The sequence below is a fragment of the Mauremys reevesii genome, linkage group 1 (genome assembly GCF_016161935.1).
Source record: "Mauremys reevesii isolate NIE-2019 linkage group 1, ASM1616193v1, whole genome shotgun sequence".
Taxonomy (NCBI): domain Eukaryota; kingdom Metazoa; phylum Chordata; order Testudines; family Geoemydidae; genus Mauremys; species Mauremys reevesii.
In genome coordinates this window covers 5,283,141-5,354,854 of record NC_052623.1, presented here as the reverse complement: position 1 = coordinate 5,354,854, position 71,714 = coordinate 5,283,141, and the positions used below count along the sequence as shown (strand labels likewise).

Genomic DNA, 71,714 nt, shown 5'->3' with positions numbered 1-71,714 from the left:
ACCACCCAATGAACCATCCCTGCCAGAGCGGGAATCCATTGTCCTCTTGGTATGATGGAAAGACCATGGTTAAGGCAGGGCAGTCAGGTCTCCTGGGTTCTGTCTCTCATTCTGACACTCAATCTCTGGGTCACATTGGACAATTCATGTTGCCCTTTGCCTCAGTTTACTTATTTGTATAATGGGGATATGTTAATAGTCACTTTCCTACGCTAGGTGTTCTCAAAATCCTCTAATGAAAGGTGCAGCACAATATGGTGATAGTTACAAATAAGAATTACAGATCTCTAATGCCTTAGAGACAGTTCAGTGTGCCTGCAGAAAGTGCTTCTGTCTTTCCTCAGTCATCATTCTCCAGATCTGTCTGTCTAATATCTACCCATCCCTCCTAGATATCTACAGGGTATTAGGCCCTATGGAGATCTAGGCATTATCCCCTGTTTTCTTCCTAATTAACTATACATTTTAAATATACACAAATACACAGAGCAGCCAATTTGTCTCTGGGGGCAGAGCCCAAAAGTTCTCATCTCCCTTTGGGAAGTTCCCTTAATTACTTATTACTCCTAATGCTGGATAAATAGCACAGAAGCACAGGCAGGCTTGTCTCCAGCCTGTTTACATCCAGATTCATAGATTCATAGACTCTAGGACTGGAAGGGATCTCGAGAGGTCATCGAGTCCAGTCCCCTGCCCTCATGCTGCTTCTCCGCTAGAGGCTGAGCTATATTATATTATATATTATGTTATAAATGGTGCATGCCCCTGTGTTGTCACTCTGTGTAGGATGTTGCTGCAGATGCTGCGGTGAGAGAGGTGTGGGACACGGCTACCTGGATTCACAGGAAAGACACTTCCATCTCAGAATTCACAGGTACCCATCTCTTCCTGAGAAGCTCACCTGATCAAGACATCCAGGGCTTGGGCTGTTAATGGGTTTCTGTTACCTGACTTTTATCTGCTGGAAAACATGGAGGTGCTAGTGCTCCTCACTGCGGCAATTTTAAGAATTTGTCAGCATGGGCAATACATCTTGTCTCCTTGCTTTATTCAAGAAGTTGTTGAACCGTTATGTCTGAAAGGTTTAAAAAAACAATTCAGCCATAAGGAGATGCCCAGTGCAGTAAATTTCAATCGAATCGCTTAGAGTTTAGCAAACTCATATGCAACTCAAAATGAGGTCTTCTAATGGAAGGTGTCAGCCCCCTTAACTAAAAGTGGTGCCACCAGCACCACTTTCAATGGCCAATGCACTTGTGAATCCCATTCAGTTAAACTCTTTGCTCCAGTAATGTCTGTGGCAAGGAGTTCAACAGGCAAAATAGGTATTATGTAAACAATTTTCTTTTATCAGTGTTATATATTCAGACTATCAATGTTATTGAATGTTCCCTTTGCGTGTGTTATGAGACAGAGTCAACATAAATGTTTGATCTAGTTGTTTTATCAATAGATTCAGAGGGTTCAAGGCCAGAAGGGCCCATTTGATCATCCGGTCTGAACTCCTGTATAACACAGGCAAGTATATTTCACCTAGTTACCCCCTGTATTGGGCTCCATAACTTGTGCTTCACTAAACCCTCTTCTACAGTAGGATTTTACATCATAGAATCACAGAACCACGGGGTGAGAAGGCACCGCGAGGGTCATCTAGTCTAACTGCCTGCCAAGAAGCAGGATTTGTTGCATCCAGGACAGATGACTGTCCAGCTTCCTTTGGAAAACCTCCAGCAAAGGAGCTTCCATGTCCTCCCGAGGCATCTCTTCTATTGTCCTCCTGTTCTGACTCTTAGGAAGTTTTCCCTGAAAAATTTCATCTAACTCTGCTGTAGTTTGAAGCCATTGCCTCTTGTCTTGTGCTTTGTGGTAAGAGAGAACATTTCTCCACCTCTTTTATGGCACCTTTTCAAGTGTTTGAAGATGGCTGTCATGCCCCCTTTAATCGCCTCTTTCCAAACTAAACACACCCAGTTCCTTCAGCCTTTTTTTCGTATGGTTTGTATTCCATACCTTGGATCAGCTTTGTCTCTCATCTCTGGATCTTTTCAGATTTTCCTACATCCTTTTGATACGCTGGTGCCTGGAACTAGACACAATACTAGAGCTGAGGCTTAACCAGTGATGAGAACAAATATATTATCACCTCCCGTGACTTCATGTTGTGCCTTTGCTAATGAACCCCAAAAATGCATTTCTGTGGTGTTTTTTTGCAATTAAAAAAAAAACCCACACCCCTGAAAGATGTACGTATAGCAATCTAACTGTGGTGTCAGGCAACTGGTGTCTGAGATTTGCCAAATTTAATCCACTGTAGATGTGCTTCACTGATATTGCAGCATGTTCATTTTCATCTGAATGTTTTCCCTTATTACATTAAATGCCTCAGAGAAATCACAATCTATTGCATCTGTGCAGCTTCCTTGATCAGCCAAACACACTCTCATTAAAGGATGAGGTTGGGTTTATTTCAGAAGACCGGTTTTCCATAAATCCTGTTGTTGACTGATATTAATTATATTCCTAGACTTTTTTGTTAACTTAATCCCATACTAGCTTTTCCACTGTTTCCTAACCCTGTCAAATCTTTTCTTTTTAAAAACCTTTCCCTTCATTTTTATGCTTTACAGTTAACACAGAACTGTTCTGTATTTAATTTCTTCTACTTTTGGGGCTCTGCTGCTGTGTGATTGTGTGCTTCTGCTTCCAAATGAGAAGTGTGGTTGATTGGTTAGTTCGTAACTCTGGTGTTCGTTACTCTAAGGTTCCATTATACATGCTCTTTAACATCTTCCTTGACTGCTAATGGACTGGAAAGTATTTCATCACCTCATGTGATATGTGGACATCATAACACTTCTTTCCAAATGCAGAACAATACATCTGCCTTTTCTGCAACTTTAACAAGCTTCTTTTCCCCCACTAGGAATTGGCCTAAACCTTTTATAGGAATTCTTTTGATATTTCGCTGATGTTTTTACATCCTTTATCAATTTTCATAACTTTATAACTTGGGGGGAGGGATAGCCTAGTAGTTTGAGTGTTGGCCTGCTAAAGTCAGGATTGTGAGTTCAATCCTTGAGGGGGCTACTTAGGGATCTGGGGCAAAAATTGGTCCTGCTAGTGAAGACAGGGGGCTGGACTCAATGACCTTTCAAGGTCCCTTCCAGCTCTAGGAGATTGGTATATCTCCAATTATTACTATATTTGGGGGTTGGACTAGATGACGTCCTGAGGTCCCTTCCAACCCTGAGATTCTGTGATTCCAATATCTGTTGCTTGCCATCTATTTTCCCTTCATCCCATTAGTTCTATATTGTTTCCCCCCCACATTATTGCTGCCTTCACTTTGCCAGTGAACTGGGTTTCAAGCCAAAGTTGGGCACTTTTTGATTGTGGAATTGAGGATTTTTAACTATCTACTGAACTCTTCTTAAAGAACTCCCCATTTTTATTCTCATTTCCCTGTTTATATTTTTTCCTCCCAGTCAGTTTTGGTGATAGTTTGCTGCAGCTTTGAGGAATTAGCCCTTTCGTAGTACAAAGTGTCAGTAGATATGACTGGTTGGGAACTGTTCTCTGTCCATTTGAATGTAATCAGTTCCATTCTTAAATTTTTCTCTCATCTATTATATGTTCCTTACGTTGTCAATCCTCTAAATTAAATCGCCCCAGACTTTTCATTCTGTCCACATATGGCAACCTCCCCCATTCTCATATCCTGTCTCAGAAACCCCTTTTTATTTGCTAGGTCTTTTATAGAGCCTGGGTGACCAAAACTGAGTGTGTGTCCAGAGCAGGTTACTCTCCACCTCATTCCTTTGACATCTGAACATTGTCTTTGTTGTAAATGAGCAATTGTTTCCATGACCTGCTATCAACGATGCACAGGGTTTGTTTTTTTCCCCCCTCTGTTGTGTTGCAGATTGCATGTCTTGACAATGGTTTGGATTATTTTCACTCTGAGATTTTGAGGAACTGGGGAAATGGGAAAATCCCTACAGCATAGACCCTTTAGCCTGGGTTTCATTGCATTTCCTGCTGATGCCTGTCAATGTTTCCCACACCACAATGTGTAGGAATTATTGATGCATAGAGCATTATGATATATGGACTAGGCATTAGTAGGGTCAATTGTTCATAACTCATTTTCCTGAATTATGAAAACACCATTTATCAGTGTGTGAAAAGCGACAAATCTGCTTCACCCATGAGAACATCTCCAGTAGTGCAAGTAATGTCTCATATTAAAATTGTCTCTCCATCCAGGAATTTTTACGGTGAACATCACCCTAGATCTTGGGCACATACAGTAAGTCAGGGGAACGTATGGTACATGCACTAGATACCATTCTGCTTCAGTGTTGGACACCTTCTCCCTTACTCCATGTCAGATTCCAACGCAACTGACTTCACCAACCCCTCCACCTTCATCCTGATGGGCATTCCTGGCCTGGAAGCGGCCCATGTCTGGATCTCCATCCCCTTCTGCACCATGTACACCATAGCCATCTTGGGGAACTTCACCATCCTGTTCATTGTGAAGATAGAACCGAGCCTCCATGTGCCCATGTACTATTTCCTCTGCATGCTGGCCGTCACCGACCTGGTCCTGTCTACGTCCATCCTGCCCAAGACTCTGAGCATCTTTTGGTTCAATTTCAGGGAAATAGATTTCAGTGCCTGCCTCACCCAGATGTACTTCATTCACTGCTTCTTAACGGTGGAGTCTGGGATCTTTGTGGCCATGGCTTTGGATCGCTATGTGGCCATCTGCCATCCCCTGAGACATTCCACCATCCTGACAAACCCCGTGGTGGCCAAGATCAGCCTGACTGTGGTGTTGCGTGGCTGCATGCTCCTGTTGCCTGGTACATTCCTGGCAAGTTTCTTGCCATATTGCAGAACCAACATCATCCCCCACACACACTGTGAGCACATGGCTGTGGTGAAGCTGGCCTGCGCCGATATCCATGTCACTAGTTACTATGGCCTCTTTGTGTTATTCTTTGTGACTGGTCTTGATGTGTTTTTTATCACTGTGTCCTATAGTCAGATCCTCAGGGCCATCTTCAACCTCCCCATGAAGGACACCCGGCTTAAGACATTTGCGACCTGCAGCTCCCACCTTTGTGCCATATTAGCCTCTTCTCCTTCCTCACTCAGCGGTTTGGCCAAAATATGGCCCTGTATTTCCATGTTCTCATGGCCAACATGTACATCCTGGTGCCCCCCATGCTAAACCCCATTATCTATGGAGTGAGGACCAGACAGATCCGGGACAGGCTGCTCCGTCTCTTTTCTCATAAAGGGACCTAAAGTTTTCTCCTGGTGCTTTGGTTCTCAGACAAGCTCCATAGAAAGCTGGCGGGTGACATGGTGCTGGGCCCCATTCCCTGACTGGACACTACAAGTGACATTAAATCCTTTCCTGACCACACTGTGCTGTGTCAGACTGACAAACTTGGAAATCAATCTGTGTACAACTCATTAACTCATAGGATGGCCACATTTCTAATTGCTGTTAACTGGACATTGATGCCCTCCTCATTGTCCCATCTTTTCCCGTGGTTCGCTAGCTCTTCTCCCTCCCCGCCCTCTGTTGCTGGATTGTATCCACCTCACAAAGCCTTGCTGCAGGGACTTCATTTCAGATTTTGGAGTGGGGAGGGGCAACTTTAACTGCGATCCCCGGGGTTACTTAGGCACTTGCAAACTCAAGTGTTTTGGCAGATAACTTGGCAATTATATGTCAGGAGCAGTGTTTCTAATTCCTATAGAAAAGAAAGAAAATTAAAGTAATAATAAATCTATTAAGCTCTTCTATAAACATGTTTGACATCTTGTGGGAAGTCACTTAAGGACACTTGTCAAGGTTCCTCCCCCACTCTGAACTTTCGGGTACAGATGTGGGGACCTGCATGGACACTTCTAAGCTTAATTACTAGCTTAGATCTGGTAACACTGCCACCATCCAGAAATTTCAGTGTCTGGATCACTTTCTGTCCCCCCAAAACCTTCCCCTCCCTGGGCAGCCTTGAGAGGCTTTTTCACCAAGTTCCTGGTGAACACCGACCCAACCCCTTGGATCTTAACACAAGGAGAATTTAACCATCCCCCGTCTTTTCCCCCACCAATTCCCGGTGAGTCCAGATCCAATCCTTGGATCTTAACACAAGGAAAAAAATTAATCAGGTTCTTAAAAAGAAAGCTTTTAATTAAAGAAAGAAAGGTAAAAATTATCTCTGTAAAATTAGGATTGAAAATACTTTACAGGGTAATCAGATTCAGATAGCCCAGAGGAACCCCCTCTAGCCTTAGGTTCAAAGTTACAGCAAACAGAGGTAAAATCCTCTCAGCAAAAAGGAACATTTACAAGTTGAGAAAACAAAAATAAGACTAACACGCCTTGCCTGGCTATTACTTACAAGTTTGAAACATGAGAGACTGATTCAGAAAGATTTGGAGAGCCTGGATTGATGTCTGGTCCCTCTTAGTCCCAAGAGCGAACAACCCCCAAAACAAAGAGCACAAACAAAAGACTTCCCTCCACCAAGATTTGAAAGTATCTTGTCCCATTATTGGTCCTCTGGTCAGGTGTCAGCCAGGTTTACTGAGCTTCTTAACCCTTTACAGGTAAAAGAGACATTAACCCTTAACTATCTGCTTATGACAACACTTAATGACCACTTTCCTCATATGTGCAGTGCTAGTTATCTCATCATAGTAGGCAATCACGTTGATCAGGCCTGACTTGCCTTTGTGAATCCATGTTGACTGTTTCCGATTAACTTCCTCTCTTCCAAGTGTATCAAAATAGATTTGTTGAGGACTTTCCCCATGACTTTTCCAGGTGAGGCTGACAGGTCTGTATTTCCCTGGATTTTCCTTCTTCCCTTTTTTTAAAGTGGGCACTATATTTGCCTTTTTCAAATCATCTGGGATCTCCCGCGATCACCATGAGTTTTCATAGATATTGGTCAATGGCTCTGCAATTGCATCAGCCAACTCCTTCAGCACCCTTGGATGTATTGCATCTGTCCCCATGTGCATGTCCAGCTTTTCTAAATAGTTGTCAACCTGTTCTTGCATCATGGATGGTTGCTCACCTCCTACCCATACTGTGTTGCCTAGGGTAGAAGTCTGAGACCAGACCTTGTCTGTGAAGGCTGAAGTAAAAAAAGCATTGAGTGCTTCACCTTTTTCCACATCATCTGTCACTATGTTCCCTCCCTCATTCAGTAAGGGTCCCACACTTTCCCTGATCACCTTCTTGTTGCTAATATATCTGTAGAAACCCTTCATGTTGCCCTTCACATTCCTTGCTAGCTGCAACTCCAATTTTTTCTTTGGCCTTCCTGATGACACAGCTCTCCTCCCTGGTCTGATCCTCTGGCCCCTCTGGCTCTGGTCGGCTCCGCTCGACTCCCAGCTCAGCCTGGGCCTCTTCTCTCTCTTTAGCAGTAGGAGTCCACAAAGAATCACAGGGAGTCTGGTTCATTTGCGAACAGTCACACTGAGTAGCAGGCATCGAGTGTTGAATTTCCTGTATTGCTTTCAAACTGCCCAGACCCAAAATGTGGCACCCAGGGTGTGGCAAGGACCAATAATGAGGCACAGACAATATTATCCTTGCAGGGGACTCCAGATACCTTTTTAGATTATATGGCCATGAGGGACCCTGCTCTGACCTCCTACATCACACAGGCCATAGGGTTGCCCTTGAATATTTCCTGCTTGAACTAGAGCAGATCTTTGAGAGAAAAACATCCCATCTTGATTGCCAGATGTCTAGGCTGTTCCCCACTCTGAAACTTCGAGTGCAGAAGGTGGGGGTTACAAAAGACCTTTAAAGTACTTGCTGCTAAAGGCTTGACTTAATACTCCACAAGGTTACAGATTCCCTGGCCTCAACTGTTATCGCTGCCACCACCCAAATGCAAAAACATCTCTGAGAACCCAGGTAAGTGCACCTGGGAATTCCTTCCTGTGAGGTGCCCTCAAGCCTTTTTAACCCAACCCCTAGAGAAAGCTTAAAAAAAACTGCTGTTGATACCAGCTGAGAAGTTTGGAACCATAGTTCCTCTCAGTAATTGGGCTGAGCAGAATTAGACACGTGAGCAAAGAACCTCCACCTTTATCTCCATCCTCTTTGGAACCCCCCTTCAGGTTGTTGAAAGTTGCTATCAAATCTCCCCCTCACTCTTCTTTTCTGCAGTCTCAATAACCTCAGTTCCCTCAGCTTCTCCTCATAAGTCATGTGCCCCATCTCCCTAATCATTTTCATTGCCCTCCGTGTGACTGTCTCTAATTTGTCCACATTGAGACCATTGCAAGTTGTTTGACCTAGTTCAACATGACATTCAGATTAACAAACTACACTAGACAGTTTCATTAGAGCACTCATTAGATGGAGTGAGAACTGGCTAACTGATAGATCTCAGCAAGGAGATGTACATAGGGAATCATCATCTGGTGGGTTTTTTCTCATGGTTCACTAGGGGCCCTATCTCCCATTGATGTGTGTATCCAGGAGTCTGGCTGATGAGAGGAGACTATTTCTACGTGGGAGCCCTCTCCTAGAGTGAGATGCCCAGAACGGGTTAGCATTTTCTTGTGGGAGACCTGAGAGAGACGTGGGAGACCCAGATCCAAAATCTCTGCTCTCCTGTATTTGGAGTAGGGACTTAAAACACAGGTCTCCCACATCCCACGTGAGCGCCCTGAGCAGCAGGCAAATGAGAATTTCAGGTGGGGCTCTCAGTATCTCCGGCTGGAGCTGTTCCACCTTGTACAAATAAACTTTTAGTGGATTAGGGATTTGAATCTGGGTCTCCCACATTCCAAGTGAGGACGCTAAGGCACTGGCCTATGGGATATTCTGGAGATGCAGATACATAGACACGTGTGAACATAAACACACACAAACCCACATGTGCACACACACACACACACACAGAGATGCATGTGCGTGCAAAGGTGCACACAGACACACAAACACACACACACATACCTACACGGACACACACACAGGTGCATGTGCGCGCAGACACACAAAGGTGCACATACACACACAAACACACACACACACAGGCGGACACGCACACACACACACAGACACTTGTACATACACACTTTCCTTAACTGCAAGGACCCACCCAGGAGGCATGATCTGAGGATGCCTAAGGGATCAGGCTTGCTGGGAAGATGGCCATGGGAACACCACATTGGAGAACCCCACCAGGATTGAGGCCTCAGCGAAGACTCTGAGCAGCTCATTAGCTGTGGGGAAGCATCAGTGCTCAGGTTGCATTGTGAAGGCTAGTGGTGGAATCTCCTACAGGGTTAGACAGCAGATGAGCTGGGGGGTTGAGAAAGGCAGTGGTGCCTAAATAATGTATTTTCCTAAGGGCCTTTGTGGATCTAGACCTGGACGCATTTTTGGAAGATGCTTTAGTCAAACAGAAAGTAAGGTTCAAAACCAAGGGTGCTGGCGGCTTCGTTGGAGGAAACAGTCTACTTCACGGACGTCCACCGCTCACTTTTAAAGGACTCTCTCCTCCTGTCTTTGTACGAGGAGCAGGGACCCAGCACTAAAGCAGGTTTTTATCTGCTCTTCCCGTCCTCCAGCCGCTCTAATGTCCCAGCTGCTTGCCCTGCTAGAGCCTGGGTAATGGCCCTTGCTTAGCTGGCTAACAGCTCTCGCACCCTCGTGGGACGAGAACAGGGTGTGATGCTGTGTGATTGAATAATGACCAGTTTTATCATTGTTGCTACCACAGTTATACAATTGCAACAAATGTTGTACAAATTATGTCCTGTCATTATCCTGGTTATATGCAAGGTAAGGGAGAGCCAAGTGCTCTCAGCTGTCTGTCCGGTGCACCTGCTACTCAATGGCCCATTCCCTCTAGCCCCAGTTTTTTCCCTCAAACATCTGCCCTGCTAATAAAGGCCCAGGATATTCTTCCAACTGCCAGGGCCGGGCTGTGCATTTCCGCTGTCTCCACCCACCCAGCAGCCTATGGAACCACCCATTCTTAGTGCTGTCACTCCCCCATCTCCCATCCACCCACTGTGACTTGTTGCACACAGTAGCTGTGTCTTGTCTGAATTTGATTGATAAGCTCCTAGGGGCAGGGGCTGTTTCTCCTTCTGTATTTGCGAAGGTCCCAGCACAAGGGGCTCTGAGCTGGAGCGTGGTCTCTGGAGGCTTCCACAATACAAATAATGATCATAAATAATCAACACAATAATCCAGGTAAATCAGGGCCTGGCCCCTCCTCTTTGCCTTTAGCTGCAGACGAAAGTCAAACCATGCTGGCCAGCTACAGAGTGTTAGTAACTTTAAAACAGGTGCACGTGGCACCCCCTTTCGGCTTGGACAGGAGAATTCATACAGTCTCATTTCAGTGCTTAAAAACCCAGGTGCTCCACACTGGAGAAATACCCCTGATGAGCCAGAGGAGCAGGCAGAGAGTTCAGCTGTGGGAATCCAAGCGCCCTCCAGCCGGGGCAGTGCTGGAAAGTCTGACTCAGCCTGGAACATTCGATTTCAATTCCCCCTGGGAGAGACTGGGAGGAAATGAACCGAGAAGGAGAGAAGAAATCCAATGCAAACTCTAATCCAGTCTCTACCCTGCCTAGAGGGCCCCCCTTGTTCCAGGGCAGCTTTGGGGGGAAAGGGAGGCCTCTGTCCCAGGTCAGGCCCCCAGCTGCCCTTTGTCCACAGGAGTATTCTGTTGGTGCTACTTTCACTCAGTCTCTTCCTCCGAAGTTACCCCAGTGACTGTGATGTGTTGGCAGGTTTCTGGGTGGGAGCGAAAGTGGAGTCCTGGAGTTCACACCTCACAGGAGTGGGGAGCTCACAAACTGCAGCTAGTTCTGAAAACCTCAGATTTCCATTGAAAGGATGGCGAAGGCTCAGGCTCCCTCTTCCAGCCTTTCCCCTGCATCCCACCCAACAAACTATCCCTGCCAGAGCGGGAGTCCATTTCCCTCTTGGTGTGATGGAGAGACCATGGTTAAGGCAGGGCAGTCAGGTCTCCTGGGTTCTGTCTCTCATTCTGACACTGAATATCTGTGTCACATTGAACAATTCATGTCGCCCGGTGTCTCAGTTTACTTATCTGTATAATAGGGGTATGTGCATAATCACTTCCCTTTGCTAAGTGTTTTCAAAATCCTTCGATCAAAGGGGCTGCACAACATGATAATAGTTACTAATGAGAATTACAGATCTCTGATGTCTTAGAGACTGTTCAGTGTGCCTGCAGAAAGTGCTTGTCTCTCCCCTCAGTCATCATTCTTCAGATCTGTCTGTCTAATATCTACCCATCGCTCCTAGATATCTACAGTTTATCAGGCCCTACAGACATCTACGCATTATCCTCAGTTTTCTTGCTAATTAACTATAACTTTTTAATATACACAAATACACAGAGCAGCCAATTCCTCTATGAACAGAGAGCCCAAGAGTTCTCATCTCCCTTTGGGAAGATCCCTTAATTACTCCTAAAGCTGTATAAATAGCACAGAAGTGCAGGCAGGCTTGTTTCCAGCCAGTTTACATCCCGATGCTGCTTCTCTGCCAGAGGCTGAGTGAATTCTCCTGGGATTGCACAGAGCTATATTATAAATGGTGAACACACCTGTGTGAGCTCTCGGTGTGGGACGCTGCTGCAGATGCTGGAGTGAGAGAGGTGTGAGACTTGGCTACCTGAAGGGGATTCCCAGGGAGGACACTTCCACCTCAGAATTCACAGGTACCCATCTCTTGCTGAGGGCTCTGGCTGTTAACAGTGGGGCTGTTACCTGACTGTTATCTGCTGGAAAACATGGAGGTGCTAGGACTCCTCACTGTCATAAGAAATTTTCAGCATGGGCAAGACATCTTCTCTCTTAGCTTCATTCAAGAAATTGTCAAACTGTTATGCCTGAAACTTTAAAAAAACAAACAAACAAACAAAAAACAAACCCAAACCCCGAATTCAGCCCTAAGCAGATGTGCATTTCAGCTGTCTCACACCCACCCAGCAGCCTACATAACCACTCATTTTTAGTGCTGCTACTCCTCCACCGCTCCCGTCCACCCACTCTTGCACATAGTAGCTGTGTCTTGTCTGAATTTGATATATAAGCTCCTTGTGGCAGGGACTGTTTCTCCTTCTGTGTTTGTGAAGGACCCAGCACAAGGGGCCCTGAACTGGAGCGGGGTCACTGCAGGTTTCTAAAATACAAATAATGATCATAAATAATCAACACAATAATCCATGTAAATCAGGGCCTGGCCTCTCCTCTTTGACTTTAGCTACAGATGAAAGTCAAACCATGCTGGCCACCTACAGAGTGTTAGTAACTTTAATACAAGTGCATGTGGCGCCCCCTTTTGATTTGGACAGGAGAATTCATTGAGTCTCATTCCAGTGCTTAAAAACCCAGGTTCTCTACGCTGGAGAAATACATCTGATGAGCCAGATGAGCAGGCAGAGTTCAGCTGTGGGAATCCAAGCGTTTTCCAGCTGGGGCAGTGCTGCAAAGTCTGACTCAGCCTGGAACATTTGATTTCAATTCCACCTGGGAGAGACTGGGAGGAAATGAACTGAGAAGGAGAGAACAAATCCAGTGCAAACTCTAATCTGGTCTCTATCCTGCCTATAGTGCCCACCTTGTTCCAGGGCAGTGGTGGGGGGAGGGCCAGGCCTCTGTTCCCAGGTCAGGCCCCCCAGCTGCCCTCTATCCATAAGAGTATTCTGTTGGTGTTGCTTTTCCTGAGTCTGTTCCCCTGAAGCGGTCCCAATGACTGTGACGCATTGGCAGGTTTCTGAGTGGGAGCGGAAGTGGAGTCCTGGAGTTCACATCTCACAGGAGTGGGGAGCTCACAACCTCCAACTAGTTCTGAAAACCTCAGATTCACCTTGAGAGGATGGCAAAGGATAAGGCTCCGTCTTCCAGCCTTTCCTCTGCATCCCAGCCAATGAACCATCCCTGCCAGAGCGGGAATCCATTGTTCTCTTGGTGTGAAGGAGAGACCATGGTTAAGGCAGGGCAGTCAGGTCTCCTGGGTTCTGTCTCTCATTCTGACACTCAATCTCTGGGTCACATTGGACAATTCATGTCGCCCTTTGCCTCAGTTTACTTATTTGTATAATGGGGATATGTTAATAGTCACTTTCCTATGCTAGGTGTTCTCAAAATCCTCTAATGAAAGGTGCAGCACAATATGGTGATAGTTACAAATAAGAATTACAGATCTCTAATGCCTTAGAGACAGTTCAGTGTGCCTGCAGAAAGTGCTTCTGTCTTTCCTCAGTCATCATTCTCCAGATCTGTCTGTCTAATATCTACCCATCCCTCCTAGATATCTACAGGGTATTAGGCCCTATGGAGATCTAGGCATTATCCCCTGTTTTCTTCCTAATTAACTATACATTTTAAATATACACAAATACACAGAACAGCTAATTTGACTCTGGGGGCAGAGCCCAAAAGTTCTCATCACCCTTTGGGAAGTTCCCTTAATTACTTATTACTCCTAATGCTGGATAAATAGCACAGAAGCACAGGCAGGCTTGTCTCCAGCCTGTTTACATCCAGATTCATAGACTCTAGGACTGGAAGGGACCTCGAGAGGTCATCGAGTCCAGTCCCCTGCCCTCATGCTGCTTCCCTGCTAGAGGCTGAGCTATATTATATTATATATTATATTATAAATGGTGCATGCCCCTGTGTCGGCACTCTGTGTGGGATGTTGCTGCAGATGCTGCGGTGAGAGAGGCGTGGGACACGGCTACCTGGATTCACAGGAAAGACACTTCCATCTCAGAATTCACAGGTACCCATCTCTTCCTGAGAAGCTCACCTGATCAAGACATACAGGGCTCGGGCTGTTATTGGGGGACTGTTATTTGACTTTTATCTGCTGGAAAATATGGAGGTGCTAGTGCTCCTCACTTTGGCAATTTTAAGAATTTGTCAGCATGGGCAAGACATCTTGTCTCCTTGCTTTATTCAAGAAGTTTTTGAACCGTTATGTCTGAAAGTATAAGCAGCTGCCCAGTGCGGTAAATTTCAATCGAATTGCTTAGAGTTTGGCAAACTCATATGCAACTCAAAATGAGGTCTTCTAATGGAAGGTGTCAGCCCCCTTAACTAAAAGTGGTGCCACCAGCACCACTTTCAATGGCCAATCCACTTGTGAATCCCATTCAGTTAAGCTCTTTGCTCCAGTAATGTCTGTGGCAAGGAGTTCAACAGGCAAAATAGGTATTATGTAAACAATTTTCTTTTATCAGTGTTATATATTCAGACTATCAATGTTATTGAATGTTCCCTTTGTGTGTGTTATGAGACAGAGTCAACATAAATGTTTGATCTAGTTGTTTTATCAATAGATTCAGAGGGTTAAGGCCAGAAGGGCCCATTTGACCTCCTGTATAACACAGGCAAGTAAATTTCACCTAGATACCCCTGTATTGGGCTCCATAACTTGTGCTTCACTAAACCCTCATCTACAGTAGGATTTTACATCATAGAATCACAGAGCCACGGGGTGAGAAGGCACCGCTAGGGTCATCTAATCTAACTGCCAGCCAAAATGTAGGATTTGTTGCATCCAGGACAGATGACTGTCCAGCCTCCTTTGGAGGACCTCCAGCAAAGGAGCTTCCATGTCCTCCCAAGGCATCTCTTCCATTGCCCTCGTGTTCTGACTCTTAGGAAGTTTTCCCTGAGATTTCATCTAACTCTGCTGTGCTGTAGTTTGAACCCATTGCCTCTTGTCTATGTGGTAAGAGAGATCATTTCTCCACCTCTTTTATGGCACCCTTTCAAGTGTTTGAAGATGGCTGTCATGTCCCCCTTTAATCTCCTCTCTTGATATGCTGGTGCCTGGAACTAGACACAATACTAGAGCTGAGGCCTAACCAGTAACAAGAACAACTCTACTATCATCTCCCATGAGTGGTTTGAGCATTGGCCTCCTAAACCCAGGGTTGTGAGTTCAATCCTTGAGGAGGCCACTTAGGGATCTAGGGCAAAAATTGGTCCTGCTAGTGAAGGCAGGGGGCTGGACTCAATGACCTTTTGAGGTCCCTTCCAGTTCTAGGAGATTGGTATATCTCCTATTATTATTATATTTGGGGGTTGGACTAGATGACCTCCTGAGGTCCCTTCCAACCCTGAGATTCTATGATTCCAATATCTATTGCTTGCCATCTATTTTCCCTTCATCCCATCAGTTCTATATTGTTTCCCCCCCCACATTATTGCTGCCTTCACTTTGCCAGTGAACTGGGTTTCTAGCCAAAGTTGGGTGCTTTTTGATTGTGGAATCGAGGTTTTTTAGCTCTCTAATGTACTCTTCTTAAAGACCTCCCCATTTTTATTCTCATTTCTCTGTTTATATTTTTCCTCCCCGTCAGTTTTGCCGCAGCTTTTGGGAATTAGCCCTTTTGAAGCACTAAGAGCCTGTAGATATGACTGGTTGGGAACTGTTCTCTGTTTGTCCATTTGAATGTAATCAGTTCCATTCTTTATTTTCCTCTCATCTATCATATGCTCCCTTCTTTGGCTCTTCTCTAAATTAAATACTCCCAGACTTTTCATTCTGTGCACATATGACAACCTCCCCCATTCTCATATCCTGTCTCAGAAACCCCGTTTTTATTTGCTATGTTCTTTATAGAGCCTGGGTGACCAAAGCTGAGTGTGTGTCAGAGCAGGTTATTCTCCACCCCATTACTTTTACATCAGAACATTGTCCTTGTTGTAAATGAGCAATTGTTTCCATAGACCTGCTATCATCGATGCACAGGGTTTGTTTGTTTTTCCCCTCTGTTGTGTTGCAGATTGCATGTCTTGGCAAAGGTTTGGATTTTTTTCACTCTCAGATTTTGAGCCACTGGGTGAATGCAAATATCTCCACAGTATAGTCCCTCTAGCCTGAGTTTTATTGCATTTCCTGCTGATGCCTATTAATGTTTCCCACACCACAACATGTAAGAATTCTTGATGTATGGAGCACCATAATATATGGAATAGGCATTAGTAGGGTCAGTTTTTCATAATTTATTTCCCTGAATTATGAAAACACCATTTATCAGTGTGTGAAGAGTGACAAATCTGCTTCACCCATGAGAACATCTCAAGTAGTGCAAGTAATGTCTCATATTAAAATTGTCTCTCCATCCAGGAATTTTCACGGTGAACATCACCCTAGATCTTGGGCACATACAATAAGTCAGGGGAACATATGGTACATGCATTAGATACCAATCTGCTTCAGCGTTGGACACCTTCTCCCTTACTCCATGTCAGATTCCAACGCAACTGACTTCACCAACCCCTCCACCTTCATCCTGATGGGCATTCCTGGCCTGGAAGCTGCCCATGTCTGGATCTCCATCCCCTTCTGCACCATGTACACCATAGCCATCTTGGGGAACTTTACAATCCTGTTCATTGTGAAGATAGAACCGAGCCTCCATGAGCCCATGTACTATTTCCTCTGCATGCTGGCCGTCACCGACCTGGTCCTGTCTACATCCATCCTGCCCAAGACACTGAGCATCTTTTGGTTCAATTCTAGGGAAATAGATTTCAGTGCCTGCCTCACTCAGATGTACTTCATTCACTGCTTCCTAGCGATGGAGTCTGGGATCTTTGTAGCCATGGCTTTGGATCGTTACGTTGCAATCTGTGATCCCCTGAGATATTCTGCTATCCTGACAAACCCCATGATGGCCAAGATCAGCCTGGCTGTTGTGCTGCGTGGCTGCATGCTCCTGTTGCCTGGTCCATTCCTGGCAAATTTCTTGCCATATTGCTGAACCAACATCATCCCCCACACACACTGTGAGCACATGGCTGTGGTGAAGCTGGCCTGCACCGATATCCATGTCACTAGTTACTATGGCCTCTTTGTGTTATTCTTTGTGACTGGTCTTGATGTGTTTTTTATCACTGTGTCCTATAGTCAGATCCTCAGGGCCATCTTCAACCTCCCCATGAAGGACACCCGGCTTAAGACATTTGCGACCTGCAGCTCCCACCTTTGTGCCATATTAGCCTCTTCTCCTTCCTCACTCAGCGGTTTGGCCAAAATATGGCCCTGTATTTCCATGTTCTCATGGCCAACATGTACATCCTGGTGCCCCCCATGCTAAACCCCATTATCTATGGAGTGAGGACCAGACAGATCCGGGACAGGCTGCTCCGTCTCTTTTCTCATAAAGGGACCTAAAGTTTTCTCCTGGTGATCTGGCTCTCAGACAAGCTCCATAGAAAGCTGGCTGGTGACATGGTGCTGGGCCCCCTTCCCTGACTGGACACTACAAGTGACATTAAATCCTTTCCTGACCACACTGTGCTGTGTCAGACTGACAAATTTGGAAATCGATCTGTGTACAACTCATTAACTCATAGGATGGCCACTTTTCTAATTGCTGTTAACTGGACATTGATGCCCTCCTCATTGTCCCATCTTTTCCCGTGGTTCGCTAGCTCTTCTCCCTCCCCGCCCTCTGTTGCTGGATTGTATCCACCTCACAAAGCCTTGCTGCAGGGACTTCATTTCAGATTTTGGAGTGGGGAGGGGCAACTTTAACTGCGATCCCCGGGGTTACTTAGGCACTTGCAAACTCAAGTGTTTTGGCAGATAACTTGGCAATTAGATGACAGGAGCAGTGTTTCTAATTCCTATAGAAAAGAAAGAAAATTAAAGTAATAATAAATCTATTAAGCTCTTCTATAAACATGTTTGACATCTTGTGGGATGTCACTTAAGGACACTTGTCAAGGTTCCTCCCCCACTCTGAACTTTTGGGTACAGATGTGGGGACCTGCATGGACACTTCTAAGCTTAATTACTAGCTTAGATCTGGTAACACTGCCACCATCCAGAAATTTCAGTGTCTGGATCACTTTCTGTCCCCCCAAAACCTTCCCCTCCCTGGGCAGCCTTGAGAGGCTTTTTCACCAAGTTCCTGGTGAACACCGACCCAACCCCTTGGATCTTAACACAAGGAGAATTTAACCATCCCCCGTCTTTTCCCCCACCAATTCCCGGTGAGTCCAGATCCAATCCCCTTGGATCTTAACACAAGGAAAAAAATTAATCAGGTTCTTAAAAAGAAAGCTTTTAATTAAAGAAAGAAAGGTAAAAATTATCTCTGTAAAATTAGGATTGAAAATACTTTACAGGGTAATCAGATTCAGATAGCCCAGAGGAACCCCCTCTAGCCTTAGGTTCAAAGTTACAGCAAACAGAGGTAAAATCCTCTCAGCAAAAAGGAACATTTACAAGTTGAGAAAACAAAAATAAGACTAACACGCCTTGCCTGGCTATTACTTACAAGTTTGAAACATGAGAGACTGATTCAGAAAGATTTGGAGAGCCTGGATTGATGTCTGGTCCCTCTTAGTCCCAAGAGCGAACAACCCCCAAAACAAAGAGCACAAACAAAAGACTTCCCTCCACCAAGATTTGAAAGTATCTTGTCCCATTATTGGTCCTCTGGTCAGGTGTCAGCCAGGTTTACTGAGCTTCTTAACCCTTTACAGGTAAAAGAGACATTAACCCTTAACTATCTGCTTATGACAACACTTAATGACCACTTTCCTCATATGTGCAGTGCTAGTTATCTCATCATAGTAGGCAATCACGTTGATCAGGCCTGACTTGCCTTTGTGAATCCATGTTGACTGTTTCCGATTAACTTCCTCTCCTCCAAGTGTATCAAAATAGATTCGTTGAGGACTTTCCCCATGACTTTTCCAGGTGAGGCTGACAGGTCTGTATTTCCCTGGATTTTCCTTCTTCCCTTTTTTTAAAGTGGGCACTATATTTGCCTTTTTCCAATCATCTGGGATCTCCCGCGATCACCATGAGTTTTCATAGATAATGGTCAATGGCTCTGCAATTGCATCAGCCAACTCCTTCAGCACCCTTGGATGTATTGCATCTGTCCCCATGTGCATGTCCAGCTTTTCTAAATAGTTGTCAACCTGTTCTTGCATCATGGATGGTTGCTCACCTCCTACCCATACTGTGTTGCCTAGGGTAGAAGTCTGAGACCAGACCTTGTCTGTGAAGGCTGAAGTAAAAAAAGCATTGAGTGCTTCACCTTTTTCCACATCATCTGTCACTATGTTCCCTCCCTCATTCAGTAAGGGTCCCACACTTTCCCTGATCACCTTCTTGTTGCTAATATATCTGTAGAAACCCTTCATGTTGCCCTTCACATTCCTTGCTAGCTGCAACTCCAATTTTTTCTTTGGCCTTCCTGATGACACAGCTCTCCTCCCTGGTCTGATCCTCTGGCCCCTCTGGCTCTGGTCGGCTCCGCTCGACTCCCAGCTCAGCCTGGGCCTCTTCTCTCTCCTTAGCAGTAGGAGTCCACAAAGAATCACAGGGAGTCTGGTTCATTTGCTAACAGTCACATTGAGTAGCAGGCATCGAGTGTTGAATTTCCTGTATTGCTTTCAAACTGCCCAGACCCAAAATGTGGCACCCAGGGTGTGGCAAGGACCAATAATGAGGCACAGACAATATTATCCTTGCAGGGGACTCCAGATACCTTTTTAGATTATATGGCCATGAGGGACCCTGCTCTGACCTCCTACATCACACAGGCCATAGGGTTGCCCTTGAATATTTCCTGCTTGAACTAGAGCAGATCTTTGAGAGAAAAACATCCCATCTTGATTGCCAGATGTCTAGGCTGTTCCCCACTCTGAAACTTCGAGTGCAGAAGGTGGGGGTTACAAAAGACCTTTAAAGTACTTGCTGCTAAAGGCTTGACTTAATACTCCCCAAGGTTACAGATTGCCTGGCCTCAACTGTTATCGCTGCCACCACCCAAATGCAAAAACATCTCTGAGAACCCAGGAAAGTGCACCTGGGAATTCCTTCCTGTGAGGTGCCCTCAAGCCTTTTTAACCCAACCCCTAGAGAAAGCTTAAAAAAAACTGCTGTTGATACCAGCTGAGAAGTTTGGAACCATAGTTCCTCTCAGTAATTGGGCTGAGCAGAATTAGACACGTGAGCAAAGAACCTCCACCTTTATCTCCATCCTCTTTGGAACCCCCCTTCAGGTTGTTGAAAGTTGCTATCAAATCTCCCCCTCACTCTTCTTTTCTGCAGTCTCAATAACCCCAGTTCCCTCAGCTTCTCCTCATAAGTCATGTGCCCCATCTCCCTAATCATTTTCATTGCCCTCCGTGTGACTGTCTCTAATTTGTCCACATTGAGACCATTGCAAGTTGTTTGACCTAGTTCAACATGACATTCAGATTAACAAACTACACTAGACAGTGTCATTAGAGCACTCATTAGATGGAGTGAGAACTGGCTAACTGATAGATCTCAGCAAGGAGATGTCCATAGGGAATCATCATCTAGTGGGTTTTTTCTCATGGTTCACTAGGGGCCCTATCTCCCATTGATGTGTGTATCCAGGAGTCCGGCTGATGAGAGGAGACTATTTCTACGTGGGAGCCCTCTCCTAGAGTGAGATGCCTAGAACTAGTCAGCATTTTCTTGTGGGAGACCTGAGAGAGACGTGAGAGACCCAGATCCAAAATCTCTGCTCTCCTGTATTTGGAGTAGGGACTTAAAACACAGGTCTCCCACATCCCACGTGAGCGCCCTGAGCAGCAGGCAAATGAGAATTTCAGGTGGGGCTCTCAGTATCTCCGGCTGGAGCTGTTCCACCTTGTACAAATAAACTTTTAGTGGATTAGGGATTTGAATCTGGGTCTCCCACATTCCAAGTGAGGACGCTAAGGCACTGGCCTATGGGATATTCTGGGGATGCAGATACATAGACACGTGTGCACATAAACACACACAAACCCACATGTGCACACACACATACACACACAGAGATGTAGGTGCGTGCAAAGGTGCACACAGACACACAAACACACACACACACACACATACCCACACGGACACACACACAGGTGCATGTGCGCGCAGACACACAAAGGTGCACATACACACAAACACACACACACACAGGTGGACACGCACACACACACACACAGACACTTGTACATACACACTTTCCTGAACTGCAAGGACCCACCCAGGAGGCATGATCTGAGGATGCCTAAGGGATCAGGCTTGCTGGGAAGATGGCCATGGGAACACCACATTGGAGAACCCCACCAGGATTGAGGCCTCAGCGAAGACTCTGAGCAGCTCATTAGCTGTGGGGAAGCATCAGTGCTCAGGTTGCATTGTGAAGGCTAGTGGTGGAATCTCCTACAGGGTTAGACAGCAGATGAGCCAGGGGGTTGAGAAAGGCAGTGGTGCCTAAATAATGTATTTTCCTAAGGGCCTTTGTGGATCTAGTCCTGGACGCATTTTTGGAAGATGCTTTAGTCAAACAGAAATTAAGGTTCAAAACCAAGGGTGCTGGCGGCTTCGTTGGAGGAAACAGTCTACTTCACGGACGTCCACCGCTCACTTTTAAAGGACTCTCTCCTCCTGTCTTTGTATGAGGAGCAGGGTCCCTGCAGTAAAGCAGGTTTTTATCTGCTCTTCCCGTGCTCCAGTGGCTCTAATGTCCCAGCTGCTTGCCCTGCTAGAGCCCAGGTAATGGCCCTTGCTTAGCTGGCTAACAGCTCTCGCACCCTCGTGGGACGATAACAGGGTGTGATGCTGTGTGATTGAATAATGACCACCTTTATCATTGTTGCTACCACAGTTATACAATTGCAACACATGTTGTACAAAGTGTGTGCTTTCAGGTGTCAATGGGAAAGTTATGATTTGCTCAGTATGATTATCCTGGTTATATGCAAGGTAAGGGAGAGCCAAGTGCTCTCAGCTGTCTGTCCGGTGCACCTGCTACTCAATGGCCCATTCTCTCTAGCCCCAGTTTTTCCCCTCAAACATCTGCCCTGCTATTAAAGGCCCAGGACATTCTTCCAACTGCCAGGGCCGGGCTGTGCATTTCCACTGTCTCACACCCACCCAGCAGCCTATGGAACCACCCATTCTTAGTGCTGTCACTCCCCCATCTCCCATCCACCCACTGTGACTTGTTGCACACAGTAGCTGTGTCTTGTCTGAATTTGATTGATAAGCTCCTAGGGGCAGGGGCTGTTTCTCCTTCTGTATTTGCAAAGGTTCCAGCACAAGGGGCTCTGAGCTGGAGCATGGTCTCTGGAGGCTTCCACAATACAAATAATGATCATAAATAATCAACACAATAATCCAGGTAAATCAGGCCCTGGCCCCTCCTCTTTGCCTTTAGCTGCAGACGAAAGTCAAACCATGCTGGCCAGCTACAGAGTGTTAGTAACTTTAATACAGGTGCACACGGCACCCCCTTTCGGCTTGGACAGGAGAATTCATACAGTCTCATTCCAGTGCTTAAAAACCCAGGTGCTCAGCACAGGAAAAATACCCCTGATTAGCCAGATGAGGAGGCAGAGAGTTGAGCTGTGGCAATCCAAGCACCCTCCAGCTGGGGCAGTGCTGGAAAGTCTGACTCAGCCTGGAACATTCGATTTCAATTCCACAGGTGCATGTGGTGCCCCCTTTTGATTTGGACAGGAGAATTCATTGAGTCTCATTCCAGTGCTTAAAAACCCAGGTTCTCTACGTTGGAGAAATACATCTGATGAGCCAGATGAGCACGCAGGGAGTCCAGCTGTGGGAATCCAAGCGCCCTCCAGCTGCTGCAGTCCTGGAAAATCTGACTCAGTCTGGAACATTCGATTTCAATTCCACCTGGGAGAGACTGGGAGGAAATGAACCGAGAAGGAGAGAAGAAATCCAATGCAAACTCTAATCCAGTCTCTACCCTGCCTAGAGGGCCCCCCTTGTTCCAGGGCAGCTTTGGGGGGAAAGGGAGGCCTCTGTCCCAGGTCAGGCCCCCAGCTGCCCTTTGTCCACAGGAGTATTCTGTTGGTGCTACTTTCACTCAGTCTCTTCCTCCGAAGTTACCCCAGTGACTGTGATGTGTTGGCAGGTTTCTGGGTGGGAGCGAAATTTGAGTCCCGGAGTTCACACCTCACAGGAGTGGGGAGCTCACAAACTGCAGCTAGTTCTGAAAACCTCAGATTTCCATTGAAAGGATGGCGAAGGCTCAGGCTCCCTCTTCCAGCCTTTCCCCTGCATCCCACCCAACAAACTATCCCTGCCAGAGCGGGAGTCCATTTCCCTCTTGGTGTGATGGAGAGACCATGGTTAAGGCAGGGCAGTCAGGTCTCCTGGGTTCTGTCTCTCATTCTGACACTGAATATCTGTGTCACATTGAACAATTCATGTCGCCCGGTGTCTCAGTTTACTTATCTGTATAATAGGGGTATGTGCATAATCACTTCCCTTTGCTAAGTGTTTTCAAAATCCTTCGATCAAAGGGGCTGCACAACATGATAATAGTTACTAATGAGAATTACAGATCTCTGATGTCTTAGAGACTGTTCAGTGTGCCTGCAGAAAGTGCTTGTCTCTCCCCTCAGTCATCATTCTTCAGATCTGTCTGTCTAATATCTACCCATCGCTCCTAGATATCTACAGTTTATCAGGCCCTACAGACATCTACGCATTATCCTCAGTTTTCTTGCTAATTAACTATAACTTTTTAATATACACAAATACACAGAGCAGCCAATTCCTCTATGAACAGAGAGCCCAAGAGATCTCATCTCCCTTTGGGAAGACCCCTTAATTACTCCTAAAGCTGTATAAATAGCACAGAAGTGCAGGCAGGCTTTTTTCCAGCCAGTTTACATCCAGATGCTGCTTCTCTGCCAGAGGCTGAGTGAACTCTCCTGGGATTGCACAGAGCTATATTATAAATGGTGCACACACCTGTGTCAGCTCTCGGTGTGGGACGCTGCTGCAGATGCTGGGGTGAGAGAGGTGTGAGACTCGGCTACCTGAGGGGGATTCCCAGGGAGGACACTTCCACCTCAGAATTCACAGGTACCCATCTCTTGCTGAGGGCTCTGGCTGTTAACAGTGGGGCTGTTACCTGACTTTTATCTGCTGGAAAACATGGAGGTGCTAGGACTCCTCACTGTCATAAGAAATTTTCAGCATGGGCAAGACATCTTCTCTCTTAGCTTCATTCAAGAAATTGTCAAACTGTTATGCCTGAAACTTTAAAAAAACAAACAAACAAACAAAAAACAAACCCAAACCCCGAATTCAGCCCTAAGCAGATGTGCATTTCAGCTGTCTCACACCCACCCAGCAGCCTACATAACCACTCATTTTTAGTGCTGCTACTCCTCCACCGCTCCCGTCCACCCACTCTTGCACATAGTAGCTGTGTCTTGTCTGAATTTGATATATAAGCTCCTTGTGGCAGGGACTGTTTCTCCTTCTGTGTTTGTGAAGGACCCAGCACAAGGGGCCCTGAACTGGAGCGGGGTCACTGCAGGTTTCTAAAATACAAATAATGATCATAATTAATCAACACAATAATCCAGGTAAATCAGGGCCTGGCCTCTCCTCTTTGACTTTAGCTACAGATGAAAGTCAAACCATGCTGGCCACCTACAGAGTGTTAGTAACTTTAATACAAGTGCATGTGGCGCCCCCTTTTGATTTGGACAGGAGAATTCATTGAGTCTCATTCCAGTGCTTAAAAACCCAGGTTCTCTACGCTGGAGAAATACATCTGATGAGCCAGATGAGCAGGCAGAGTTCAGCTGTGGGAATCCAAGCGTTTTCCAGCTGGGGCAGTGCTGCAAAGTCTGACTCAGCCTGGAACATTTGATTTCAATTCCACCTGGGAGAGACTGGGAGGAAATGAACTGAGAAGGAGAGAACAAATCCAGTGCAAACTCTAATCTGGTCTCTATCCTGCCTATAGTGCCCACCTTGTTCCAGGGCAGTGGTGGGGGGAGGGCCAGGCCTCTGTTCCCAGGTCAGGCCCCCCAGCTGCCCTCTATCCATAAGAGTATTCTGTTGGTGTTGCTTTTCCTGAGTCTGTTCCCCTGAAGCGGTCCCAATGACTGTGACGCATTGGCAGGTTTCTGAGTGGGAGCGGAAGTGGAGTCCTGGAGTTCACATCTCACAGGAGTGGGGAGCTAACAACCTCCAACTAGTTCTGAAAACCTCAGATTCACCTTGAGAGGATGGCAAAGGATAAGGCTCCGTCTTCCAGCCTTTCCTCTGCATCCCAGCCAACGAACCATCCCTGCCAGAGCGGGAATCCATTGTTCTCTTGGTGTGAAGGAGAGACCATGGTTAAGGCAGGGCAGTCAGGTCTCCTGGGTTCTGTCTCTCATTCTGACACTCAATCTCTGGGTCACATTGGACAATTCATGTCGCCCTTTGCCTCAGTTTACTTATTTGTATAATGGGGATATGTTAATAGTCACTTTCCTATGCTAGGTGTTCTCAAAATCCTCTAATGAAAGGTGCAGCACAATATGGTGATAGTTACAAATAAGAATTACAGATCTCTAATGCCTTAGAGACAGTTCAGTGTGCCTGCAGAAAGTGCTTCTGTCTTTCCTCAGTCATCATTCTCCAGATCTGTCTGTCTAATATCTACCCATCCCTCCTAGATATCTACAGGGTATTAGGCCCTATGGAGATCTAGGCATTATCCCCTGTTTTCTTCCTAATTAACTATACATTTTAAATATACACAAATACACAGAACAGCTAATTTGACTCTGGGGGCAGAGCCCAAAAGTTCTCATCACCCTTTGGGAAGTTCCCTTAATTACTTATTACTCCTAATGCTGGATAAATAGCACAGAAGCACAGGCAGGCTTGTCTCCAGCCTGTTTACATCCAGATTCATAGACTCTAGGACTGCAAGGGACCTCGAGAGGTCATCGAGTCCAGTCCCCTGCCCTCATGCTGCTTCCCTGCTAGAGGCTGAGCTATATTATATTATATATTATATTATAAATGGTGCATGCCCCTGTGTCGGCACTCTGTGTGGGATGTTGCTGCAGATGCTGCGGTGAGAGAGGCGTGGGACACGGCTACCTGGATTCACAGGAAAGACACTTCCATCTCAGAATTCACAGGTACCCATCTCTTCCTGAGAAGCTCACCTGATCAAGACATACAGGGCTCGGGCTGTTATTGGGGGACTGTTATTTGACTTTTATCTGCTGGAAAATATGGAGGTGCTAGTGCTCCTCACTTTGGCAATTTTAAGAATTTGTCAGCATGGGCAAGACATCTTGTCTCCTTGCTTTATTCAAGAAGTTTTTGAACCGTTATGTCTGAAAGTATAAGCAGCTGCCCAGTGCGGTAAATTTCAATCGAATTGCTTAGAGTTTGGCAAACTCATATGCAACTCAAAATGAGGTCTTCTAATGGAAGGTGTCAGCCCCCTTAACTAAAAGTGGTGCTACCAGCACCACTTTCAATGGCCAATCCACTTGTGAATCCCATTCAGTTAAGCTCTTTGCTCCAGTAATGTCTGTGGCAAGGAGTTCAACAGGCAAAATAGGTATTATGTAAACAATTTTCTTTTATCAGTGTTATATATTCAGACTATCAATGTTATTGAATGTTCCCTTTGTGTGTGTTATGAGACAGAGTCAACATAAATGTTTGATCTAGTTGTTTTATCAATAGATTCAGAGGGTTAAGGCCAGAAGGGCCCATTTGACCTCCTGTATAACACAGGCAAGTAAATTTCACCTAGATACCCCTGTATTGGGCTCCATAACTTGTGCTTCACTAAACCCTCATCTACAGTAGGATTTTACATCATAGAATCACAGAGCCACGGGGTGAGAAGGCACCGCTAGGGTCATCTAATCTAACTGCCAGCCAAAATGTAGGATTTGTTGCATCCAGGACAGATGACTGTCCAGCCTCCTTTGGAGGACCTCCAGCAAAGGAGCTTCCATGTCCTCCCAAGGCATCTCTTCCATTGCCCTCGTGTTCTGACTCTTAGGAAGTTTTCCCTGAGATTTCATCTAACTCTGCTGTGCTGTAGTTTGAACCCATTGTCTCTTGTCTATGTGGTAAGAGAGATCATTTCTCCACCTCTTTTATGGCACCCTTTCAAGTGTTTGAAGATGGCTGTCATGTCCCCCTTTAATCTCCTCTCTTGATATACTGGTGCCTGGAACTAGACACAATACTAGAGCTGAGGCCTAACCAGTAACAAGAACAACTCTACTATCATCTCCCATGAGTGGTTTGAGCATTGGCCTCCTAAACCCAGGGTTGTGAGTTCAATCCTTGAGGAGGCCACTTAGGGATCTAGGGCAAAAATTGGTCCTGCTAGTGAAGGCAGGGGGCTGGACTCAATGACCTTTTGAGGTCCCTTCCAGTTCTAGGAGATTAGTATATCTCCTTTTATTATTATATTTGGGGGTTGGACTAGATGACCTCCTGAGGTCCCTTCCAACCCTGAGATTCTATGATTCCAATATATATTGCTTGTTATATATTTACTCTTCATCCCCTTAGTTCTATATTGTTCCCCCCCCCCATTACTGCTGCCTTCACTTTGCCAGTGAACTGGGTTTCTAACCAAAGTTGGGCTCTTTTTGATTGTGGAATCGAGGATTTTTAACTATCTATTGAACTCTTCTTAAAGAACTCCCCATTTTTATTCTCATTTCCCTGTTTATATTTTTTCCTCCCAGTCAGTTTTGCTGATAGTTTGCTGCAGCTTTGAGGAATTAGCCCTTTCGTAGTACAAAGTGTCTGTAGATATGACTGGTTGGGAACTGTTCTCTGTCCATTTGAATGTAATCAGTTCCATTCTTTATTTTTCTCTCATCTATTATATGTTCCCTATGTTGTCAATCCTCTAAATTAAATCGCCCCAGACTTTTCATTCTGTCCACATATGGCAACCTCCCCCATTCTCATATCCTGTCTCAGAAACCCCTTTTTATTTGCTAGGTCCTTTATAGAGCCTGGGTGACCAAAACTGAGTGTGCGTCCAGAGCAGGTTACTCTCCACCTCATTCCTTTGACATCTGAACATTGTCTTTGTTGTAAATGAGCAATTGTTTCCATAGACCTGCTATCAACGATGCACAGGGTTTGTTTGTTTTTCCCCTCTGTTGTGTTGCAGATTGCATGTCTTGGCAATGGTTTGGATTATTTTCACTCTCAGATTTTGAGGAACTGGGGAAATGGGAAAATCCCTACAGCATAGACCCTTTAGCCTGGGTTTCATTACATTTCCTGCTGATGCCTGTCAATGTTTCCCACACCACAATGTGTAGGAATTATTGATGCATAGAGCATTATGATATATGGACTAGGCATTAGTAGGGTCAATTGTTCATAACTCATTTTCCTGAATTATGAAAACACCATTTATCAGTGTGTGAAGAGCGACAAATCTGCTTCACCCATGAGAACATCTCAAGTAGTGCAAGTAATGTCTCATATTAAAATTGTCTCTCCATCCAGGAATTTTCACGGTGAACATCACCCTAGATCTTGGGCACATACAATAAGTCAGGGGAACATATGGTACATGCATTAGATACCAATCTGCTTCAGCGTTGGACACCTTCTCCCTTACTCCATGTCAGATTCCAACGCAACTGACTTCACCAACCCCTCCACCTTCATCCTGATGGGCATTCCTGGCCTGGAAGCTGCCCATGTCTGGATCTCCATCCCCTTCTGCACCATGTACACCATAGCCATCTTGGGGAACTTTACAATCCTGTTCATTGTGAAGATAGAACCGAGCCTCCATGAGCCCATGTACTATTTCCTCTGCATGCTGGCCGTCACCGACCTGGTCCTGTCTACATCCATCCTGCCCAAGACACTGAGCATCTTTTGGTTCAATTCTAGGGAAATAGATTTCAGTGCCTGCCTCACTCAGATGTACTTCATTCACTGCTTCCTAGCGATGGAGTCTGGGATCTTTGTAGCCATGGCTTTGGATCGTTACGTTGCAATCTGTGATCCCCTGAGATATTCTGCTATCCTGACAAACCCCATGATGGCCAAGATCAGCCTGGCTGTTGTGCTGCGTGGCTGCATGCTCCTGTTGCCTGGTCCATTCCTGGCAAGTTTCTTGCCATATTGCAGAACCAACATCATCCCCCACACACACTGTGAGCACATGGCTGTGGTGAAGCTGGCCTGCGCCGATATCCATGTCACTAGTTACTATGGCCTCTTTGTGTTATTCTTTGTGACTGGTCTGGATGTGTTTTTTATCACTGTGTCCTATAGTCAGATCCTCAGGGCCATCTTCAACCTCCCCATGAAGGACACCCGGCTTAAGACATTTGCGACCTGCAGCTCCCACCTTTGTGCCATATTAGCCTTTTACATCCCAGTTCTCTTCTCCTTCCTCACTCAGCGGTTTGGCCAAAATATGTCCCTGTATTTCCATGTTCTCATGGCCAACATGTACATCCTGGTGCCCCCCATGCTAAACCCCATTATCTATGGAGTGAGGACCAGACAGATCCGGGACAGGCTGCTCCGTCTCTTTTCTCATAAAGGGACCTAAAGTTTTCTCCTGGTGATCTGGCTCTCAGACAAGCTCCATAGAAAGTTGGCTGGTGACATGGTGCTGGGCCCCCTTCCCTGACTGGACACTACAAGTGACATTAAATCCTTTCCTGACCACACTGTGCTGTGTCAGACTGACAAATTTGGAAATCGATCTGTGTACAACTCATTAACTCATAGGATGGCCACATTTCTAATTGCTGTTAACTGGACATTGATGCCCTCCTCATTGTCCCATCTTTTCCCGTGGTTCGCTAGCTCTTCTCCCTCCCCGCCCTCTGTTGCTGGATTGTATCCACCTCACAAAGCCTTGCTGCAGGGACTTCATTTCAGATTTTGGAGTGGGGAGGGGCAACTTTAACTGCGATCCCCGGGGTTACTTAGGCACTTGCAAACTCAAGTGTTTTGGCAGATAACTTGGCAATTATATGTCAGGAGCAGTGTTTCTAATTCCTATAGAAAAGAAAGAAAATTAAAGTAATAATAAATCTATTAAGCTCTTCTATAAACATGTTTGACATCTTGTGGGAAGTCACTTAAGGACACTTGTCAAGGTTCCTCCCCCACTCTGAACTTTCGGGTACAGATGTGGGGACCTGCATGGACACTTCTAAGCTTAATTACTAGCTTAGATCTGGTAACACTGCCACCATCCAGAAATTTCAGTGTCTGGATCACTTTCTGTCCCCCCAAAACCTTCCCCTCCCTGGGCAGCCTTGAGAGGCTTTTTCACCAAGTTCCTGGTGAACACCGACCCAACCCCTTGGATCTTAACACAAGGAGAATTTAACCATCCCCCGTCTTTTCCCCCACCAATTCCCGGTGAGTCCAGATCCAATCCCCTTGGATCTTAACACAAGGAAAAAAATTAATCAGGTTCTTAAAAAGAAAGCTTTTAATTAAAGAAAGAAAGGTAAAAATTATCTCTGTAAAATTAGGATTGAAAATACTTTACAGGGTAATCAGATTCAGATAGCCCAGAGGAACCCCCTCTAGCCTTAGGTTCAAAGTTACAGCAAACAGAGGTAAAATGCTCTCAGCAAAAAGGAACATTTACAAGTTGAGAAAACAAAAATAAGACTAACACGCCTTGCCTGGCTATTACTTACAAGTTTGAAACATGAGAGACTGATTCAGAAAGATTTGGAGAGCCTGGATTGATGTCTGGTCCCTCTTAGTCCCAAGAGCGAACAACCCCCAAAACAAAGAGCACAAACAAAGACTTCCCTCCACCAAGATTTGAAAGTATCTTGTCCCATTATTGGTCCTCTGGTCAGGTGTCAGCCAGGTTTACTGAGCTTCTTAACCCTTTACAGGTAAAAGAGACATTAACCCTTAACTATCTGCTTATGACAACACTTAATGACCACTTTCCTCATATGTGCAGTGCTAGTTATCTCATCATAGTAGGCAATCACGTTGATCAGGCCTGACTTGCCTTTGTGTATCCATGTTGACTGTTTCCGATTAACTTCCTCTCATCCAAAGGCTTCAAAATAGATTCCTTGAGGACCTGCCCCATGATTTTTCCAGGTGAGACTGGAAGTTTCCCGGTTTCTCCTTCTTCCCTTTTTTAAAGATGGGCACTATATTTGCCTTTTTCCAAGTGTACTTGATCTGCCTCGATCGTCATGCGTTTTCAAAGACAATGGTCAATGGCTTTGCAATCCCATCAGCCAACTCCCTCAGCACCCTTGGATGTATTGCATCCAGCCCCATGTGCATGTCCAGCTTTTCTAAATAGTTGTCAACCTGATCTTTCCCCATGGAGGGTTGCTCACCTCCTCCCCATACTGTGTTACCGAGGGTAGAAGTCTGGGAGCTGAACTTGTCTGTGAAGAACAAAGGAAAAAACATTGAGTACTTCAGCTTTGTCCACATCAGCTGTCCCACACAGTCCCTGACTACCTTCCTGTTGCTAACATACCTCTAGAAACCCTTCTTGTTACCCTTCACATCCCTTGCTAGCTGTAACTCCATTTTATCTTTGGCCTTTTCCTGATTACACAGCTCTCCTCCCTGGGCTGCTCCTCTTGCCCCTCTGGCACTGGTCGGCTCCGCTCAACTCCCAGCTCAGCCGGGGCCCCTTCTCTCTCCTTAGCAGTAGGAGTCCACAAAGAATCACACAGAGTCTGGTTCATTTGCTATCAGTGGCATTGAGTAGCAACTGCCATTGAGCTTTGAATTTCCTTTGTTCCTTTCAACCTGCCCAGACCCAAAATGCGGCACCCAGGGTGTGACAGGGACCCAGAATGAGGCACAGACAAATATTATCCTTGCAGGGGACTCCAGATAGATTTGTAGATTATATGGACACGAGGGACTCTGCTCTGACCTCCTGCTTTGCACAGGCTGTAGGACTGCCCTGGATTAATTCCTGTTTGAACTAGAGCAGATATTTGAGAGAAAAACATCCCATCTTGATTGCCAGATGTCTAGGCTGTTCCCCACTCTGACACTTCGAGTGCAGAAGGTGAGGGCTACAAAGACCTTAAAAGAACTTGCCACTGCCATAAAACATCCCAAAGGTTACAAATGGCCTTGGACTGTTATTGCTGCCTCCACCGAAATGCAAAAACATCTCTGAGAACCCAGGAGAGCGCACCTGGGAATTCCTTCCTGTGAGGTGCTCTCAAACTCTTTTAATCCGCCCCTGGAGAGAGCTTGAAAAAAAACCCCAAATGTTGATTCCAGCTAAGAAATGTGGAATCTTAGTTCCTCTCAGTAATTGGGCTGAGGAAAAAAAGACACGTGCACACAGAATCTCCACTTTTAACTCCATCCTCTTTGGAACCCAAAGGCTGCTATCAAATCCCCCCTCACTCTTGTCTTCTGCAGACTAAATAACCCCAGTTCCCTCAGCCTCTCCTCATAAGTCGTGTGCCCCCAGTCCCCTAATCATTTTCATTGCCCTCTGCTGGACTCTTTCCAATTTGTCCACATTTAGACCATTGCAAGTTGTTTGATGTAGTTCAGTATGACATTCAGATTAACAAATTAGCACTAGATAGTTTCATTAGAGCACTCATTAGATGGACTGGGAACTGGCTAACTGACAGATCTCAGCAAGAAGATGTGCATAGACAATCATTGTCCATTGGGTTTTTTCTCATGGTTAATTAAGGTCCTTAAGAACCTAAATCCCACTGATGTGTGTCTCCAGGAGTCCGGCTGTTGAGAGGAGGCTATTTCTACATGGGACGTCCAGCTGTGAGCCCTTTCCTAGAGCGAGATGCCTAGAACAGGTCAGAATTTTCTTGTGGGAGACCCGAGAGGGACCCAGATCCCAAATCTCTGCATTACCATATTTGAAGTAGGGACATAAACACATGTCTCCCCAATCCCACATGAGCGCCTTGAGTAGCAGGCAAATGAGAATTTCAGTTGAGTAATCAGTATCTCCATCTGAAGCTCTTTCATTTTTTACAAATAAACTTTTAGTGGATTAGGGATTTGAATCTGGGTCTCCATCCAAGTGTGAGACGCGCTAAGGCACTGGCCTATGGGATATTCTGATGCAGATATATAGACACGTGTGCACATAAACACACACAAACACCACATGTGCCACACACACACACACACACACAGTAGGTGGCGTGCAAAAGGTGCACACACACACACACACACACACACACACACACACACACACACACACACACACACACACACACACACACACACACACACACAAACACACACACACACACACACACACACACACACACACACACACACATTGTACATACACACGTTCCCGAACTTCAAGGGCCCACCCAGGAGGCATGATCTGAGGATGCCTAAGGGACCAGGCTTGCTGGGAAGATGGACGCAGGGACACCACATTGGAGAACCCCACCAGGATTGAGGCCTCAGCGAAGACTCTGAGCAGCTCATTAGCCATGGGGCAGCGTCAGTGCTCAGGTTGCTTTGCGCAGGTGACTGGTGGAATCTCCTACAGGGTTAGACAGCAGATGAGCCAGGGGGTTGAGAAAGGCAGTGGTGCCTAAATAATGTATTTTCCTAAGGGCCTTTGTAGATCTAGCCCTGGACGCATTTTTGGAAGATGCTTTAGTCAAACAGAAATTAAGGTTCAAAGCCGAAGGAACTAGCTGGCTACGTTGGAGGAAACAGTCTACTTCACGGACGTCCACTGCTCACTTTTAAAGAAGTCTCTCCTCCTGTCTTTGTATAAGGAGCAGGGCGCCTGCAGTAAAACAGTTTTTATCTGCTCTTCCCGTCCTCCAGTGGCTCTAATGTCCCAGCTGCTTGCCCTGCTAGAGCCTGGGAAATGGCCCTTGCATTGAATTTGATTGATAAGCTCCTTGGGCCAGGGGCTGTTTCTCCTTCTTATTTGCGAAGGTTCCAGCACAAGGGGCCCTGAGCTGGAGCGTGGTCTCTGGAGGCTTCCACAATACAAATAATGATCATAAATAATCAACACAATAATCCAGGTAAATCAGGCCCTGGCCCCTCCTCTTTGCCTTTAGCTGCAGATGAAAGTCAAACCATGCTGGCCAGCTACAGAGTGTTAGTAACTTTAATACAGGTGCACGTGGCACCCCCTTTCAGCTTGGACAGGAGAATTCATACAGTCTCCTTCCAGTGCTTAAAAACCCAGGTGCTCCACACTGGAGAAATACCCCTGATGAGCCAGAGGAGCAGGCAGAGAGTTCAGCTATGGGAATCCAAGCGCCCTCCAGCCGGGGCAGTGCTGCAAAGTCTGACTCAGCCTGGAACATTCGATTTCAATTCCACCTGGGAGAGACTGGGAGGAAATGAACCGAGAAGGAGAGACGAAATCTAGTGCAAACTCTAATCCAGTCTCTATCCATCTTAAAGGGCCCCCCTTGTTCTAGGGCAGCTTTGGGGGGAAAGGGAGGCCTCTGTCCCAGGTCAGGCCCCCTAGCTGCCCTCTATCCACAGGAACATTCTGTTGGTGTTGCTTTTGCTGATTCTGTTCCCCTGAAGCCACCCCACTGACTGTGATGCATTGGCAGGTTTCTGAGTGGGAGCGGAAGTGGAGTCCTGGAGTTCACACCTCACAGGAGTGGGGAGCTCACAACCTCCAGCTAGTTCTGAAATCCTCAGATTCACCTTGAGAGGATGGCGAAGGCTCAGGCTCCCTCTTCCAGCCTTTCCTCTGCATCCCACCCCACGAACCATCCCTGCCAGAGCGGGAATCCATTTCCCTCTTGGTGTGATGGAGAGACCGTGGTTAAGGCAGGACAGTCAGGTCTCCTGGGTTCTGTCTCTCATCCTGACACTCAATCTCTGTGTCAATTCATGTTGCCCTGGACAATTTATGTCACCCTGTAGCGGGGTGGACCCCTGCTCCTGCCCTGAAGGGTTAAAAACAGCCCTGGGAGGGGACTGTGGCTGGAGAAAGCAGCTTTTAGGCTGGGCTGATTGGGGGAAGTGGCTGCAGCTGGGGCCACTCCCCAAACAGACTCCACTGGCCTTATAAAGGCAGAGAAGCCGGGGCAGACAGACAGGTCTCCCTCTGCTTGTAGAGGGAGAAGGGCCTGGCTGCAGGGAGCTAGACCAGGTACCTGAGTGGAGCAGGGCTGGGGAAAGGCTGAGGAGCTGGGGAGCTCCGGCCTGGAAAGCCCCAGGCTGCAGCCTAGCAGAGGGCTAACAGGTACTGGGGGTTGCAGAGGACAGCCCAGGGGTAGGCCAAGGCAGCAGGTCCAAACCCCTTTGCCAGTGATGAGTGGCTGATACTGCAGTATGCCCCAGGGCGCGGGGGAGGGGGAGACCCAAAGAGAAAGAGGTTACTGCTTGGGGGCAGCACTTCAGGTACAAGGGCACCAGGTCCGGGGGGGGACACGGGGGCCAGAGGACAGGCGGATCACCATCCTGCAGAGGGCGCTCCAGAGCTGGAACGAGCTAATTCCCTGAAGTCACCAGCAGGAGGTGCCGCCGAGGTGAGTCCGGCACGTCTACACATGGTGGAGAATGCAGGCAAGAGCAGTCTGCCCCTGATACAAAGGGGCTGAGCAAGCGTGAGGACTGTGGGACAATTGCCCGGAAGAAGGACTGAGTCCAAAATGGTGGAGAAGAAGAGCAGTTATTGGAGGGCCTGGGCAGCCCATCTGGCTGAGCGGCAGAGGACGTTGCTCTGGCTGCTACGGGTGTGGGCACCCGGACCTTGTATGAGACCAGGCGCTGGGGGCGAGAGGCCAGGGCCTGGACTTAAAGACTGTTTGGCCTGTGTGCAACAAGGGCACTTGAAAAGGGAGTGCCCCTATCGGAAGGGCGCAAGGGGGCCCTGCCCAGAAAAGCTGTTCCTTGTGGGGGTAACGGGGGGGGGGCACAGACTTGTTGGGCCTGTGGGCGGCCGGGGCACCGGACCAGGGAGTGCTGATACAGGGCCCAGGCGAGCCCTGGAGGAAGGGCTGCACCGGAGACAGACCGTGGACAGACTCGAGTGCCCCCTGTGAAGTTAACAGGGGGGGTTCCAATCTTGCTGGGCCTGTGGGGAACTGGGGCACTGGAAGAGGGAGTGCCCTCATGGAGCTCGCAGGGCCCAGCCTAGCCCTCAGGTGGTCAGGGCTGGGCACGGGCTGTGCCTCCTCGGCCACAAGGGGAGCCGGGGAAAGCGGCCTATTCCCCAGAGCGGGAGGGGGAGGCCGGAGGACCAGGCTGGGTCCGAGACCGCCCCAAAGGAGGCGGCGGTGAAGACCAAGGTCCCTAAAGAGAAAGGGGCTGGGGCAAAGGGGCCCCACCTAAGTCGGGGAGCCGAGAGGGCGACCGTGGGGACGCAGGCTGCTCCAAACACCCAACCTTGCCCGTGATGAGTGGCTGATACTGCAGTCTGCCCCAGGGCGCGGGGCTAGATGACTGGCAGTAGCCTGATACTCAGGTGAGGTGGGGAGAGAGGATGGGGGTTCCCCTGGGAGGGGGAGACCCGAAAAGAAAGAGGTTACTTGGGGGCAGCACCCCAGGTACAAGGGCACTGGGTCTGGGAGGGACATGGGGGCCAGAGGACAGGCGGATCACCGGCCTGAAGAGGGCGCTCCGGAACTGGAACGAGCTAATTCCCCGAAGTCACCAGCAGGAGGCGTTGCAGGGGTGACTCCAGCACGTCTGCATACCCTGTGCCTCAGTTTGCTTATCTGTATAATGGGAATATGTTCATAGTCACTTTCCTTCGCTAGGTGTTTTCAAAATCCTTCAATGATAGGTGCTGCACAACATGATGATAGACACTCATGAGAATTACAGATCGATCTCTGATGCCTTAGAAACCATCCAGAGTGCTTGGAGAAAGTGGTTGTGTCTCCCCTCATTCATTATTCTCCAGATTTGCCTGTCAAATATCTACCCATCCCTCCTAGATATCCACAGGGTATCAGGCCCTACGGAGATCTAGGCATTATCCCTGTTTTCTTCCTAATTAACTAAACATTTTAAATATACACAAATACATGCAGCAGACAATTCGTCTCTGAGGACACAGCCCAAGAGTTCTCATCTCCCTTTGGAAATTTCCCTTAATTACTGTTTACTCCTAAAACTGGATAAATAGCACAGAAGTGCCAACAGTCTTGTCTCCAGCCTGTTTACATCCAGATGCTGCTGCTCTGCTAGGGGCTGACTGAAACTCAGTGGGATTTCAGAGCTATATTATAAACGGTGCACACCCCGTGTCAGCTCTCGGCATGGGATGTTGCTGCAGATGCTGGGGTGAGAGAGGTGTGTGACACGGCTACCTGAAAGGGATTCCCAGGGAAGACACTTCCATCTAGTGATTCACAGGTAACCATCTTTTGCTGAGGAGCTCACCTGCTCGAAAAAGCTAGGACTTTGGATATTAATAGGGGGGCTGTTTCCTGACTTTTATCTGCTGGAAAATATGGAGGTGTAGGGCTCCTCATTGCAGCAATGATAAAGATTTGTCAGCATGGGCAAGACATCTTCTCTCCTAATTTCATTCAAGAAGTCAACAAAATGTGATGCCTGAAACTTAAAACAAAGAAACAAACAAACAAACAAACAAAAAAAACAATTTGGACATAAGCTGATGCCCACTGTGGTAAATTTCAACCCAATCGCGTAGAGTTTGGCAAACTCATATGCAACCCAAAATGAGGTCTTCTAATTCAAAGCGTCAGTCCCCTGAACTAAAGGTGGTGCCACCAGCACCACTTTCAATGGCCAATCTATTTGTGACTCCCATTCAGCTAAACTCTTTGCTCCAATAATGTCTGTGGCTGTCTTTTAGCTGTGTTAAAATGCTCTCTCAATCGGTATGCCTGCCCTGGCTGCCTTATTGCAACTGCTCTGCCAGTCTTTGTGTTGTACCCAAATTTTATCTGCAGTGATTGTCTATTTGCTTCCAGATCACTGATCAAAATATTCGATAGCATCAGGCCCTTTTTTATATTATTTGGGCTCTGCTGCTATGGCTGGTTCTAGGCACCAGCAAAACAAGCAGGTGCTTGGGGTGGCACATTTCCCAGCCTTGGGGCAGGGAAAGAACTATATTTCCCAGCATTCCCTTGGCCGCTATCAACAGGAAAGGGATAGGGAGAGAGTGTGGTAGCTGGAACTTCATGCTGCAGCTTGCTGTGAATGGAGAGCTCACTGCTAGAGCGGGGTGGCACTGTTAATGGGGAACAAGTGTGCCCAAGGAGTAGAAGGCTTTGCCCGAGAAATCCCCTTCAGAAGACATCCCCAGACTGGCTTCGGGATACTGGTGTGACCTCAACTTGCAGCCCCCGAAGAAGGAATTGGGTGGGCTAAATGGACAGTGCCCCTCCCTAGCTGAAGCCTAGCAAAGGAGGTATGTGAATCCTACTAGAATTTAAAATGAAAAGTAAGGGAGGGGAGGCTCTGCTAGGGGACTTCAGCAGCTTAAATACAGTACCAGGCAAATAGAAGGATGTCCAATTCTGAGCCATGGAAGCAGAAACTGACTTTTCCTTTCCAGATGTAGCAAATATTCAGACAGGGAATCTAGCCCCTGCCTTCCAGATTTGAACACCCTCAGAATTCAGGAATGCTCAAGCTCAGTTTGGGCAGCTGTTGCTTCATTTCTCCCAAATCAAATATACTGATCCACTGTAACTTGCTGTAGAAAAAGTAGGATAAAATTGAGCAAGAAATGCTTCCCAGTGGTTTTTAGGACTGGAATTGCTATTTTCACCAGCCATTGCCTTGTTTAGTTTTATTTGTTTAAAAGGAAGTCAGTGATACTGCATTGGCAAATTCCCCATAGAAAGAAAGAGTGGAACAAAAGAATAATAAAGGCACCTCGACTTTTGCTCATTTAACATTAGAACATAAGAACGGCCGTACCTGGTCAGACCAACGGTCCATCTAGCCCAGTATCTGTCTACTGACAGTGGCCAATGCCAGGTGCCCCAGAGGGAGTGAACCTAACAGGCAATGATCAAGTGATCTCTCTCCTGCCGTCCATCTCCATCCTCTGACAAACAGAGGCTAGGGACACCATTCTTACTCATCCTGGCTAATAGCCATTTATGGACTTAGCCACCATGAATTTATCCAGTTCTTTTTAAACATTGTTATAGTCCCAGCCTTCACAACCTCCTCAGGTAAGGAGTTCCACAAGTTGACTGTGCGCTGCGTGAAGAAGAACTTCCTTTTATTTGATTTAAACCTGCTGCCTATTAATTTCATTTGGTGACCCCTAGTTCTTGTATTATGGGAATAAATAACTAACTTTTCCTTATCCACTTTCTCAACATCACTCATGATTTTATATACCTCTATCATATCCCCCCTTAGTCTTCTCTTTTCCAAGCTGAAGAGTCCTAGCCTCTTTAATCTTTCCTTGTATGGGACCCTCTCCAAACCCTTAATCATTTTAGTTGCCCTTTTCTGAACCTTTTCTAGTGCCAGTATATCTTTTTTGAGGTGAGGAGACCACATCTGTACACAGTATTCGAGATGTGGGCGTACCATGGATTTATATAAGGGCAATACTATATTTATGCAGGACAGTCTTATAATATGCATCCAGATATCCTCCAATTACACAAGCTGAAAATTGTTCCACTTTACTGCAGTTCAGTAACCATATGGGAACCAATCCTGTCTGTGTTCTGTGCTCATCCAAAATTTCTGCTGAATGACTTGCCCTGGGAGCGAGTTACCAGTGACCCAGGACTGGGACAGCAGGAGGGCTGGGGCGGCAGGGCGGTTGGGGGAGGGCTCTGGTTGGGTGGAAAAGGGGTGATCTGGGGGTGGAAGGGGAGAACCGAGGGCTGGAGCAGCAGAGGAATGCGGGGGGGGGGGAGCCCAGGGCTGGGGTGGGGGGCAGCCAAACTTTTTTTTGCTTGTGGCAGCAATAAACCCAGAGCTGGCCCTGTCTGCTGCTGCCTGGTCACATGTTTCTGCTTCCCAATGAGAAGTGTGGGTTTTTGGTCAGTTTGTAACTCTGGAGTTCGTTACTCTAAGGTTCCATTATACAGGCTCTTTAATAACTTCCTTGAGTGCTAATGGACTAGAAAGTATTTCATCACCTCATGACACTTCTTTCCAAATGCAGAACTAAACTACCTTTTCTAAGGATTGCTTTTTAATTTTTTCTCAATGTTTTTTACGCCCCCTAATCAATTTACATACTTTCCAATATCTATTGCTTGCCATCTATTTTCCCTTCATCCCATTAGTTCTATATTGCTTTCCCCCCGTTATTGTTGCCTTCACTTTGCCGCTGAACTGAGTTTCTAGCCAAAGTTGGGCACTTTTTGAGTGTGGAATCGAGGACTGTTAGCTATCTACCGAACTCTTCTTAAAGACCTCCCTATTTTTATTCTCATTTCCCTGTCTGTATTTTTTCCTCCGAATCAGTTTAGCTGATAATTTGCAACAGTTTGGGGGAATTGGCCCTTTTGTAGTAATAGGTATCAATAGATATTACTGACTGGGAAATGTTCTCTGTTTTTTCCATTGTAATATAATCAGTTCCATTCTTTTTTTTCTCTCGTCTGTCATATGCTCCCTTCTTTGTCTCTTCTCTAAATTAAATAGTCCCTGATTTTTTATTCTGCGCACATATGGCAACCTGCCCCATTCTCATATCCTGTCACGGAACCCCACATTTTATTTGCGATGTTCTTTATAGAGCCTGGGTGAGCAAAACCAGAGCATGCTATTCTCCACCCTATTCCTTTGACATCTGAACATTGTCTCTGTTTTAGCCACTGCTGTGAATGAGCAAGTGTTTCCATGGAGCTGCTAGCAAGGATTCACAGTTTTTTTCCCCCCCCCGTGGTGTGTAGTATTTATAGTGGTTTGAGGCACTTTACTGGTTTGCCAAAATCTCTCCGTACACAATGTGTAGGAAATATTGATGCATAGGACAACATAATATATGGAATAGGCATTAGTAGGGTCAGCTGTTCATAATTCATTTTCCTGAATTATGAAAACACCATTTATCAGTGTGTGGAGAGTGACAAATCTGCTTCACCCATGAGAACACCTCCAGGAGGATATGCAGTGTCTCATATTAACATTGTCTCTCCATCCAGGAATATTTACTGTGACCATCACCCTAGATCTTGGGCGCATACAGGAAGTCAGGGGAACGTACGGTACATGCAGGAGACACCGTTCTGCCTCAGAGTTAGACACCTTCACCCCCTACTCTATGTCAGTTTCCAACACAACTGACTTCACAAACCCCTCCACCTTCATCCTGCTGGGCATTCCTGGCCTGGAGGTGGCCCACGTCTGGATCTCCATCCCCTTCTCTGCCATGTATGCCATAGCCATCTTGGGGAACTTCACCATCCTATTCATTGTGAGGATAGAACCGAGCCTCCATGGGCCCATGTACTATTTCCTCTGCATGCTGGCTGTTTCTGACCTGGTCCTGTCTACGTCCATCCTGCCCAAGACGCTGAGCATCTTCTGGTTCAATTCCAGGGAGATCGATTTCAGTGCCTGCCTCACCCAGATGTACTTCATTCACTGCTTCTTAACGGTGGAGTCTGGGATCTTTGTGGCCATGGCTTTGGATCGCTACGTGGCCATCTGTGACCCCCTGAGACATTCTACCATCCTGACAAACCCTGTGGTGGCCAAGATTGGCCTGGCAGTGGTGCTGCGTGGTTGTGTGTTCGTACTGCCCACTCCCTTCCTGGCAAGGCGGTGGGAGTATTGTAGAACGAGCATCATCCCCCATACGTACTGTGAGCACATCGCCGTGGTGAAGCTGGCCTGCAACGATACCCGTGTCAGTAGTTACTACGGCCTCTCTGTGGTATTCTTTGTGACTGGTGTGGATATGCTTTTTATCGCTGTATCCTACACCCAGATCCTCAAGGCCATCTTCAGCCTCCCCACAAAGGACACCCGGCTTAAGACTTTGGGGACCTGCAGCTCCCACCTCTGTGTCATCTTAGCCTTTTACATCCCAGCTCTTTTCTCCTTCCTCACACACCGGTTTGGCCACAATGTGCCCCTACATTTCCATGTTCTCCTGGCCAACATGTACCTCCTTGTGCCCCCCATGCTAAATCCCATTATCTATGGAGTGAGGACCAGACAGATCCGGGACAGGCTGCTCCGGCTGTTTACTTATAAAGGGATCTAAAGTTTTCTCCTGGTGCTCTGGCTCTCAGACTGAGCTCCATGCAGAGCTGGCTGGTGACATGGTGCCTGGTCCACTTCCTACAATCACTGACTGGACAGTACAAGTGACATTAAATCCTTTCCTGACCACACTATGCAGTGTCAGACTGACAAACTGGGAAATCGGTCTGTGTACAACTCATTAACTCACAGGTGGGCAGACTTCTAGCTGCTGGTAACTGGACTTTGAGGACCCGCCCAGTGCCCCCTCTCTTCCCGTGGGTCACTCACTCTTCTCCCTCCCTCCCCCCATCTGTTGCTGAATTGTCTCTATCTCACCAGAGCTTGCAGCAGGGACTTCAGTTCAGATTTTGGGGTATGCGGAGGGAGCTTTAACTGTGATCCCTGGGGGTACTTGGGCACTTGCAATCTCTTGTGTCTTGGCAATTAGCTGACAGGAGCAGTGTTTCTAATTCTGATATAAAAGAAAGAAAATTAAAGTAATAATAAATCTACTAAGCTCTTATATAAATATGTTCGCTAAACCCAGGGTTGTGAGTTCAATCCTTGTGGGGGCCATCTAGGGAACTGGGGTTAAAATCTGTCTGGGGATTGGTCCTGCTTTGAGCAGGGGTTGGACTAGATACCTCCTGAGGTCCCTTCCAAACCTGATATTTTATGAATCTATGATCTTGTGGCAAGTTACTTAAAGACACATAGGAGCACTTTCCCCATATCCGCAGCACCAGTTAGCTCATCATAGAAGGCAGTTAGGTTGATCAGGCATGACTGGCCCTTGGAGAATCCATGTTGACTGTTCCTGATTAACTTCCTCTTTTCCAAGTGCATCAAAATAGATTCCTTGAGTACCTGCCCCATGATTTTCCTTCTTCCTTTTTTTTTTAAAAATGGGCGCTATATTTGCCTGTTTTCCAACTGTACTCAACCTGCTGCAATTGCCATGGGTTTTCAAAGATAATGCTCAATGGCTCTGCAATCACTTGGATGTATTGCATCTGGCCACATCTGAATGTCCAGCTTTTCTAAATAGTTGTCAACCTGTTCTTTCACCATGGAGCGCTGCTCACCTGCTCCCCATAGTGTGTTGCCCAGAGCAGCAGTTGGGGAGCTGACCTTGTCTGTGAAGACTGAAGGGAAAAAAGCATTGAGTACTTCAGCTTTTTCCATATCATGTGTCACAATGTTGCCTCCCCCATTTAGTAAGGGTCCCACACTTTCTCTAGCCACCTTCTGTTGCTAACATACCTGTAGAACCCCTTCTGGTTACCCCTCAAATTCCTTGCTAGCTGCAACTCCAATTTTTGTTTGTCCTTCCTGATGACACAGCTCTCCTCCCTGGGCTGCTCCTCCGGCCCCTCTGGTGCTGGTCGGCTCCGCTCGACTCCCAGCTCAGCCTGGTCTCCTTCTCTTTCCTTAGCAGTAGGAGTCCACAAAGAATCACAAGGAGTCTTGTTCATTTGCTCTCAGTGGAATTGAATAGCAAGCATCATTCAGCACTGAATTTCCTTTATTCCTTTCAAACTGCCCAGACCCGAAATGTGGCACCCAGGGTGGGGCAAAGACCCATAATGAGGCACAGACAAATATTATCCTTGCAGGTGATGCTAGACAGATTGATAGATTATATGGCCCGAAGGGACCCTGCTCTGACCTCCTACATCACACCAGCCATAGGGCTGCCCATGAGTCATTTCTGTTTGAACTAGAGCAGATCTTCGTGAAAAACATCCCATTTTGATTGTCAGTTGTCAAGGCTGTTCTCCACTCTGAAACTTTGGCCTGGTCTACACTACGAGTTTATTTCGAATTTAGCAGTGTTAAACCGAATTAACGCTGCACCCATCCACACAATGAAGCCCTTTATTTCAATATAAAGGGCTCGTAATATCGATATCTTTACTCCACCCTGACGAGGGGAGTAGCGCTGAAATTGGTATTACCATTTCAAATTACGGTTAGTGTGACCACAATTCGACGGTATTGTCCTCTGGGACCTATCCCACAGTGCACCATTGTGACCACTCTGGACAGCAATCTGAACTTGGATGCACTGGCCAGGTAGACAGGAAAAGCCCCATGAACTTTTGAATTTTATTTCCTGTTTGCCCAGTGTGGAGTACTGATCAGCACAGACAGTACGGGAGATACTGACTCTGATCTCTGTATAGGGAGATGAATCTGTTCTATCAGAACTACGTTCCAGTAGACGAAATGCCAAAACATTTGAAAAAATCTCCAAGGCTATGATGGACAGAGGCCACAACAGAACTCAACACAGTGCTGCATGAAACTTAAGGAGCTGAGAAAAGCGTACCAGAAAGCCATTTGAATTCTTGGCTGAGTTCCCAAAACCTGAACAGTCAAAAACATTGTCACGGATGGTTCAGGGTATATGTTGTCGCCGCCTCACCTCTCCCCCCCCCGACTCCCCCGTGAAAGCAAAGGGAAAAAAATCCTTTCTCGCCTTTTTTCAATGTCACCGTATGTCTACTGGATGCTCCTGGCAGACGCAGTGCTGCAGCGCTACACAGCAGCATCCCCTTCCCTTCCCTTCCCTTCCCTTTGGTACAGTATGACTGTTAGTTGTCATCGTTGTCCCATGAGTGCTCCTGGCTGGCCTCGGTGAGGTCAGCCGGGGGCGCCTAGGCAAAAATGGGAATGACTCCCCGGTCATTCCCTTCTTTAAGCTTTGTCTAATGGAGATTCAGTCCTGCCTGGAATATCTAGCAGCTGGAGGCTGCCCTCCCCTCCCCGCTTTGATCTCTGCTTGCAGAGGCAATAAAGTCAGCGTTGTTTCAAATTCATGCATTCTTTATTACTTCATCACACAAATGGAGGGATAGCTGCCATGGTAGCCCAGGAGGGATGTGGGAGGAGGGAAGCAACAGGTGGAATTGTTGCAGGGGCACCCTCTAGAATGGCATGCAGCTCATCATTTCTGCGGGATGTCTGGGGCTCTGACCCGGAGTGGCTGTTTGCCTTTCTGGTTCTTTAGTAGGTTTGCCTGATATTCTAGGCAGGACAGACTCTCCCTTTAGACAAAACTTAAAGAAGGGAATGACCTGGGGAGTCATTCCCATTTTTGTCCAGGTGCCCCCGGCCAACCTCACCGAGGCCAGCCAGGAGCACCCATGACAGCAGCAGACGTTACAGTATGACTGGTCACCGTCTTTGTCAACTTGCAAAGCAGCAGGCAGTACAGTAGGGCTGGTAACCATCTCTGCTAATTTGCAAAAGGCAAGGGAATGCTACTGTGTAGTGCTACAGTTCCGTGTCTGTTGGCAACATCCAGTAAACATACGGTGACAGTGAAAAAAGGCTGAACGGTCTCCATGGTTGCTGTGCTATGGCATTTGCCCTGGCAATCCAGGGAAAAAGGTGTGAAATGATTGTCTGCCGTTGCTTTCACGATGAGAGGATTGAGTGACGACATTTACCCAGAATCATCTGCGACACTGTTTTGCCCCATCATGCATTGGGATCTCAACCCACAATTCCAATGGGCAGGGGAGACTGCGGGCACTATGGGATAGCTATGGGATAGCTACCCATAGTGCAACGTTCTGGAAATCGACGCTAGCCTCGGTAAATGGATGCACACCGCCGAATTAATGTGTTTAGTGTGGCCTCATGCACTCGACTTTATACAATCTGTTTCCAAATATCGGTTTCTGTAAAATCGGAATAATCCTGTAGTGTAGACATACCCTGAGAGTGCAGAAGGTGGGATCTGGCAAGAGATTTTAAAAGTACTTGCCACTAAAGGCTGCCTTAAAGCTCCCCAAGGTTACAGATTCCCTGGCCTTCAGGGCCACCCAGAAGGGGTCAAGTGGGGCAATTTGCCCAGGCCCCGGGCCCCGCAGGGGCCCCCATGAGAATGTCTGAGGCCCCTCCCACACCTTCTCCTATCCCCCGGCACCTCAGCGCGCCATGTCCAGGACAGAGCTAAAGCGGCCTGGCTCCAGCAGGGCCTGAGTTCCTCCCACTCAGAGCCGCGTGGTAAGGGGGCAGGGCTGCGAGCTCAGGTGCCATAGAGCCACGCTGCTGCAGCGCTGTCCAGGGCCGATCCTGTATGCCGCGTGCTGAGGCCCCGGGAGCGGGGGAGGCGGGGGTAACTGGCATGGTAAGGGGGTGGGGCCAGGGGAGTTGGATAAGTGGCAGGGAGTCCCGGGGACAGGGAGGGGGCAGAGTTTTTTGGGGGGTGTCAGGGGATGGGGAACGGGGGTTTGGATGGTGGGCGTTCCGGGGGTCTGTCAGGATTTGGCGGAGGGCGGGGTAGAGGTCGGGACAGTGGGGGGACAGGGAGCAGGGGTTGGTGGGGCGTGAGGTCCTGGAGTGGTGGTTGGGGGGCATCTCAGGGGAACGGTGAGGGGACAAGGAGCAGGATGGGTTGGGGATTCTGAGGGGAGTAGTTGGGGGGCAGGAAGTGGGTGGGGGTCAGATAGGGGGCAGGGCCAGGCTGTTTGGGGAGGCACAGCCTTCCCTACCCTACAGCTCATTCAGCAGTTTGAGGCTTGCACACGGCTATTTAACACAAAGAGCCAAGCTGTTTTCCCTTAGGGCTACCTTCCCTTTCGCTTCTCAAATGCCAAATTATAGTCTACATTTAATTTCAGTGCCATAGGGAGAGTCATGTCAGGGGAGGGTAGCTTCAGTAAAATTAGCCACTTTAGATTAACAGAGATAGAGCCAAGAGATCCATGGGGGAGGGATCACATGAGAAGAGCAATATCCTACACCACCTACCTCCTTCCCAACCCTACCCAAGGAGACCCCCCTCTCCCCTGCATTCCCTGAGGCTCCAGAGGGGTTAATTCAGTGGTTCTCAAACTTTTGTACTGGTGACCCCTTTCACATAGCAAACCTCTGAGTGCGACTCCCCTCTTAAAAATTAAAAACACTTTTTAAAATATATTTAACACTATTATAAATCCTGGAGGCAAAGCGAGGTTTGAGGTGGAGGCTGACAGCTCACGACCCCAAGTAATAACCTCGTGACCCCCTGAGGGGTCCCGACCCCCAGTCTGAGACCCCCTGGGTTAATTGAATTTTAGCACCCTGTGTCCATTCACATGCGTGTGCTGTTTTGAGCATTTCAGTTTTCACAACATAGGCTCAGCCCAGATTCTGGAACAAGCTCAGATGCTCAGTTTGTGGAGTATGTACATAAATTATACTAAAGACAAACCCACTATAACCGTGTCCAGTTTATGAGGGACTCCATGGAGCCAGACTCTAGGAATCAGATAAATGCATGGAGGTTAAGTCCATTAATGGCTATTAGCCAGGATGGGTAAGGAATGGTGTCCCTAGCCTCTGTTTGTCAGAGGGAGGAGATGGACGGCAGGAGAGAGATCACTTGATCATTAGGTTCACTCATTCTGGGGCACTTGGCATTGTCCATTGTCAGTAGACAGGATACTAGGCTGGATGGACCTTTGGTTTGACCCAATATGGCCATTCTTATGTTCTAAGCTAAATGAACCCAAAGTTATGGAGACATATATGAGTCAAGGAAGCCAGCAGAGTATCAGAAACCTGGAAAAGTCTCTGACTGGATGGGCTCAGGCGTTTGGTCATAAGCTGAAGTGGTTCAAAAGTTTTGGATTTTTTTAAGCAGAATGTTTTTATTGTTTCTTTAAACAATCAAACACTGCAAGCAGCAAATATTTGGCCACACACTTCTGAAACCCCAAACCATGTTCAGGTTTTGGCAGACTAATTTCAGCTTTTCAATTAAAAAAAACACAACAAATTTTGAAGGAAAGCAGACATTGTCCGTGATTTTTTTCTGCTTTTTAAAAACCCCTAGTTTTCAATCCAAAAAATTTTTGATGGAAAATATTTGTCCAACCCTTTTAATGAGCTTTAATGCCTTTTAGCACTAGCTGATGCTGAGAACCAGTGACACCTTGTAAAGGTGACTAGAAAAGAAGTTTTCTCAAAACTGGGTTTGTGCCGAGATGCAGAAGGTTTTTAAATGTTTATTTTTCCTAGGGCTGCCTGGGGGGAGAGGGGAGGCAAGTGTGGCAATTTGCCCCAGGCCCCGCAGGGTCCCCACAAGAATACAGTATTCTATAGTATTGCAACTATTTTTTATGGAAGGGGCCCCCAAAATTGTTTTATCCCAGGCCCCCTGAATCGTCTGGGCGGCCCTGCTGGCCCTGGACTGTTATCACTGCCACCACCCAATGCAAAAACCTCCCTGAGAACGCAGGAAAGTGCACTTGGCAATTCCTTCCTGTGAGGTGCCCTCAAGCCTTTTTAACCCAACCCCTGGGGAGAGCTTGAAAAAAACCCAAAATCAACAAAAACCTGCTGTTGATACCAGCTGAGACGTATGGAACCATAGTTCCTCTCAGTGATTGGGCTGACTGCCGGGCTGCCCAGAGAGGGGGGAGGGGGCAAGAGGGGCAATTTGCCCCAGGCTCCGGGCCCTGCAGGGCCCCCCACGAGAATATCGTATGCTATAGTATTGCAACTTTTTTTATGGAAGGGGCCCCCAAAATTGCATTGTCCCAGGCCCCCTGAATCCTCTGGGAGGCCCTGCTGAGTGGAATTAGACACGTTTACACCGAACCTCCACCTTTAACTCCATCCTCTTTGGAACCCCCCTTCAGGTTGTTGAAAGTTGCTATCAAATCCCCCCTCACTCTCCTCTTCTGCAGTCTCAATAACCCCAGTTCCCTCAGCTTCTCCTCATAAGTCCTGTGCCCCAGTCCCCTAATCATATTCGTTGCCCTCCGTGCGGCTCTGTCTAACTTGTGCACATTGAGACCATTGCAAGTTGTTTGACCTAGTACAACATGACATTCAGATTAACAAAGTGGCACTAGACAGTGTCATTAGAGCACTCGTTAGATGGAGTGAGAACTGGCTAACTGATAGATCTCAGCAAGGAGACGTCCATGGGGAATCATCATCCAGTGGGTTTTTTCTCATGGTTCATGAAGGGCCCTATCTCCCATTGATGTGTCTATCCAGGAGTCCGGCTGATGAGAGGAGGCTATTTCTACATGGGTGTGGAAGCCAGTAAATAATTAACAAGGATTTGAAGGGATCTTAATGCATGTTAGTTACTTAGCATAAGTTAGGCTAGCTGTGACCCTAATGACGTGAGATTTGTAGAAGCAAGATAATATGAGACAGAGTGAACTGTGTGAAAAGTTATTACGACCTTGCAACAGTCTAACCAAATATGCAGGCTTGCTTTTCTTAGTAGTGAGATAAATAAGATAGCAGAAAGGCTTATGTATAAATAAATGCAATTGTTTTCTCTTTACTGTCTCCATGATTGCTAGAAATTGTCTGTAACAAAGGTATAAAGGCTTAATGTAATTGTTTACCAGTTGAGAGACCTGTCCAGGACTGGGGCGACCCTGTGTCCTATGGCACTCTCTCCCTCCATTGTAATTACTGGAGAAATAATAAAGTATTTGATTTTGCTGCACCCAAACAAAAAGCGAGAACTGAGTTTTTCTCCGACATGGGAGTCCTCTCCTAGAGTGAAATGCCCAGAACAGGTTAGCGTTTTCTTGTGGGAGACCCGAGAGAGAAGTGGGAGACCCAGATCCAAAATCTCTGCTCTACCATATTTGGAGTAGGGACTTAAACACAAGTCTCCCACATCCCACATGAGCACACTGAGCAGCAGGCAAATGAGAATTTCAGGTGGGGCTCTCAGTATCTCCGGTTGGAGCTGTTCCACCTTGTACAAATAAACTTTTAGTGGATTTGAGATTTGAATCCAAGTGAGGGCGCTAAGGCACTGGCCTATGGGATATTCTGGGGGTGCAAATACATAAACACACACATACCCACATGCGCACACACACACAGACATGTGCATGCAGACACACAAACATGAACACACACACACAGATGCATGTGCACTCAAAGGTGCATATAGACACACACACATACCCAGATGCACACACACACAGAGGTGCATGTGCGCGCAGACACACAAAGGTGCACATACACACACAAACACACACAGACACTTGTACATACACACATTCCTGAACTGCAAGGCCCCACCCAGGAGGCATGATCTGAGGATGGCTAAGGGATCAGGCTTGCTGGGGAGATGGGTAGAGAACACGCATTGGAGAACCCCACCAGATCTGAGGCCTGAGCTGAGACTCTGAGCAGCTGGTTCGCTGTGGAGCGGTGTCAGTGCTCAGGTTGCTTTGCAAAGGCTACTGGTGGAATCTTAGGCTCCTACAGGGTTAGACAGCAGATGAGCTGGGGGGTTGAGAAAGGCAATGGTGCCTAAATTCAGTATTTTCCTAAAGGCCTGTGTGGATCTAACCCTGGATGCCTTTTTGGAAGATGCTTTAGTCAAACAGAAATTAAGGTTCAAAACCAAGGGTGCCGGCGGCTTCGTTGGAGGAAACAGTCTACTTCACGGGCGTCCACCGCTCACTTTTAAAGGACTCTCTCCTTCTGTCTTTGTATGAGGAGCAGGGTCCCAGCAGTAAAGCAGGTTTTTATCTGCTCTTCCCGTCCTCCAGCGGCTCTAATGTCCCAGCTGCTTGCCCTGCTAGAGCCCGGGTAATGGCCCTTGCTTAGCTGGCTAACAGCTCTCGCACCCTCATGGGACGAGAACAGGGTGTGATGCTGTGTGATTGAATAATGACCAGTTTTATCATTGTTGCTACCACAGTTATACAATTGCAACACATGTTGTACAGTGTGTGTGCTGTCAGGTGTCAATGGGAAAGTTATGATGCACCTGCTACTCAATGGCCCATTCTCTCTAGCCCCAGTTTTTCCCCTCAAACATCTGCCCTGCTATTAAAGGCCCAGGACATTCTTCCAACTGCCAGGGCCTGGCTGTGCATTTCCACTGTCTCACACCCACCCAGCAGCCTATGGAACCACCCATTCTTAGTGCTGTCACTCCCCCATCTCCCAACCACCCACTGTGACTTGTTGCACACAGTAGCTGTGTCTTGTATGAATTTGATTGATAAGCTCCTAGGGGCAGGGGCTGTTTCTTCTTCTGTATTTGTGAAGGTCCCAGCACAAGGGGACCTGAGCTGGAGCAGGGTCTCTGGAGACTTCCCCAATACAAATAATGATCATAAATAATCAACACAATAATCCAGGTAAATCAGGCCCTGGCCCCTCCTCTTTGCCTTTAGCTGCAGACGAAAGTCATAGAATCATAGAATCTCAGGGTTGGAAGGGAACTCAGGAGGTATCTAGTCCAACCCCCTGCTCAAAGCAGGACCAAACCATGCTGGCCAGCTACAGAGTGTTAGTAACTTTAAAACAGGTGCATGTAGCGATCCCCTTTCGGCTTGGACAGGAGAATTCGTTCAGTCTCATTTCAGTGCTTAAAAACCCAGGTGCTCCACACTGGAGAAATACCCCTGATGAGCCAGGGGCGCAGGCAGAGAGTTCAGCTGTGGGAATGCAAGCGCCCTCCAGCCGGGGCAGTGCTGGAAAGTCTGACTCAGCCTGGAACATTCGATTTCAATTCCACCTGGGAGAGACTGGGAGGAAATGAACCGAGAAGGAGAGAAGAAATCCAGTGCAAACTCTAATCCAGTCTCTATCCAGCCTACAGGGCCCCCCTTGTTCTAGGGCAGCATTGGGGGGAAAGGGAGGCCTCTGTCCAAGGTCAGGCCCCCTAGCTGCCCTCTGTCCACAGGAACATTCTGTTGGTGTTGCTTTTGCTGATTCTGTTCCCCTGAAGCCACCCCAATGACTGTGATGTGTTGGCAGGTTTCTGAGCGGGAGCAGAAGTGGAGTCCTGGAGTTCACACCTCACAGGAGTGGGGAGCTCACAACCTCCAGCTAGTTCTGAAATCCTCAGATTCACCTTGAGAGGATGGAGAAGGCTCAGGCTCCCTCTTCCAGCCTTTCTTCTGCGTCCCACCCCACGAACCATCCCTGCCAGACTCCTATAAAGGCAGAGAAGCCGGGGCAGACAGACAGGTCTCCCTCTGCCTGTAGAGGGAGAAGGGCCTGGCTGCAGGGAGCTAGACACAGGGTACCTGAGGGGAGCAGGGCTGGGGAAAGGCTGAGGAGCTGGGGAGCTCCAGCCTGGGCAGCTCCAGCCCGGAAAGCTCCAGGCTGCGGCCTAGCATTGGGCAAACAGGTACTGGGGGTTGCAGAGGGCAGCCCAGGGGTAGGCCAAGGCAGCAGGTCCAAACCCAACCTTGCCCGTGATGAGTGGCTGATACTGCAGTCTGCCCTAGGGCGCGGGGCTAGATGACTGGCAGTAGCCTGATACTCAGGTGAGGTGGGGATAGAGGGTGGGGGTTCCCCTGGGAGGGAGAGATCCAAAGAGAAAGAGGTTACTGCTTGGGGGAAGCACCCCAGGTACAAGGGCACTGGGTCCGGGAGGGACACGGGGGCCAGAGGACAGGTGGATCACCAGCCAGAAGAGGACGCTCCAGAGCTAGAACTAGCTAATTCCCCAAAGTCACCAGCAGGAGGTGCTGCAGGGGTGACTCCAGCACGTCTGAATACCCTGTACCTTAGTTTGCTTATCTGTATAATGGGAATATGTTCATAGTCACTTTCCTTCACTAGGTGTTTTCAAAATCCTTCAATGAAAGGTGCTGCACAACATGATGATGATAGACACTCATGAGAATTACAGATCAATCTCTGATGTATTAGAAACCATCCGGAGTGCCTGGAGAAAGTGTTTGTGTCTCCCCTCATTCATTATTCTCCAGATTTGCCTGTCAAATATCTACCCATCCCTCCTAGATATCCACAGGGTATCAGGCCCTATGGAGATCTAGGCATTATCCCTGTTTTCTTCCTAATTAACTAAACATTTTAAATATAAACAAATACATGCAGCAGACAATTCGTCTCTGAGGACACAGCCCAAGAGTTCTCATCTCCCTTTGGGAAGTTCCCTTAATTACTGTTTACTCCTAAAGCTGGATAAATAGCACAGAAGTGCCAACAGGCTTGTCTCCAGCCTGTTTACATCCAGATGCTGCCTCTCTGCTAGGGGCTGACTGAAACTCAGTGGGATTTCAGAGCTATATTATAAACGGTGCACACCCCGTGTTGGCTCTCGGCATGGGATGCTGCTGCAGATGCTGGGCTGAGAGAGGTGTGGGACACGGGTACCTGAAAGGGATTCCCAGGGAAGACACTTCCATCTAGTGATTCACAGGTAACCATCTTCTGCTGAGGAGCTCACCTGCTTGAAAAACCTAGGACTTTGGATATTAATAGGGGGGCTGTTTCCTGACTTTTATCTGCTGGAAAATATGGAGGTGTAGGGCTCCTCATTGCAGCAATGATAAAGATTTGTCAGCATGGGCAAGACATCTTCTCTCCTAATTTCATTCAAGAAGTCATCAAAATGTTATGCCTGAAACTTAAAACAAAGAAACAAAACAAAACAAAAAAACAATTTGGACATAAGCTGATGCCCACTGTGGTAAATTTCAACCCAATCGCGTAGAGTTTGGCAAACTCATATGCAACCCAAAATGAGTTCTTCTAATTCAAAGCGTCAGTCCCCTGAACTAAAGGTGGTGCCACCAGCACCACTTTCAATGGCCAATGTGTTTGTGACTCCCATTCAGCTAAACTCTTTGCTCCAATAATGTCTGTGGCTGTCTTTTAGCTGTGTTAAAATGCTCTCTCAATCGGTATGCCTGCCCTGGCTGCCTTATTGCAACTGCTCTGCCAGTCTTTGGGTTGTACCCAAATTTTATCTGCAGTGATTGTCTGTTTGCTTCCAGATCACTGATCAAAATATTCAATAGCATCAGGCCCTTTTTTATATTATTTGGGCTCTGCTGCCAGGGCTGGCTCTAGGCACCAGCAAAACAAGCAGGTGCTTGGTGTGGCACATTTCCTGGGGGCGGCATTTTGGCCATCCTTTTTTTTTTTTTTTAAACAACTCACTTCATCCCCTCTCACAACCCTGCAGAACTGGAGCCATGGAGCAGCTGGGGATCCCGAATGGGAGCTGAGTACCTATGGGACCCTGGGAGCTGTAGTTCCTTGCCTAGCCCCTGCCTAGAGAGCCAGTCGTGGAGGAGAGAAATAACTACATTTCCCAGCATTCCCTTGGCCACTAACAGCAGGAAAGGGAGCGGGAGAGAGTGTGGTAGCTGGAACCTCATGCTGCCGCTTGCTGTGAATGGAGAGCTCACTGCTAGAGCGGGGTGGCACTGTGAATGGGGAACAAGTGTGCCCAAGGAGTAGAAGGCTTTGGCCCAGATATCCCCTTCAGAAGACATCCCCAGACTGGCTTAGGGATACTGGTGTGACCTCACCTCGCAGCCCCCAAAGAAGGAATTGGGTGGACTAAATGGACAGTGCCCCTCTCTAACTAAAGCCTAGCAAGGGAGGTATGTGGATCCCACTAGAATTTAAAATGAAAAGTAAGGGCGGGGAGGCTCTACTGGACCTGGGCAGCTTCAGATACAGTACCAGGCACGTAGGAGGATTTCCACTGCTGAGCCATGGAAGCAGAAATTGACTTTTCCTTTCCAGATGTAGCTAATATTCAGAAAGGCAATCTAGCTCCTGCCTTCCAGATTTGAACACCCTCAGAATTCAGGAGTGCTCAAGCTCAGTTTGGGCAGCTGTTACTTCATTTCTCCCAAATCAAATATACTGATCCACTGTAAATTGCTGTAGAAAAAGTAGGATAAAATTGAGCAAGAAATGCTTCCCAGTGGTTTTTAGGACTGGAATTGCTATTTTCATCAGCCATTGCCTTGTTTAGTTTTATTTGTTTAAAAGGAAGACAGTGATACTGCATTGGCAAATTCACCATAGAAAGAAGGAGTGGAACAAAAGAATAATAAAGGCACCTCAACTTTTCCTCATTTATCGAGGACAGTCTTATAATATGCATCCAGATCTCCTCCAATCACACAAGCTGAAAATTGTTCCACTTTACTGCAGTTCAGTAATCATATGGGAACCAATCCTGTCTGTGTTCTGTGCACGTCCAAAATTCCTGCTGAATGACCTGCCCTGGGAGCGAGTTACCAGTGACTCAGGGCTGGGACAGCTGTAGGACTGGGGCAGCAGGGGGGTGGGGGGAGGGCTCTTGTTGGGTGGAAAAGGGGGGATCCCAGTGCTGGGGCAGCACCGGGGGTGGAAGGGGAGAACCGAGGGCTGGAGCAGCAGGGGAGTGCGGGGGGTGGGGAGTCCAGGGCTGGGGTGGGAGGCAGCCAAATTTTTCTTTTTGCTTGTGGCAGCAAAAAACCCAGAGCCGGCCCTGTCTGCTGCTGCCTGGTCACATGTTTCTGCTTCCAAAATAAAGTGTGTTTTTTGGTCAGTTTGTAACTCTGGAGCTCGTTACTCTAAGGTTCCATTATACAGGCTCTTTAAGAACTTCCTTGAGTGCTAATGGACTAGAAAGTATTTCATCACCTCATGACACTTCTTTCCAAATGCAGAACTAAACTACCTTTTCTAGGATTGCTTTTTTATTTGTTCTCAATGTTTTTTACGCCCCCTAATCAATTTACATACTTTCCAATATGTATTGCTTGCCATCTATTTTCCCTTCATCCCGTTAGTTTTATATTGCTTTCCCACCATTATTGCTGCCTTCACGTTGCCGCTGAACTGGGTTTCTAGCCAAAGTTGGGCTCTTTTTGAGTGTGGAATCGAGGACTGTTAGCTATCTACTGAACTCTTCTTAAAGACCTCCCCATTTTTATTCTCATTTCCCTGTCTCTATTTTTTCCTCCTAATCAATTTAGCTGATAATTTGCAACAGTTTTGGGGAATTAGCCCTTTTGTAGTAATAGGTATCAATAGATATTACTGATTGGGAACTGTTCTCTGTTTTTTCCATTTTAATATAATCAGTTCCATTCTTTTTTTTCTCTCGTCTGTCATATGCTCCCTTCTTTGTCTCTTCTCTAAATTAAATAGTCCCTGATTTTTTATTCTGCGCACATATGGCAACCTGCCCCATTTTCATAGCCTGTCACGGAACCCCACATTTTATTTGCGATGTTCTTTATAGAGCCTGGGTGAGCAAAACCAGAGCAGGCTATTCTCCACCCTATTCCTTTGACATCTGAACATTGTCTCTGTTTTAGCCACTGCTGTGAATGAGCAAGTGTTTCCATGGAGCTGCTAGCAAGGATTCACAGATTATTTTTCCCCTGTGGTGTGTAGTATTTATAGTGGTTTGAGGCACTTTACTGGTTTGCCAAAATTTCTCCATACACAATGTGTAGGAAATATTGATGCATAGAGCAACATAATATATGGAATAGGCATTAGTAGGGTCAGCTGTTCATAATTTATTTTCCTGAATTATGAAAACACCATTTATCAGTGTGTGGAGAGCAACAAATCTGCTTCACCCAGGAGAACACCTCCAGTAGTGCCTGTAGTGTCACATATTAACATTTTCTCTCTGTCCAGGAATATTTACTGCGAACATCACCCTAGAGCTTGGGCACATACAGGAAGTCAGGGGAAGATATGGTACATGCAGGAGACACCGTTCTGCCTCAGAGTTAGACACCTTCACCCCCTACTCTATGTCAGATCCCAACACAACCGACTTCACCAACCCTTCCACCTTCATCCTGCTGGGTGTTCCTGGCCTGGAGGCGGCCCATGTCTGGATCTCCATCCCCTTCTCTGCCATGTACGCTGTAGCCATCTTGGGGAACTTCACCATCCTGTTCATTGTGAGGATAGAACTGAGCCTCCATGGGCCAATGTACTATTTCCTCTGCATGCTGGCTATCTCCGACCTGGTCCTGTCTACGTCCATCCTGCCCAAGACGCTGAGCATCTTCTGGTTCAATTCCAGGGAGATCGATTTTAGTGCCTGCCTCACCCAGATGTACTTCATTCACTGCTTCTTAACGGTGGAGTCTGGGATCTTTGTGGCCATGGCTCTGGATCGCTACGTGGCCATCTGTGACCCCCTGAGACATTCTACCATCCTGACAAACCCTGTGGTTGCCAAGATTGGCCTGGCTGTGTTGCTGCGTGGTTGTGTGTTCGTACTGCCCACTCCCTTCCTGGCGAGGCGGTGGGCATATTGCAGAACGAGCATCATCCCCCACACGTACTGTGAGCACATCGCCGTGGTGAAGCTGGCCTGCAACGATACCCGTGTCAGTAATTACTACGGCCTCTTTGTGGTATTCTTTGTGATTGGTCTGGATATGCTTTTTATCGCTGTGTCCTACACCCAGATCCTCAGGGCCATCTTCAGCCTCCCCACAAAGGACACCCGGCTTAAGACTTTGGGGACCTGCAGCTCCCACCTCTGTGTCATCTTAGCCTTTTACATCCCAGGTCTCTTCTCCTTCCTCACGCAGCGGTTTGGCCACAATGTGCCCCTGCATTTCCATGTTCTCATGGCCAACATGTACCTCCTGGTGCCCCCCATGCTAAATCCTGTCATCTATGGAGTGAGGACCAAACAGATCCGGGACAGGCTGCTCCGGCTCTTTCCTCATAAAGGGACCTAAAGTTTACTCCTGGTGCTCTGGATCTCAGGGTACGTCTACACTACGGGATTATTCCGAATTTACATAAACCGGTTTAGCAAAACAGATTGTATAAAATCGAGTGCGCGCGGCCACACTAAACTCATTAAATCGGTGGTGTGCGTCCATGGTCCAAGGCTAGCGTCGATTTCTGGAGCGTTGCACTGTGGGTAGCTATTCCGTAGATATCCCATAGTTCCCGCAGCCTCCCCTGCCCCTTGGAATTTCCGGGTTGAGATCCCAGTGCCTGATGGGGCAAAAATCATTGTCGCGGGTGGTTCTGGGTAAATATCGTCAGTCACTCCTTCCTCTGGGAAAGCAACGGCAGACAAGCATTTCGCGCCTTTTTTCCCTGGATTGCCCTGGCAGATGCCATAGCATGGCAATCATGGAGCCTGTTTTGCCTTTTGTGACTGTCACTGTATGTGTACTAGATGCCGCTCACAGAGGCGATTCAGCAGCGCTACACAGCAGCATGCTTTTGCTTTTGCATGACAGCAGAGATGGTTACCAGCCATACTGTACCATCTACCATACCATAAATTGGTAATAAGATGATCATGGTTACCAGTTCTTTTGCACTGCACCATTTGCTGCTGTCATAAGTGCCCCTGGCTGAGATAAGCCAGGGGCGCAAAAGCCAAAATTGGGAATGACTCCCTGAGTCAATTCCTCCTTTTTGGTATCTAAAAATAGAATCAGTCCTGCCTAGAATATGGGCAAGTGTACTAGAGAACCACTGTATCAGAGAGCACAGCTGCTCTGTGTCAGATCCCGCAGAAATTATGAGCTGTATGCTATTCACAGGGGGTGCTCCTGCAACAACCCCACCTTTTGATTCCGTTCTTCCCCCAGCCTTCCTGGGCTAGCGTAGCATTGTCCCCCCACTTGTGTGATGAAGTAATAAAGAATGCAGGAATAAGACACAGTGACTTGTTAGTGAGAAATGAGTGGAAGGCAGCCTCCAGCTGCTATGATAGTCCAGACAGGACATTAAGCAGTGTGGAGGAGAGGAGCCCAGCATCCTGCTGCTAGTCCAGGGGCAATTCAATCTTTTCTTTACACATGAAGGGTGGGGGCTGATGGAGCTCAGCCCCCTGTTGCTATGATGAGGACGGTTACCAGCCATACTGCACCATCTACCAGGAAAAATTAGGGCCAGGCGCCCTTGATTGACCTCATGGATGCTAGTCGGCATGGTTACCAGTCCTTTTGCACTGCCCCATGTGCCAATAGGCTGATGACGAGGACAGATACCAGTCGTATTGCACCATCAGCCACCCATGGCGGGGGAGGGAGTAAGGATGTTGGTGTTGATTGCTGCAGCATCGCGTCTATCTGCAGCATTCAGTAAAGATAGGGTGACATGTAAAAGAGTCAAGAGAGGATTGTTTTCCCTTTCACTTCTGGGGGTGGGTGGGGGTGCGTAAATTGCCGAGCTATGCCCTGACCCACCGCGGACACTGTGTTTGACCCTAGAAGCATTTGGAGCTCAGCCAAGAATGCAAATGCTTTTCGGAGACTGCAGGAACTGTGGGATAGCTTGAGTCCTCCAGTCCATGAGTGTCCATTTCATTCTTTGGCTTTCTGTTACGCTTGTCACGCAGCAGTGCGCTGAGCCCCTGCTATGGCGTCTGTCAGGAGATTTTTAAAAAATGATTTTGAATTTTGTCTTCTGTAACGGCGCGCTGATAGAACAGATTTGCCTGCCCTTACAGCAATCACATCTGCATGGTCCATGCTGGAGCTCTTTCTTTATTTTGATTTTTAACTGCATCACCACACGTGCTGATCGGAGCTCCACGCTGGGCAAACAGGAAATATTCAAAAGTTCATGAGGCTTTTCCTGTCTACCTGGCCACTGCATCCGAGTTCAGATTGCTGTCCAGAGCGGTCAGTGTGCACTGTGGGATACCACCCGGAGGCCAATTCCGTCGATCTGCGGCCACACTAACTCTAATCCGATATGGTAATTCTGATACTAGTGCTACTCCTCTCGTTAGGGAGGAGTACAGAAACCGGTTTAAAGAGCCCTTTATATCGATATAAAGGGCCTCTCAGTGTGGACGGGTGTGGCGTTAAATCGGTTTTACGCTCCTAAAACCGGTTTAAGTGCCTAGTGTAGACCAGGCCTCAGACTGAGCTCCGTGCAGAGCTGGCTGGTGACATGGTGCCTGGTCCCCTTCCCGCAATCACTGACTGGACAGTACAAGTGACATTAAATCCTTTCCTGACCACACTATGCAGTGTCAGACTGACAAACTGGGAAATCGGTCTGTGTACAACTCATTAACTCACAGGTGGGCAGACTTCTAACTGCTGGTAACTGGACTTTGAAGACCCACCCAGTGCCCCATCTCTTCCCGTGGGTCACTCACTCTTCTCCCTCCCTCCCCCATCTGTTGCTGAATTGTCTCTAACTCACCAGAGCTTGCAGCAGGGACTTCAGTTCAGATTTTGGGGTATGCGGGGGGAGCTTTAACTGTGATCCCCGGGGGTACTTGGGCACTTGCAATCTCTTGTGTCTTGGCAATTAGCTGGCAGGAGCAGTGTTTCTAATTCTGATATAAAAGAAAGAAAATTAAAGTAATAATAAATCTACTAAGCTCTGAAATAAATATGTTTGCTAAACCCAGGGTTGTGAGTTCAATCCTTGTGGGGGCCATCTAGGAAACTGGGGTGAAAATCTGTCTGGGGATTGGTCCTGCTTTGAGCAGGGGGTTGGACTAGATACCTCCTGAGGTCCCATCCAACCCTGATATTTTATGATTCTATGATCTTGTGGCAAGTTACTTAAAGACACATAGGAGCAATTTCCCCATATCCGCAGCACCAGTTATCTCATCATAGAAGGCAATTAGGTTGGTCAGGCATGACTTGCCCTTGGTGAATCCATGTTGACTGTTCCTGATTAACTTCCTCTCTTCCAAGTGCATCAATATAGATTCCTTGAGGATCTGCCCCATGATTTTCCTTCTTCCTTTTTTTTTTAAAGATGGGCGCTATATTTGCCTTTTTTCCAACTGTACTCAACCTGCTGCAATTGCCATGGGTTTTCAAAGATAATGCTCAATGGCTCTGCAATCACTTGGATGTATTGCATCTGGCCACATCTGAATGTCCAGCTTTTCTAAATAGTTGTCAACCTGTTCTTTCACCATGGAGGGCTGCTCACCTGCTCCCCATAGTGTGTTGCCCAGAGAAGCAGTTGGGGAACTGACCTTGTCTGTGAAGACTGAAGGGAAAAAAGCATTGAGTACTTCAGCTTTTTCCAAATCATGTGTCACAATGTTGCCTCCCCCATTTAGTAAGGGTCCCACACTTTCTCTAACCACCTTCTGTTGCTAACATACCTGTAGAACCCCTTCTGGTTACCCCTCAAATTCCTTGCTAGCTGCAACTCCAATTTTTCTTTGTCCTTTCTGATTACACAGCTCTCCTCCCTGGGCTGCTCCTCTGGCCCCTCTGGCTCTGGTCGGCTCCGCTCGACTCCCAGCTCAGCCTGGGCCCCTTCTCTCTCCTTAGCAGTAGGAGTCCACAAAGAATCACACGGAGTCTGGTTCATTTGCTCTCAGTGGCATTGAATAGCAAGCATCATTCAGCACTGAATTTCCTTTATTCCTTTCAAACTGCCCAGACCCGAAATGTGGCACCCAGGGTGGGGCAAAGACCCATAATGAGGCACAGACAAATATTATCCTTGCAGGTGATGCTAGACAGATTCATAGATTATATGGCCCGAAGAGACCCTGGTCTGACCTCCTACATCACACCAGCCATAGGGCTGCCCATGAGTCATTTCTGTTTGAACTAGAGCAGATCTTTGTGAAAAACATCCCATTTTGATTGTCAGTTGTCAAGGCTTTTCCCGACTTTGAAACTTTGGCCTGGTCTACACTACGAGTTTATTTCGAATTTAGCAGTGTTAAACCGAATTAACGCTGCACCTATCCACACAATGAAGCCCTTTATTTCAATATAAAGGGCTCGTAATATCGATATCTGTACTCCACCCTGACGAGGGGAGTAGCACTGAAATCGGTATTGCCATTTCAAATTACGGTTAGTGTGGCCACAATTCGACAGTATTGGCGTCTGGGACCTGTCCCACAGTGCACCATTGTGACCGCTCTGGACAGCAGTCTGAACTTGGATGCACTGGCCAGGTAGACAGGAAAAGCCCCATGAACTTTTGAATTTTATTTCCTGTTTGCCCAGCGTGGAGCGCTGATCAGCACAGGTGATCATACAGCCCCAGAATCAAAAAAGAGCTCCAGCATGGACCGTACGGGAGATACTGAATCTAATCTCTATATACGTAGATGAATCTGTTCTATCAGAACTCCGTTCCAATAGATGAAATGCCAAAATATTTGAAAAAAATCTCCAAGGCTATGATGGACAGAAGCCACAAGAGGGACTCAACACAGTGCTGCATGAAACTTAAGGAGCTGAGAAAAGCGTACCAGAAAGCCATTTGAATTCTTGGCTGAGTTCCCAAAACCTGAAGGTTCAAAAACATTGTCACGGATGGTTCAGGGTATATGTCGTCACTGCCTCCCCTCTCCTCCGCCCAGTGAAAGCAAAGGGGAAAAAAATCCTTTCTTGCCTTTTTTCAATGTCGCCGTATGTCTACTGGATGCTGCTGGCAGATGCGGTGCTGCAGCACTACACAGCAGCATCCCCTTCCCTTCCCTTCCCTTTGTCTAATGGAGATTTACTCCTGCCTGGAATATCATGTCAGCTGTAGGCTGCCCTCCCCTCCCCGCTTTGATCTCTGCTTGCAGAGGTAATAAAGTCAGTGTTGTTATTCCTGCATTCTTTATTACTTCATCACACAAATGGGGGGATAGCTGCCACGGTAGCCCAGGAGAGGTGGGGGAGGAGGGAAGCAATGGGTGGGGTTGTTGCAGGGGCACCCCCTAAAATGACATGCAGCTCATCATTTCTGCGGGATGTCTGGGGCTCTCACCCAGAGTGGCTGTTTGCTTCTCTGGTTCTTTAGTAGGCTTGCCGGATATTCTAGGCAGGACTGACTCTCCATTAGACAAAACTTAAAGAAGAGAATGACCTGGGGAGTCATTCCCATTTTTGTCCAGGTGCCTCCGGCCAACCTCACCGAGGCCGTCCAGGAGCACCCATGACAGCAGCAGATGGTACAGTATGACTGGTAACCATCTTTGTCAACTTGCAAAGAAGCAGGCGGTACAGTAGGGCTGGTAACCATATCTGCTAACTTGCAAAAGGCAAGCGAATGCTGCTGTGTAGCGCTGCAGTACCACGTCTGTTAGCAACATCCAGTACAAATATGGTGACAGTGAAAAAAGGCTGAAAGGGCTCCATGGTTGCCATGCTATGGTGTCTGCCCGGGCAATCCAGGGAAAAAGGCGTGAAATGATTGTCTGCCGTTGCTTTCACGAAGAGAGGATTGAGTGACGACATTTACCCAGAATCACCCGCGACACTGTTTTGCCCCATCATGCATTGGGATCTTAACCCAGTATTCCAATGGGCAGGGGAGACTGCGGGAACTATGGGATAGCTATGGGAGAGCTACCCATAGTGCAACGCTCTGGAAATCGATGCTAGCCTCGGTACACGAACGCACACCGACAAATTAATGTGCTTAGTGTGACCGCGTGCACTCGACTTTATATAATCTGTTTACAAATATCGGTTTCTGTAAAATCGGAATAATCCTGTAGTGTAGACATATCCTGAGAGTGCAGTAGGTGGGATCTGGCAAGAGATTTTAAAAGTACTTGCCACTAAAGGCTGCCTTAAAGCTCCCCAAGGTTACAGATTCCCTGGCCTTCAGGGCCACCCAGAAGGGGTCAAGTGGGGCAATTTGCCCAGGCCCCGGGCCCCGCAGGGGCCCCCATGAGAATGTATGAGGCTCCCCCCATCTTCCCCTATCCCCCGGCACCTCAGCGCGCCGTGTCCAGGAAAGAGCTAAATCAGCCTGGCTCCAGCAGGGCCTGAGCTCCTCCCACTCAGAGCTGCGTGGTAAGGGGGCAGGGCTGCGAGCTCAGGTGCTGTAGAGCCACGCTGCTGCAGCGCTGTCCAAGGCCGCTCCTGTACGCCGCGTGCTGAGGCCCCGGGAGAGGGGGAGGCGGGGGTAAGTGGCATGGTAAGGGGGTGGGGCCAGTGGAGTTGGATAAGGGGCAGGAAGTCCCAGGGACAGGGAAGGGGCAGAGAATTTGGGGGGGCGGTAAGGGGATGGGGAATGGGGGGTTGGATGGTGGGCGTTCCAGGGTTCTGTCAGGATTTGGCGGAGGGCGGGGGTAGAGGTCGGGGCAGTCAGGGGACAGGGAGCGGGGGTTGGTGGGGGGGGTGAGGTCCTGGAGTAGTGGTTGGGGGGCATCTCAGGGGAACGGTGAGGGGACAAGGAGCAGGTTGGGTCGAGGATTCTGAGGGGGGCAGTTGGGGGGCAGGACGTGGGTGGGGGTTGGATAGGGGGCAGGGCCAGGCTGTTTGGGAGGCACAGCCTTCCCTACCCTAAAGCTCATTCAGCAGTTTGAGGCTTGCAGAAGAGCCAAGCTGTTATCTTTTCCCTTAGGGCTACCATCCCTTTCACTTCTCAAATGCCAAATTATAGTCTACATTTAATTTCAGTGCCATAGGGAGAGTCATGTCAGGGGAGGGTAGCTTCATTTAAAATTAGCCACTTTAGATTAACAATGATAGAGCCAAGAGATCCATGGGGGAGGGATCACATGAGAAGAGCAATATCCTACACCACCTACCTCCTTCCCAACCCTACCCAGGGAGACCCCCCACTCCCCTGCATTCCCTGAGGCTCCAGAGGGGTTAATTCAGTGGTTCTCACACTTTTGTACTGGTGACCCCTTTCACATAGCAAACCTCCGAGTGCGACCACCCCCCCATAAATCAAAAACACTTTTTAAAATATATTTAACACTATTATAAATCCTGGAGGCAAAGCGGGGTTTGAGGTGGAGGCTGACAGCTCACGACCCCAAGGAATAACCTCGTAACCCCCTGAGGGGTCCCACCCCCTGGTTTGAGACCCCCTGGGTTACTTTAATTTTAGCACCTTGTGTCCATTCACATGCATGTGCTATTTTGAGCATTTCAGTTTTCACAACATAGGCTCATCCCAGATTCTGGAACAAGCTCAGATGCTCAGTTTGTGGAGCATGTACATAAATTATACTAAAGACAAACCCAGAATAACCATGTCCAGTTTATGAGGGACTCCATGGAGCCAAACTCTAGGAATCGGATAAATTCATGGAGGTTAAGTACATTAGTAGCTATTATCCAGGATGGGTAAGGAATGGTGTCCCTAGCCTCTGTTTGTCAGAGGGAGGAGATAGACGGCTGGAGAGAGATCACTTGATGATTAGGTTCACTCCCTCTGGGGCACTTGGCATTGGCCATTGTCGGTAGACAGGATACTGGGCTGGATGGACCTATGGTCTGACCCAATATGGCCGTTCTTATGTTCTAAGCTAAATGAACCCAAAGTTATGGAGACAGATATGAGTCAAGGAAGCCAGCAGAGTATCAGAAACCTGGAAAAATCTCTGACTGGATGGGCTCAGGCGTTTGGTCACAAGCTGAGGTGGTTCAAAAGTTTTGGATTTTTTTAAGCAGAAATCTTTTTATTGTTTTTTTAAACAATCAAACACAGCAAGCAGCAAATATTTGGCCACACACTTCTGAAACCCCAAACCATGTTCAGGTTTTGGCAGACTAATTTCAGCTTTTCAATTAAAAAAACCACAACAAATTTTGAAGGAAAGCAGACATTGTCCGTGATTTTTTTTTTGCTTTTTAAAAACCCCTAGTTTTTGATCCAAAAAAAGTTTTGATGGAAAATATTTGTCCAACCCTTTTAATGAGCTTTAGTGCCTTTTAGCACTAGCTGATGCTGAGAACCAGTGATACCTTGTAAAGGTGACTTGAAAAGAAGTTTTCTCAAAACTGGGTTTGTGCTGAGATGCGGAAGGTTTTTAAATTTTTATTTTTCCCAGGGCCACCCGGGGGGAGGCAAGTGGGGCAATTTGCCCCAGGCCCCGCAGGGCCCCCCACGAGAATATAGTATTCTATAGTATTGCAACTTTTTTTATGGAAGGGCTCCCCAAAATTGCTTTGTCCCAGGCCCCCTGAATCCTCTGGGAGGCCCTGCTGAGCAGAATTAGACACGTGAGCAAAGAACTTCCACCTTGAACTCCATCCTCTTTGGAACCCCCCTTCAGGTTGTTGAAAGTTGCTATCAAATCCCCCCTCCCTCTTCTTTTCTGCAGTCTCAATAACCCCAGTTCCCTCAGCTTCTCCTCATAAGGCGTGTGCCCCAGTCCCCTAATCATATTCGTTGCCCTCCGTGCGGCTCTCTCTAATTTGTTCACATTTAGAGCATTGCAAGTTGTTTGACGTAGTTCAACATGACATTCAGATTAACAAACTACACTAGACAGTGTCATTAGAGCACTCATTAGATGGAGTGAGAACTGGCTAACTGATAGATCTCAGCAAGGAGATGTCCATGGGGAATCATCATCCAGTGAGTTTTTTCTCATGGTTCATGAAGGGCCCTATCTCCCATTGATGTGTGTATCCAGGAGTCTGGCTGATGAGAGGAGGCTATTTCTACATGGGAGCCCTCTCCTAGAGTGAGATGCCCAGAACGGGTTAGCGTTTTCTTGTGGGAGACCCGAGAGAGACGTGAGAGACCCAGATCCAAAATCTCTGCTCTACCATATTTGGAGTAGAGACTTAAAACACAGGTCTCCCACATCCCACAGGAGCACCCTGAGCAGCAGGCAAATGAGAATTTCAAGTGGGGCTCTCAGTATCTCCTTCTGGAGCTGTTCCACCTTGTACAAATAAACTTTTAGTGGATTTGAGATTTGAATCTGGGTCTCTCACATTCCAAGTGAGGGTGCTAAGGCACTGGCCTATAGGATATTCTGGGGGTGCAAATACATAAACACACACTTACTCACATGCACACAGACACACAGACATGTGCGTGCAGACACACAAACATGAACACACACACACACAGATGCATGTGCGCTCAAACAAAGGTGCACATAGACACACACACATACCCACATGCACACACACACACAGAGGTGCATGTACACGCAGACACACAAAGGTGCACATAAACACACACACACACACAGACACTTGTACACACACACATTCCCGAACTGCAAGGCCCCACCCAGGAGGCATGATCTGAGGATGGCTAAGGGATCAGGCTTGCTGGGGAGATGGGTAGGGAACAACGCATTGGAGAACCCCACCAGATCTGAGGCCTGAGCTGAGACTCTGAGCAGCTGGTTCGCTGTGGAGCGGTGTCAGTGCTCAGGTTGCTTTGTGAAGGCTACTGATGGACTCTCCTACAGGGTTAGACAGCAGATGAGCCGGGGGGTTGAGAAAGGCAGTGGTGCCTAAATTCGGTATTTTCCTAAGGGCCTTTGTGGATCTAGCCGTGGATGCCTTTTTGGAAGATGCTTTAGTCAAACAGAAAGTAAGGTTCAAAGCCAAGGATGCTGGTGGCTTCATTGGAGGAAACAGTCTACTTCACGGGCGTCCACCGCTCACTTTTAAAGGACTCTCTCCTCCTGTCTTTGTATGAGGAGCAGGGTCCCAGCAGTAAAGCAGGTTTTTATCTGCTCTTCCCGTCCTCCAGCAGCTCTAGTGCCCCAGCTGCTTGCCCTGCTAGAGCCCGGGTAATGGCCCTTCCTTAGCTGGCTAACAGCTCTCGCACCCTCGTGGGACGAGAACAGGGTGTGATGCTGTATGATTGAATAATGACCAGTTTTATCATTGTTGCTATCACAGTTATACAATTGCAACACATGTTGTACAAAGTGTGTGCTGTCAGGTGTCAATGGGAAAGTTATGATTTGCTCAATATGATTATCCTGGTTATATGCAAGTAAAGCAGAGTTACACAAAGTGTGGGAGAACCATGCTACTCAATGGCCAGTTCTCTGTAGCCACAGCCATGTTCCCCGAACATGTGCCCTGCTCTTAAGGACCCAGGATATACTTCTAACTGCCAGGGCAGGGCTGTGCATTTCCGCTGTCTCCAGCCACCCAGCAGCCTATGGAACCACCCGTTCTTAGTGCTGTCACTCCTCCACCTCTCCCGTCCATCCATTGTGGTTTGTTGCACACAGTAGCTGTGTCTTGTCTGAATTTGATTGATAAGCTCCTTGGGGAAGGGGCTGTTTCTCCTTCTGTATTTGCGAAGGGCTCAGCACAAGGGGCCCTGATCTGGAGTTGGGGCTCTGGAGGCTTCCAGAATACAGATAATGATCATAAATAATCAACACAATAATCCAGATAAATCAGGGCCTGGCCCCTCCTCTTTGCCTTTAGCCACAGACGAAAGTCAAACCATGCTGGCCAGCTACAGAGTGTTAGTAAATTTAATACAGGTGCACACGGCACTCCTGTTGCCCTTGTCAGGAGAATTCATTCAGTCTCATTTCAGAGCTTACAACCCCAGGTGCTCCACACTGGAGAAATACCCCTGATGAGCCAGAGGAGCAGGCAGAGAGTTCAACTTTGGGAATCCAAGCGCCCTCCAGCCGGGGCAGTGCTGGAAAGTCTGACTCAGCCTGGAACATTCGATTTCACTTCCACCTGGGAGAGACTGGGGAGGAGGGAGGCCTCTGTCCAGAATTGGCCTGGAGCGGTGAACCGCGGCCAGTGAGAGCCGCGATTGGCCGAACCTGCTGACGTGGCAGGTAAACAAACCGGCCTGGCCTGCCAAGGGCTTTCCCTGAACAAGCGGTGGCCCTAGTTTGAGAACCACTGTACTACACAACATGATGATAGTTACTGATGGGAATCACTGCTCTGTGATCCCTAAGGGACAGTTCAGTGGTGCCTGTAGAAAGAGCTTGTGTGTCCCCTCCATCATCATTCTCCAGATCTGTCTAATATCTACCCATCCCTCCTAGATATCTACCGGGTATCAGGCCCTATGGAGATCTACACATTATCCTGAGTTTCTTGCTCATTAACTATATCTTTTCAATATACACAGAGCAGCCAATTGCTCTCTGACTCAGCGGAGAGCCCAAGAGATCTCATCTCCCTTTGGGAAGGTCCCTTAATTACTGTTTACTCCTAAAACTGGATAAAGAGCACAGAAGTGCAGACAGGCTTGTCTCCAGCCTGTTTACATCCAAATGCTGCTTCTCCCCTAGAGGCTGAGCAAATCCCATTGGGATTGCACAGAGCTATATTATAAACAGTGCACACCCCTGTCAGCTCTCAGTGTGGGATGTTGCTGCAGATGCTGGGGTGAGAGAAGTGTGGGGCACGGCTACCTGAGGGAGATTCACAGGAAGGACACTTCCATCTCAGAATTCGCAGGTACCTGTCTGTTGCTGAGTAGCTCACCTGATTAACAAACCCAGGGCTCTGGCTGTTCATAGTGGGGCTTTGCTGGAAAACGTGGAGCTGCTAGAATTCCTCTCTGCGGCAATTATAAGAATTTGTCAGCATGGGCAAGACATCTTCTCTCCTAGCTTCATTCAAGAAGTTGTTGAACTGTTATGTCTCAAGCTTTAAAAAAAAATTCAGTCATAACCAGATGCCCAGTGCGGTAAATTTCAATCCAAATGCTTAGAGTTTGGCAAACTCATATGCAACTCAAAATGAGGTCTTCTAATGGAAGGTGCCAGCCCCCTTAACTAAAGATGGTGCCACCAGCACCACTTTCAATGGCCAATCTATTTGCGATTCCCAATCAGCTAAGCTCTTTGTTCCAGTAATGTCTGTGGCAAGGAGTTCCACAGGCAAGATAGGTATTATGGAAACAATTTTCTCTTATCAGTGTTATATATTCAGACTATCAATGTTATTGAATGTTCCCGTTGATTGTGTTATGAGACAGAGTAAACATAAATGCTTAATCTAGTTTCTTTATTGATTAATCCATAGGGTTCAAGGCCAGAAGAGCCTGCTTGATGTCCAGTCTATAAGACTAATAATTGGAGATCTACCAATCTCCTAGAACTGGAAGGGACCTTGAAAGGTCATTGAGTCCAGCCCCCTTCCTTCACTAGCAGGACCAAGTACTGATTTTTGCCCCAGATCCCTAAGTGGCCCCCTCAAAGATTAAACGCACAACCCTGGATTTAGCAGGCCAATGCTCAAACCACTGAGCTATCCCTCCCCCCGACTGCCTATATAACACAGGCCAGTAAATTTCACCTAGTTACCCGTGTATTGGGCTCCATAAATTGTGCTTCACTAAACCCTCGTCTACAGCAAGAATTTAAATCATAGACTCACAGAGCCACGGGCTGAGTAGGCACCGCTAGGGTCATCTAGTCTGCCTGCCAAGAAGCAGATTTGTTGCATCCAGGACAGATGACTGTCCAGCCTCCGTTGGAAAACATCCAGCAAAAGAGCTTCCATGTCCTCTTGAGGCATCTCTTCCATTGCCCTCCTGTTCTGACTCTTAGGAAGTTTTCCCTGAGATTTCATCTAACTCTGCTGTGTTGTAGTTTGAACCCATTGCCTCTTGTCTTGTGCTATGTGGTAAGAGAGAACATTTCTCCATCTCTTTTATGGCACCCTTTCAAGTGTTTGAAGATGGCTGTCATGTCCCCCTTTAATCTCCTCTTTCCAAACTAAACACACCCAGTTCCTTCAGCCTTTTTTTCATATTGTTGTTATTGCAAACCTTGCATCATCTTTGTTTCTCGCCTCTGGATCTGTTCCAGATTTCTTACATCCTTTCTATATACTGGTTCTCCGAACTAGACACAGAACTCCAGCTGAGGCCTGACTAGTGCCGAGAAGAAAAATACTGTTACCTCCCATGACTTTGTGTTATGCCTCTGTTAATGAAACCCAAAACTGCATTTCTGTGGGGTTTTTTTTCAATAACCAGTGGGCAGTGTAGACAAACCCTTAGTGTGCTTCCAGAACTGGTTATTCTCCACCCCATTTTTTGACATCTGAATATTGTCTTTGTTTTAGTCCCTGCTGTGAATAAGCAAGTGTTTCCATGGAGCTGCTATCAAATATGCACAGGTTTTTTCCCCCTGTGGTATGTAGCAGTTGGGATGTTTCCCCAGCACATGTCTTGGCAAAGGAAAGGATTTTTTTCACTCTCAAATTTTGAGCAACCCAGGGAATGGGAAAATCCCTACAGCATAGACCCTCCAGCCTGGGTTTCATTGCATTTCCTGCCGATACCTATTAATGTTTCCCACACCACAACTGTTACAACTGGTACCCGGGATTCTTTCAACCCAAAGCTCTTGGTAACTTTACTCTGTGCGAGGAGGTGTCAGGAAATAAATCAGGGGAGACACGGCCGTCTGACCGATAGATGGCTGGCACAGACAGGACAACGTGAGAGTGCTTTCACTTAAAGCTAAACTTTACTAGTCTCAAGCACTTACACACGTCCGCAACAAGTTAGTAAAACACCGCCAACCCTTGATAATTACCAAAGCTGAGTGTGGCTCTAGAGTGACACAGCGACAGGCTTCCAGTGTCCAAATATTCCATTTGCCAGTGGGGACCACAAGATGTAGCCAGAGGGAGAGTCCAAAAAGAGTCCCAAATGAGTCCAACTACCTCAAACTTTTCCCCCTTATTTATACATCAGTAATAGAATGACGTGCCCCTTAAAAAAACCTTTTTAAGCGAACAGTTCTAATGGGCAAGCAAGAGGCTCCTTCTGATTATTGGTTAACCAGGTGTGGGTTTTCCCCCAGAGTTTGCAGCCTTGAGGCCCTAACACACATCCCTGAGGGCACATCCTGCTATTCTAAAATGCATGTTTCAGCAGCTTCAACACAATTCTTATCAGGAAGTATGCGAGGTCAAGCTGCCCTTTCTGTGGCACCCAACCCCCCCCCCCCCGCTCCCGCTCCTGTCTTTGTCAAGCTGAGACTGCTGATTGGCTGCTTTTAACAATAAGACATAGTGGTTTCAGGCACTTAACTGGTTTGCCAAAATCTCCCGTACACAATGTGTAGGAACTACTGATGCATAGAGCAACATAATATATGGAATAGGCATTAGTAGGGTCAGTTGTTCATAATTCATTTTCCTGAATTATGAAAACACCATTTATCAGTGTGTGGAGAGCAACTAATCTGCTTCACCCAGGAGAACACCTCCAGTAGTGCTTGTAGTGTCTCGTATTAACATTTTCTCTCCATCCAGGAATATTTACTGCAACCATCACCCTAGAGCTTGGG

General features: G+C 47.4%; 3 protein-coding genes and 2 pseudogenes across 3 annotated transcripts; all 5 read left to right on the top strand.

Annotated features, from left to right (window-relative positions):
• The first annotated feature begins 4,384 nt into the window (after window positions 1-4,384).
• LOC120400029 lies at window positions 4,385-5,316 on the top strand (annotated as a pseudogene).
• A 10,991-nt stretch (window positions 5,317-16,307) lies between these two features.
• Window positions 16,308-17,239, top strand: LOC120400921 (annotated as a pseudogene).
• An 11,254-nt stretch (window positions 17,240-28,493) lies between these two features.
• LOC120395480 (olfactory receptor 52E4-like) lies at window positions 28,494-29,441 on the top strand. The gene has a single exon (XM_039519935.1). It carries the CDS (start codon window positions 28,494-28,496, stop codon window positions 29,439-29,441), a length of 948 nt encoding a protein of 315 aa, XP_039375869.1.
• Window positions 29,442-41,069: 11,628 nt separating this feature from the next.
• LOC120383540 (olfactory receptor 52R1-like) lies at window positions 41,070-42,017 on the top strand. The gene has a single exon (XM_039501703.1). The coding sequence runs from the start codon at window positions 41,070-41,072 to the stop codon at window positions 42,015-42,017; it is 948 nt and encodes a 315-aa protein (XP_039357637.1).
• A 14,509-nt stretch (window positions 42,018-56,526) lies between these two features.
• Window positions 56,527-57,474, top strand: LOC120387444 (olfactory receptor 52R1-like). The gene has a single exon (XM_039508223.1). The coding sequence runs from the start codon at window positions 56,527-56,529 to the stop codon at window positions 57,472-57,474; it is 948 nt and encodes a 315-aa protein (XP_039364157.1).
• Window positions 57,475-71,714: the final 14,240 nt, after the last annotated feature.

What these genes read in the sequence shown, in the direction of transcription:
- LOC120395480 (XM_039519935.1), top strand. Translation starts at nt 28,494, where the DNA reads ATGTCAGATTCCAACGCAACTGACTTCACCAACCCCTCCACCTTCATC.
- LOC120383540 (XM_039501703.1), top strand. Translation starts at nt 41,070, where the DNA reads ATGTCAGTTTCCAACACAACTGACTTCACAAACCCCTCCACCTTCATC.
- LOC120387444 (XM_039508223.1), top strand. Translation starts at nt 56,527, where the DNA reads ATGTCAGATCCCAACACAACCGACTTCACCAACCCTTCCACCTTCATC.